Source organism: Cryptomeria japonica, chromosome 1 (genome assembly GCF_030272615.1).
Source record: "Cryptomeria japonica chromosome 1, Sugi_1.0, whole genome shotgun sequence".
Classification (NCBI taxonomy): Eukaryota; Viridiplantae; Streptophyta; class Pinopsida; order Cupressales; family Cupressaceae; genus Cryptomeria; species Cryptomeria japonica.
Window position 1 is genome coordinate 257,899,659 of NC_081405.1, and position 72,089 is coordinate 257,971,747.

Below are 72,089 nucleotides of genomic sequence, written 5' to 3' on the forward strand. Positions count from 1 at the left end.
CCACTTCCATCACAAGATCAAAGGGGTCCTTCCACGTCTAGACGAGGTCCTGATACCACTGATTATACGCAAGCTGCGTATAATTACACTGTCAATCACCTGTATGATGCCAGTGAACAAATTGCAACTATCACCTTCAAAAATCCCACCTCAAATTGCAATGTTGTTACACGTCGTGGCAAGGTCACCATAAAGGCAGCTCCACAAGGCACTACCTCCATCCCAAAGCAGTACAATCTTGTGGAACAATTAGACAAAACCCCTGCACTTATATCCATCTTGGAGCTTTTGCGTCTGTCACCCTCTCATAAAACAATCTTGGATCAAGCACTCCAAGAGGCGTCAGTCCCTGCAAACCTGAACACGGACCAATTTCAAGCCATGGTTGGAAGTCTAAAGTCATCACCTTGTCTCACTTTTTCCGAAAGTGATAACTCTTCCTTCCAGCAACCTCATAACGCCTCACTCCACATTGAAGGCTTTGTCAACCAACACAGGATCAAGCGAGTCTTGATTGATAATGGAGCAGGCCTAAACATTTGTACACTACAGTTGGTCACAGCATTGGGATATGCAATAGAATCAGTGGATCCTCGCAAGAAGATCACCATCAAGGCCTATGATGATGCAGAGCGTTCATCCAAAGGAGCTGTGGTACTACCAATCCGGGTTGGCCCTGTGGTAAAACACATCATTTGTCAGGTTCTGGACCTTCCTCTGCCATATAATCTATTATTAGGGAGACCTTGGATACATGCCATGCAAGCCGTTCCATCTACCTACCATCAATGTATCAAGTTCCCACATAATGGTGTAGAGATCACAATTCTGGGTGATGCAAATCCCTTTGCATTTTGCCATAATATCAGCCATCAACCAGAGATTACCGTTCCTAATAATAGGGAAGCCATTTCCTCCACATCATATGTAAATCCCGCTTCTCTTGCCAGTTCGAACATCCCCCTACCCAAGCAAGAAAAGCTTAAGATGAAAGTCGCAGAGGAAGGTCCCGGGGAATATAACTTGAGTCAGCTCTTTTGTGTAGGACAAATGCCTACTTCTCCTAGAACGCATGGTAAACCCCATCAGTTGCTCCAACAATCCATAGTCACGCCCGCATGTGCTTTGACGCCTTTCATCCTTGGAAAGAGTCAAGAGGAAGAAACACAAGATGAGGACCTAGCGGACTGGATCTATAAGGATCCCATCACCACTGACATACCGCGAGTTACACTTCCTACGGAACAATATGGCAAAGGCCTCCTCATTATGAAAAGAATGGGATATGATGGTCAGAGTGCTTTGGGATACTGCAAACAAGGACGACACGAACCGCTACTACCAGAATTCAAGCCCAAAGGTAATACAGGCCTAGGTTTTGAAAAAGAAGTCCTTCCTAAACTCAGATTCAAAGGAAAACCTAGCAAACCATTTTGCCCACCTACTGCAAAGAGGACACCTTTCATAATCAAAGCACCATCAAGCAATATTCCCACTGCCCCATCGAGGCTCACAACCCCACCACAACCATCTACAATACCAATCATCCCACCAAACGAACCAGTAATCCCATCAGCAACACCAATAGCAGCAGCAATTGTATCAGAATCCGCAGCAGCATCTATGGTACCAGCAGTTCCTACAGAAGCCACTGAGTCAACACTGCTGATACTTCCAGTAACAAATCCTTTAAACCCCATCACGGTTCCCGCAGCACCAATCACTACAAAGATACATAAACCAATCACACCTGCAGTATTTAACTCCAAAGACATCCCAGTATGGTATAGCAATCGGATGCTGGAAAGTGATTCAGAGACCGACTCACATGAGTGGGAATTCGATTCAGTGCAACTTAACACTTCAGATGAGGAAGACACATCACCACCTCCACCACGCAAAGACATCCCTGTTTACGGAGAAGCACAGATAAAGACCACTTGGGTACCTGAGCTGGAAACATCTTCCACAGACCCTACGTCTCATCCTATGCCTGATTCTGACAGGGAGAGTACTATCAACGACCTTCACCACACCGTCTTAACCCTCACTGATACATCACCCGCACTTAATCTAATCGATGAAGTAATGCCTATTATACACCCTGAACTCATCGAATGGAACCAACCAAATCCCCCATGTCTTGACCTCTTCCAGAACGATGAGGCTATCATTGACTTTTTAGAATTACGGGATAATCTACCAAGCGGGGATCACAAAGCTGGATTCGCCATTGAACTTAATAGCGCAGCATACTTCGGGGCAGATGCCAAACCCTTCAGCTGCAAAAATATAACAATAAAACATGGATCTTCCAGTGAAAACCACACTGTGGCACTGTTTGATCCAACAAAAGTAAAAAGAAAGAGCGTATCCAATGGTGAAAACCTCTCTGAGGCGCCTGAGGATGAAGGGTTTGACATTCTCCCTGCTAGTACACAACAGGAACGATCGACAATTCTCATTGAGGAGACTAAAGAATACAATGTGGGGACTCCTGAAAACCCTCATATCATACATCTGGCATCTCTTCTCACTCCAGAGGAACAACCTAAGTTTATAGAGTTCTTCCAGAAGCGTCAGATCAACTTCGCATGGTCATATGCAGACATGCCTGGGCTTGATCCTGATTTAGTCATGCATCATCTCACAGTAGCAAAAGGAGCCAAACCTGTCAAGCAGAAGCTTCGTAAGATGCATCCCCAGATTGCAGTGCTAGTCAAAACAGAACTCAAGAAACTCCTAAATGTTGGTTTCATTAGGCCAATTGATTATGTAGAATGGATCTCCAACATTGTACCAGTTGGCAAACCAAAAGGGGGCATCCGCATTTGCACAGACTTTAGAGATCTAAATAAGGCATGTCCTAAGGATGACTTTCCCCTACCAAATATCGACATCATAGTGGATTTGACAGCAGGACATGCCATGCTTTCACTCATGGATGGCTTTTCAGGATACAATCAGATAAAGATCGCACCCGAAGATCAACATAAGACAGCCTTCACATGTCCATGGGGCACATACTGCTGGAATGTAATGCCTTTTGGTCTAAAGAATGTAGGAGCGACCTATCAAAGAGCAATGACCACCATCTTCCATGACATGATGCATACTATGATGGAAGATTATGTGGATGACTTACTAGCAAAATCACTTACTAGAGAAGGACATCTCCACATCTTAGATCAAATCTTTGATAGACTGGAACAATATCATGTTCGACTCAACCCAAAGAAATGTGTCTTTGGAGTGACCTCCGGGAAGCTTCTAGGATACATTGTCTCAAGCAAAGGCATTGAGGTCGACCCAGCAAAGGTAAAAGCAATCATGGACATGCCACCTCCAAAGAATATCAGCCAGCTAAGGACATTACAAGGATGGCTTCAATCCATCCGCAGATTCATTGCACAATTAGCCGATAAGTGTCACCCATTCACACACTTGCTACACAAGAACATCCGCTTTCAGTGGGATGACAAATGCCAGCAAGCATTTCAGGCGCTTAAAGACTATCTCATGAATCCACCATTGCTGATGCCACCAGATCCAAGTAGACCATTATTGCTCTATATCTCAGCAACAAGTACAGCACTGGGTGTGCTACTGGCACAACATAATGCAGAAGGTAAAGAGTGTGCTATTTACTATATCTCTCGCACACTGGTGGGCTATGAACTCAATTACACGCCTATTGAGCGAGCTTGCCTAGCAGTAATCTTAGCAGCCACTAAACTGAGGCACTATCTGTTAACACACAAGGTACAACTCATCGCAAAGATTGATCCACTCAAGTACTTACTCAGTAAAGCAGCATTGACAGGTCGTTTGGCCAAATGGGTAATGATTCTAAGTGAATTCGACATCGAGTATGTGGACCGTAAAGCTATCAAAGGGCAAGTCATTGCAGATCAGTTGGCCGATGCACCTCTCATAGGCGATCATCCTCTCATTTCCAATTTTCCAGATGAAGAGATATTCATGATCACAGAAGCACAACCATGGAAACTATATTTTGATGGTTCATACACTAGGCACGGCTCGGGGGCAGGCATTCTGTTTATCATACCTCAAGGTGATAGCATCCCGAAGTCTTACAGGCTCACATTTCCATGCACAAACAACATAGCAGAGTATGAGGCCTTGATCACGGGACTCAGATTAGCCATACAATGGAAATTAAAAGAACTTCAAGTATATGGCGATTCACAACTGGTCATTCGACAAGCAACTGATGAATATCAGACCAAAGATGATAAACTCATGCCATACAAGCAAATGGTGGACACTCTAAAGACATCATTCACTACTATCACTTTTGAGCAGATACCAAGAGATCAGAATCGAGCTGCTGACGCTATGGCTACTATCGCATCTCTCCTAGATCTTCCACAGAATTCAACACGCTACGAGTTCTTGGTAGAACAGCTTTGGATTCCCGCTTATGATATCCCCGAATCCGAAATGATATGTCGCCTTGTTGGTTCTGAATCCCCATGGTATGGTGACTTCTACACCTATCTCCGCGATCACACCCTTCCTTCCAACCAATCAAATAACCAACGTAAAACCTTCATTCGCCAAACTGCTCGATATACCATTATTGCCGAAACCCTATACCGACGTAGTCTTGATGGTACTCTCCTTCGATGTCTGGAACAAGATGAGATAACAAAGGCTTTGGAAGAGGTACATGAAGGAATTTGCGGGACTCACTCAAGTGGTCCATCACTAGCCAAGAAGATCATGCGAGCTGGATACTATTGGCCATCTATGGAAAAGGATTCCTACTACTTTGTCAGGAAGTGCAAAAAATGTCAAGTTCATGGCGACCTAATACATGCACCAGCTCAAGAACTACAACCAATCACAACACCATGGCCTTTTTGTCAATGGGGCCTTGACCTTGTGGGTAAGATTCATCCATCTTCATCCAATGGCCATAAATTCATTATTACCGCCACTGAATATTTCACCAAGTGGATCGAAGCTGTTCCACTTACCCAAGTCACCGGAAAGCAGATCGCCTCATTCATCCTCAACTACATCATCTGCCGGTATGGTGTGCCCATGTCCATCGTCACAGATAACGGTCTTCCTTTCAAAAATCAGGATGTCCGTGAGCTTTGTGAGAAATTTCATATCCAACACCGCTTTTCCACTCCCTATTACCCACAAGGCAATGGTCAGGCCGAAGCATCCAATAAAAACATATTGAGGATCCTAAAGAAGACAGTCAATGATGCCGGTCGTGATTGGCATGTTCAATTGAATCCAGCATTATGGGCATATCGCACTAGCATTCGAACCCCTACAGGTGCAACTCCTTATTCATTGGTCTATGGTGCTGAAGCTATCTTACCTATTGAGGTTGAGATACCATCCTTACGAGTTTCATTGCACAATCTCATCAATGATGAAGCATACAGAGTATCCCGTCTTCAGGACTTAGAGTTACTAGATGAGAAGCGACAAGCTGCATACAATCACCTCAAAGCCTATCAGCAGCGCATGAGTAGAAGCTACAATCACCGAGTTAGATCTCGTACATTTGAGGTAGGTGATCTTGTTCTTCGAGAAAATCCTCGCAACCAACCAAACAGAGAACATCAAGGCAAGTTTGAATCAAACTGGCTAGGCCCATATGTTGTCACTGCTGTGTTCGGATCCGGGGCATATCAGTTGGCTACATCAGAAGGAGAACCGCTTGCAGATCCAATCAATAGCATGCACCTCAAACGGTTTTATACCTAAGGTATATAGAGCATCAGGCTCCCCTACATATCAAACAAAAAATATATCAAAAACATTCAGAAAATGTCCTGAAGAAAATACAAAAACATTCAAAAAAGTAAAGAAAAATCATGCATCCAAACGGTGAACAAACACTCCGGTGGCACCTTGGGTAAGTACGGTGGTGAAAACCTGGCAAACAGGCGCCACTCGTAAAAACAATGGCTCCAGTATCTTTCAGGCTCGTTGCGATCACATTCATGCACACACCCATCCATCCATCCCAACCATGGCTCGTTATTTGATCTACAATTAAGAAAGTATTCCATGCGTCTAGCATCCCACCTTTTCATAGTCAGGTCTACAAACTGGGGGCAATACCCTTACCCTCGTGATGGAAGTGGATTCTACATTGTCTTATATATCATTACACTCTTCATTCAGGCAATCATCAGAAAATCCAAAAACATTCAAAAATGATTACACAAAATCCAAAAACATCAAAAAACCATCGAAAATCAAAACAAAAACATGGCAACACCTTGTACATATTCATCCGATCAGATACAAAACCAACATTAAACACAGTACTCACACAATGACCATTTATCAATCAAACCAACACAATCAACTTCAACAAATCCAAACCTGTCTTTAACCAAGGATGCATCCTTCCTTACCAAAACAAAGACAAGACGACGTTTTCTTTGACAAAGAAAATTCTGTTAAGCTATCAAATACTTGGTTGATTTGTGAGTACAATCGTTTGTTTATCGGTATCGGGATCTTTTCAGCATTGTTTTGTATCGTTTGCACATTATTTCCGATGAAGTTCTGGGGCATGTACTAATGGTGTCTACGTGGGAAGTTCACCAAGCTACGTGATCTTATGCAAAATGTAGTCATAGATCATTACGGCTTGCTGACTACAGCGTATACCTCGACCATATGAACATGAACCATTACCAAGGATCCATATTCTTTATTCTTTATGTATATATACTGTTTGGTTGCAGGTACAATGCTCATCCTTTGATTCCTCTTCCTCCAAATTGGATAAAGGTTTTATTTTCTTAGTACGGTATGTACTTGTCTCAGGATCTGATCAGCCTAAGATCAAGGAGGACGATCCAAGTCATGCATGAAAGGAAATAATCCTTGTCTGTTCCGCAAGCAATACTCTGGTCGACTTGACCCTTATATCAAGTCGTTTGTATTAACTTGCTATATTAAAATCCATGAAAGAAATACTCAGGTCATCTTGAATCATTGTGTCAAGATGCTTGTATTCTCTTCCAACATTTTAAAGCTCAATGATGAAAATAGAGCACTATGGATCGTCATTTCACCTCATCTGTTTATATCTTGCATTCCGTTGCATATCACCCATCCATTCATTCATATGTAGGCTTTTACATGTAAAAATGATTAATAAAAGCTGGTCTTGAATACAATCACGACCGAGTACTCTGATACATCATCAATGCATTATGCAAAGTCTTAAAACAACCTTGCATAATCATATCATCCTTGCATATAGGTGCATCTTACATTGCGACCATTCATGTCATTTTTAAACTTAAAAATTGCATATAGTTCATTGTTGCCATTAGTTTTCATTAAACAAAATCATTTTCATCATTGCACCAATCATAAATAATTAGATTCATTCATGGGATCAAATTGTCTTTGATTGTTTTAAATCATTTACTAAACATTTCATCCAGTGTAAATTATCCATTATCATCTTATCAACTTATTATTACACACATCCATTTATCCATTTAGATACACAGTGCATTCATTCATTCATTAATAAGCATCTTATTATGTTCATTTTAGAATTCATTCACATTGCATTTATTATCATTACATTAAGGTGCAGTTATTATCCCCATTAGTTATCATATCATCCCATTATCATTTGCACTTACCAACATATTTAAAACGCATTTAGAAACATTCATTTAGGCATTATCATATAAACATTTGTACTTTACATTTGTTTATTCATCAACATTCATTTTAAATATCATCATATAAACACTTGTACCTTACATTTGTTTATTCATCTACATTCATTTTAATATCATCATATAAACACTTGTACCTTACATTTGTTTATTCATCTACATTCATTTTAATATCATCATATAAACATTTGTACTTTACCTTTTTGTTTATCAATATGCATTCACTTAACATTTTGTTTATCCATATTACATTCATCTAAACACATCTCGATGCATATCCATACATAAAATCATTCATCTAACCATTGCATTAACATCATCACATAAATCATCTCATCATTACATTGCAATAGGAAACATCATCAAATCCTGTTCATACATCAAAGCATGAGCACATATCATCCTGCATTCATATGTCAGTATCTCACATCATAACTCATCATAAAATCATATCAAACCTGCATTCATATGTCAGTATCTCACATCATGAATCATCATAAAAACATGCATAAAAGAAACATCTCATCAAATGCATCCATGAACACATATACCTCTAAGCAATAAATCATCATCATGCATAAACATCCATACATACTCAAATGCATATCATCACAAAATGGGATCTCCTCATATATATCATCTCATATATCAGAGTACAATGAAGTCTACAAAATCGGCTACCAAGAGCCATCCAAGATACAGTCCAAAACATAGACAATGATATAATACATGTATGCAAAAATGCTCTCTCAGATGCCGCTCTGGCCAGATGCTGTACCTTCCCCACCCCTACCTACTCCACCGCTGGTACCTGCACCACCTGATCCATCTCTCTGTGGAGGCCTCATCGAACCCCCACTCCCCCCTGCATCTCCTAATCTATCCTGCCGCAAAGGACCCATCACTCCCCCACTGCTCTGCATCCTCTGTGATCGCTCGGATCTGGCCTGCCGCATCTGTGAGTAACTGAGAGCTCGCTGGCCAATCGGTACCACCTGCTCATATAACCCCCGCCAGTACTCTATCTCCGCCTGTGCTCGCCGTATCTCCCTCATAACCTCTCCTGAAGGCCCCTGTGCACCAGTCCGCACTCTCTCCTGCAGCTCTGCCAATCTCTCCACCGCAGTATCTCTCTCCCGCAGCACCACTGTCAGCTCTGCCTCACGTGCAAATAGCTGCACATCTCTAGCTGCTACCTCCGCCTCTAATCTCTCTACCCGGGTCTGCAAATAACCTATCATGTGCTCCCGCAGATCCCCTGCACCACACTCCCCTATATCCATGGCTGCTGCACCTGTATCACCCCCCCCACTAGGTCCCTCCTCTGCACCACACTCCCCTGCACCACCCTCTCCTGCACCTGTATCCATAGGGATCTCTCTCTCCATCCCCCTACCACTCAGCTGCACTCCTCCCTGCATCAAAGGACCCTGTGATATCTGCAGTGGTAACCCCCCTCTCCCTCTCCGCTGTCTCGGCATCCCCATCCCTCCTCCACCTCCTCCACCACCACCACCTCCTCCTCCTCCTCCACCACCTCCTCCTCCTCCACCACCACCTCCTCCTCGACCTCCTCCTCTCCGTCCTTGTCCCCTCTCATCCTCAAACGCTGGGATCGGCTCCGCTGGATCTGATATCCGTCGGATCGGGTGCGCCGCCCGATACTGTGTATACTCTGCTGTAACCCCTGCATCAATGACCCTCGGTCGTAGATCCCATGGCCTCGCCTGCAATGTCCGGAACTCTGCCAATGCCTGATCATACGGTAGCACTGGACCCCATGCATACCGCTCTCGAATCACTCGAGCATACTCTCCCGATCCGCTCGGCAGACCCTGCTGCCGTCCAAACTGCCTCATAACCCGTCCTGGCACCTGTCTCTCTACGTGATAAGAGGTCCTCCCAATGAGGAATCGGGTCATGAAGACATAAGGTAGTGCCTCTGCATCATCCTCCCATGCCTCACACTCCAAGTATGGCCGCCAGATCACTACATCTAGGTCATCTAATGCTCGCCTCCACCACTCTAGCTTCCCCAAGTGGGGCTGGCTCATCATACCACTATACATGAACATATAGGGCTGGTCCACGGCTCGGAATCTCAGACTCACTGGTCGAGTCACAGGTAAGTGCTCCCATGCCCACACATGCAGCAGCGTCATGCCTACTGCAAGCGAACCTCTCCCCCGGTACACTACCTCGTGCAGCTCCTGGTACATGTGCGCTAATATGCACGGCCCCCAGGCATATCGGGTCCCCTCTGTCACCATCATCTCAATCACCTGTCCCCATCCGACCGCCAATCCATGTGACCGCCTGTCTGGACACAGAAGCCCTCCCACGATCCCTGACAATACTGCTGGAAGGGGCTCATATAGTGCCGCTATATCCTCCCAGGCAATCGACCCATCATCAATGAATACGTCCTCATCAAAAATCCTCTGGCAAGACACTGTCCCCCAGGATCGATCATACGTCACCAGCTGCCCTCGAATCGGAATCCGAAGAATACGCCACACGTCCTCCAAAGTCACCGTCATCTCGCCCTGAGCCAGATGGAACGTGCATGTCTCACTATGCCATCGCTCTGCTAAAGCTGTAATCAGGCCGTGATTCATCCGAATCACGGGCATATGCATCACCTCATAGAGCCCAGTAGCCGCAATACAATCTATCTCGATCTGAGTCAAACGATCTCGCAACCCCTGTGTCGCCGGGTGGCGCTCGCGTAACTGCAACACGCGTAGATCCTCCTGCACATAGACGTTCATCCAAACACCATCAGTTGTTTTGTTATCAAACTTTCTTAAGTTTAAACCTAGACTATCATCAGATACTTTGATCAAGTATCTTCGGGTCTCAACAGGTAAGCAATCATGGCCGCCTAGACTTCAACAGGCATTTCTCCTAACAAATGACCTAAGTCTCATCAGGCTGCTCTGGTTCAAAACAACTCCCACTTCACCTCGTCATCCATCAATCATTAGGCATCCGGAGTCTTATTTTGTCCGAAACTGGGGCATCTTGTATCCTAAAGCAAAAACGCTATTTAATCTACAAAAGCGCTCATTCTGCACAATAGCGCTACAACAACATCAATAGCGCTCAAAAAGCCCTACAATAGCGCTATCAAAACAAAAGCGCTAAAAAAGCTGCACAATAGCGCTATTTAGGTCAATAGCGCTCAATTAACTACACCATAGCGCTATTTAATCAAAAGCGCTAAAACCTCTATACAATAGCGCTATTAAACATCAATAGCGCTCAATTGACCCTACCGTAGCGCTAATTTATCAAAAGCGCTCAAACTTGCTTGCAAAAGCGCTAAATTCATGCAAAAGCGCTACAACTAGCCTACAAAAGCGCTATTGCGGCACAATAGCGCTAATTTATGGAGCAAAAGCGCTAAAAACATCGTTCCAGCGCTCTTGCTCCGACTTGACTTGGACTTAGCTAAAAACATACCAAAAATGCATAAAAAAGAAGTTTTCGAATTTGCGTACCGCTGGTCCATAGTCGGCTGGGCGCTGGTACCGGCGGACTCGCTCAAATCGGTGCTCGGTGATCGGAAACGGCATCGTTGCTCCTCCTTGCTCCTCCAAATGTCACTGTCAGAGCTATAGTTTTCAACTGGTCGCGGTCACAAATGATCCTATTTTCACCCCTTCCACCCCATTTATACCCCCCGACGTCCCCGTAACTTCGCCCTGCTCATCGCCGTGGTCCCCGTGAACTTCCCGAGCCCCCCATTTCTCCATGTTTCCCCCAATTTCTTCTATTTTTCCCCAGTATGCCTAATTTCTTCTATTCCACCACCCTGCCAATTTTCATTCTTTTTCGAGAGATCGCTCGATTTTTTCGAAATTTTTCGGCCCATCTCTCGAGGGGGCATACCACCCATTAAATTAAAATTTTAATGGGGCATTTCTTCACACCAATTTTTCTTTCTTTGAAACGATGCGATAAACTGCACCGTCTCAAAGAGGGGCAAATGTAGTCACATAAATCTGTCCATTTTAATTAAATGAATATTTCGTATTTATTTGATTAAAAATCCACTAGCCATCAATTAATTAAATTAATATTTAATTAATTCATCTCCAAACATTCTTCTATTAATTAAATAAATTATTCAATTTATTTTAATTAATTCATTAAATCAAATTACAAATCAATTAAATAAATAAAATCTATTTATTTAATTAAATCCCCCTATTCCTCTTTTAAATAAATTAAATAAAACATTTATTTAAATCATTTTAAAACCCCCCCCACTTGCATTTTCCTACAAATGCAACTTGCACATATTTATTGAAATAAATGAATTTTTATTTTAATAAAATCCTATTTTCCCTCACCCACCAAATCCACTTGCAAAATCTAATCCCCTTCTAGATTCTTCTAACCCCTTCCTAATTAGCCTAATCCATCCCCTAATTATTGTCACATTCCTAAGCAAAATGGAGTCACTTCTCAAAGACCCCAAAGTCTTGGATAACCATTGAAGGTTTTCAACCTTCAACCACCAAAAACCCCAAAGTCTTTGAAAACCATTAAAGGCTTCCAACTTTCAACCACTTAATCCACAAAGTCTCCAATAACCATTAATGGTTAATTCAACCCTCCCACATGGTTAAAACATTTGTTTTGACTCAACCTCTACCCAACCCAAGGGTCTCATCAAGCCTTTAATGCTTTGACCATGATTATCTCTTAATCATTTGCACAAAGGTTTATCCTTGGATTAACTCCTAATCCAGTGGGTAATCCTAATTTAGGCTTGACTCTTAGCCTTTAGATAACCATGAGGTCTTCTCAGGCCTTTAATGCCTCCAACCTCTTTCTTTCAACCCAATCCTGTGTTGACACTTGTCACCATTTCATTGGTGCCAATTGTGCACATGGATCCCCAACTTTCAAGCTTGACCCTTGATTAAACCTTTCAATCCTGGCCATCCATTGCTCCATTTTTCCTATAAATAGAGCCCATTCCTTCATAATCCAGATCCTGAAAACTTGTATGCATTTAGACTATAGACATTTTAGAGAGCATTTTTAGCATAAACAATCTAAATCTTGTCTTTTTGGTAAAATACTTCATTTTAGCATTAAAATAGCTTTTTATTTCACATTCAGAGCTATTCTATAAATCTCAATCCTCCATAAGCATCCATAGTGCAAAAAGCTGCTGAGAGCTACACTATTTTGGAACTTGGAGAGGAGAGGAACAAGGGAGAAGAAGCTAGGAGTATGTTAGGAGGTATTTGGAGATGCCTCATCATGTTTGCTTTGATAGTTAAATATGCTTGCATGCTTTTAGTCTCTCTTTTGGTATGCCTTTTTAGATTAGTTTTTGATTGACTAACGCTAACTTTTTGTGTGTTTTGTGTTGATTGATCTTGGACTAATCTTGTGCCATTTAGGAGGGCATCAGTATTAGTTTTAACTTTTAATTCGTAGTGAGAGGTCAAGACTCAAGATGTCACATTCAGACATGGGTGAGACTCCTCAGGGTGGTGAAGGGATTGAGATGTCACACAAGGGTGAGACTAAGACTCCTCAGGGTGGTGAAGGGATTGGGATGTCAGACAAGGGTAAGACTCCTCAGGGCGGTAAAACTGAAGGGATTGAGAGGCCATCAAAACGCCCAAAACCTAAACTTAAAGATACTACCATAAAGTCTTTCTTTGGAATTGGCAAAGTTTCTGGTCCATCAACTTCTGCAGTTGCAGAAGCCATTCACAGTAGCTCACCACCACCACAAGGTGGGATTGTCATTGAGTTAAATGCATCAAATGAGGATGACAATACTGACATAGCATAAGATGTTGTAAGGGATACACACAATGAGATAATTCACTCGGATGCAAATGCTAGTATTGAAGATGATGTTGGTAGGAAGAAAAGAAAAAGGAAAGTAAAACTAGGGCGAGAGTGAGAGATGACAAGGAGTTTTAAGATTGATTGGGTAGCAAAGTACCCATTTATTGAACTAGTCCCAAACAATGATGAACAACCAACAAAATGCAAGTGTAAGATTTGTAGCTGGAAAACAAAAAGAGAGAAGAAAATGCAGCTAAAGCTTGACACCATAGAAAAGCATATTGGTAAGGTTTATGAAAAACAGATCATAGACAGAAAGGAAACACGAGTAGTAAGATGGAAATCAAAGGAAGAATGTCTTCATGTTAAGTATGGCGCGGAATATGAAGAGCATAACCACAAAATGACATTGATTGGTAATAGTGGATTTGGAAATACAATCAAGGCTGGGCTTGAACATGCAGCGAAAGATGAAAACCTGGCAAAGACTATTCAGATGAGTGTTGTTTTTCATATTATGTCGAGAGGGTGTCCTATGAAAGATTTCCTAGAATTTAGTAATTTATTATCTTATTTGAATGTTCCTCACTATCCTATGTCACATTGGTCAATAAACACTGGATGGGAAATGGTAAACTGTCTCGCTGAGGTGGAAAAGCAAAATTTACAAGAGAGTGTAAAAGAGTCAAATTTCATTTCATTATCCATAGATGAAGTTACTGCGGTAGATAACACTGCTTGGGTTTGTATGCATGTGTATACTGTAAAAGAACACATTCGTCAAGCTCATCTACTCTGTGTTCGTAAAATGAGGGGCAATTAAATAGCAGAAATTTTATATTTGGAAGTTAAGAAAGCTTTGAATGAAATTCGTGGTATGGATGACTTGACAATTGCCAAGAAGTTGGTGTGTGTTGGAGCTGATGGAGCTGCTGTAATGCAAGCTCAAAGGACCGGTCTTTATGCAAGATTACAAACTAGTATTGCACCATACATGGTTGGCATTCACTGCATGGCCCATTGAATGAATTTAGCATATAGAATTGTAAGCAATTTCCCTACAGTGTCAAAAGTTGAAAATCTGGTCCACGAGATCCACTCATACTTCTGCTGAAGTCCTAAACATTTTGCAAAATTTTAGATTTTTGCTGAGGGAGTAACAGGAGGAAACAAGCTTCTCAGGGATGTTGAGACCAAATGGATCTCCTTGCATGGGCCAGTAGAACGAGTTCTAACAAAATATCAATCCTTGATCGGTCTAATGTATGAGCAACGCCTCACAGTAGACGAAGCTCCTAATCTCTTACATAAGTTAAGTGATATAGAGACTCTGTTAACTTTAGCTAGTCTTCTCCCCATGCTAGATTCAATGAACAAACTTGTTAAGAAAGCCCAAGACAGAACTATGTATAACAATGAGTATAGCACTCTATGTAAAATGACATGCTTGACCCTAGATGGTCTATATTCAGATCTAACAGGGCGAAGCCCAAATTTTTTTAGGTGGCAGATAATTATAGATTTGAATCGTGCTGAAATTTTTTTACATTTCAATACCAAAAATGAGCTATGTGTCTTTGTAAAAGGATTTCAGATACCAATGCACCAATCTAAGATGGGCAAGTGAGGCAGAGCACTACCAGCTAAAAAGGAAGATTTTGACAGGATTGTTAAATCTGTTAGTGATAATTTGAAGTCTATTGCATATGAACTTTCAACTGAGATTCATGAAAGATTCCCTCGAGAAGAAATACTTGAAGCCATGGGTTATGTGTATCCTCAATTTTGGCATTCAATTGGAGATAATCCAAATGACGCAAAGATGTATCATAAAAAACTAGAGGAATTGATATTGACATTTTCAAAAGATGCATATTGCAATGGACAGCCAATAGAAGGAATTTTAAATTTAGATCATCTTAGAAAACAATGTAAATAGTTTGCATTGGTTATGAAACAGCAGTTGGTTAACTTGGAGAATCCATTTGAACCTGGATCAATCACAAGGCTTTGGAAAAGGATAGATCAAAGTGAAGCATTGCGCATTGCAATACCAAAATATTTGAAACTTGCTGATTTATGTCAAACAATGATATTGGGGTCGGTGGAAGATGAGAGAGTTTTCAATGCATTAGGGCTTTTGAAATCAAAGATCAGAAACAAATTAGACAAGAATTTGGAAACTTGCTTGAGGTTGTTTGTAACCCAGTATAATGTTAGAGATTTTCCATATGATAAGGCACTAGCAATCTGGAATTCCATGCGTGAAAGACAAGGGGTGTGCAACACTTTAAAAGCTGGTGGTGTTACTGCTAGAGTGCTGAGACAAATGAATATGATGGATCGCAGACTCAGAGTTAGCATGAAGACAGAGACATTTTTGAATACCAGACTCAGAATGAAGATGAACCTATTAGTACTAGTCAGTTTATGGATCTTGAGTCCATTTGGGATATAGAATCCTCAGACAGTCGGACTGAGTCACTGAAGTGAATTAGCAGTCAATTTATAGGTATTTATAATTATACTATAGTTCTTGAGTCATATTACAATTTCAATTTGCAAAATTGCAATACTATAGTTGTCATTGATGATTTTTTATATTGTATTCCTTGAATTTGTCAATCAGAAGTAGAACGGATACTTATTTCATATTTTAAATTGTGAATTTGAATTATTACTAAACAACTGAATTATTAGTAAATTGGTATTTGGTTCCACATTATGTTGAACATGAAATGCAACAATTTGTGTCACAAGATCCATAAAATTATTTATATTGCATAACTGTTACTGCTAGAACCTTTTTATTGTTCTACATTAAATGCTTAAAATGATGTTCATGGCGATTAGGGTTTTGTGTTTTTTTTTTGTCTTAGTTGGCTAGTAAACCAAAGTTGTCGTGCATTGAAAATCTGAGTTGTCCTCTATTTATTTGTCCATGTCATCGTCAAGTGTGGTCAAACGGTTGGTTAGACATGTTTAATGTTTTATCTCTAACTCGCAAATAAATTTCATGTTTAACAATTTAAGTGGCGAGTTAGCGAGTGTTGGACCTGTTGGTTTGGGTTTAAATTGCAAGGGCTCTTGTTTTTTGAGTGTTAGCATTTTATGTTAGTGAGGTGGAGATTGTTAATGAAATCGCTTTGGTCATGAGGTTGTGACTGGGTGTGATTTTATGTTCTCGCACGATCATGAGGTGTTCTTGGTTAAGTCATTTTAATTTGTGATCATGCAATGTAGTTGGTATCGCAGCTTAGTTGGTTTTGTCGCTTGCTCGCAGGTTTTGAAGTTGTTTAGCATTTTAAGTTGTGATCTGGTGACAGGTAAGTTTTGGTCTGATTTTGTGGTCATCACATGCTCGCGGGTTTGTAAGTCTTAAGTCAAAAAGTATTGCGAGCATGTGATGGCAATTAAGTGCCTTGTTGTCGCAGTATCGCAAGGGTTTAAGTCAAGTTAAGTTTTGAGTTGCGAGCTTGTGATGAAATAAGTTATTTTGTTAGATTTTTAGTGGTCACCAGCTCGCAGGTAAAGAAAGAATATTACAAATGTTGTTGCAAGGTTGCGACTGAAGGGCTTGATGAAGATCAACGGTTGTCGCTCACTTGCGATATTCTTTGAGGATTCGTAAAAGGGGTTGCGAGCTTGCGATTAAGAGGATTTGGTAGCATTGTCGCTAACTCGCCGGTTCCTTTCCTAATTGTTATAACCAGTTGAGAGTGTGCGATTAAAGATGGGGATTGACACGTGGACTTGTTTGTCAAGTTCTATAAAAATTTTGAATGGAAATCGCAATCAAAGGCCACAGTAGCTAGTTCATGCAAGTGTGGCAATTAATGAGACTTGAGAGAAGTGACGGCACCCAAATACCATAAATTGCATGATCTAGCCGAGATTTTGACATTTGTACAATTGCATTAATGCGTTCTATCAGTTTAATTGAATTAATGCCACACTAGCTAGTTCATGCAAGTGTGGCAGTTAATGAGACTCGAGAGAAGTGACGGTGCCCAAATACCATTTTATGTTGCGAGGTTGCGACTGGGTGTGATTTTACGTTATCGCAAGGTCGCGAGGTGTTCACGGTTAAGTCATTTTAATTTGCGATCATGCGATGCGGTTAAGTCGCTTGCTCACAGGTTTTGAAGTTGTTTAGCATTTTAAGTTGCTATCTGGTGGCAGGTAAGTTTTGGTCTGATTTTGTGGTCATCACATGCTCGCAAGTTTGTAAGTCTTAAGTCAAAAAGTGTTGCGAGCATGTGATGGCGGTTAAGTGTCTTGTTGTCGCAGGATCGCAAGGGTTTAAGTCAAGTTAAGTTTCTAATTGCAAGCTTGCGATGAAATAAGTTGTTTTGTTAGATCAACGGTTGTTGCTCACTCGCGAGATTCTTTGAGGATTCATAAAAGGGGTTGCGAGATTGTGATTAAGAGGATTTGGCAGCATTGTCGCTAACTCGCTAACACATGGACTTGTTTGTCAGGTTCTGTAAAAATTTTGAATGCCAATCGCCAATCAAATAGAAGGGCATGAATTCAAATTTCATTGGAGTACTTCAGTTTGAAGTTTGAATTAATGCCACAATAGCTAGTTCATGCAAGTGTGGCAATTAATGAGACTTGAGACTAGAGAGAACTAGAAGTGGTGGCGCCCAAATAGTAAATACCATAAATTGCATGATCAAGTCAAGGTTTTGTATAATTGCATTAATGCATTCTATCTTCAAGGTAATCTAGTGAATTGATCTCTGCAACAACGTTGGAGAATTCGGAGTGTTGGGTGTGAGAAAATTTCAGAAAATTGGTTAAGTTTTTCTCCTGCAGCTAAAATGAGCCAAGCGACAAGTGGTACTGGAGGTTCCAAGGCCAAGCCCAAGCTCAAGTGCAAGCCCAAGCCCAAGGCCACGACAAGTGGAGCAGGAGGACCTGGAGGTTCCAAGGCCAGTGCCACTGAGGAAATGATGGTTAAGAAATACAAAGAAGAATTTGTAGATTTGATGCCAGGGGCTTCCGTTGCTTTGAATACAAATCATTTGGCATGGATAGATTTATGGAACCAATGTAGAAACCCTACCATGCCTAATATGACTACTTCTGCTCTATTTAATAATTTCTAGAATAATAGGGTTAAGGGTGTCCTGATGTCAAACCCTTGGGATTTAAATATGGCAAAGTTAATTATGCCAGATGTGTATGTTGATATGGATTTGATCAAAGAGTTGGCCAAATGTTATTGCCTAGTATCTAGGGTAATCAGAAGAAAGAACCAGTCTGCCCTAGTTTCAATTAACAGAGCTAGCTTTGTTGAATCTTTTCAGATTACTGGTGCTGCATGTACAAATATAGATTTGGAGCGGATTGCAGAGGATTTTGACAAATACAAAGGTGTTATCAAGAAGCATGCAATCCCCAAATACATGCCTAGGGTGAATAGGAAGCCGGTTATAATTCTAGAGAGTATCAAACCACCATTTGACATCACTCCTTTCCACCATTATATGCATTGTACAATCTATGGATTATGCAGAGTGTTGAGTTTTGATAGAGATTCAATAGTGTCAACTGAATTACTGATGATGGCTATGGACATTCAACACCCAGATGTTAACAAATATTACGATTATGTAGGCTATGTGGTTGAACACATTCATAATGCTCTAGTTGAAATTCAGAGTGGTGCACCCAGCCCTACATTCAAGCATTATTCATTGTTGATGCATTTAATCTTGTTCTATAATGTTGAGTTCTTGGATAAAGAATTGGAGCTTTTCAAAGAAGAAATCAGTGTCTTAATACCAGTACAAAGATGGACCCAGGTTTGGGATAGTAGTTCTCCCCATTCTTCTTTCCTTTTCTTTGAAAATTGGATTGTTTCGCCAATTATGGAAATGCCAGGAATAATTAGGGAGCGATTGTCAATTGGTGTTAGGAGAGTTTTGAGACCTTACTAGTTTCTTCCAAACTAGTCTATTTCACATAACTAGGGGGACTTCTATTTTTTTGATAACTTTTCTATGATCAGAGTCTATGGGTGTCCTCAGCCTCCCCATATTTTACCAAAATTTGTTCCAATTAGGATTGCTTTTATGGAGTTTATCTAGAAATTGACCCTAGTTGAAAAAGAATACCTTGATAAACACATGAAGGGTTCTTTTCTTCCTAGGCTTTGGGTTGCGTCTGATTTTACCATTGGTAGGAGTTGCTTTGATCAAGTAAACAATTTCCTTAAACAGTATAGGTTGGTTAATGTTGTGTCTAGATTCTATGATCCAAAACAATTTATTAAAATTGCAATGCCAAAAATGACACCTTGGGCCACAATAAAGGACCATGAACCATTGGATGATGAAGATGTGGTTAGAAATTTGCTGAGAAAAGATGAAGTACAAGAAAGGAGAAGAAAATGGAAAAATTTGATGAGAGTTGAAGCAGAATTGAAGGTTGTTGACCCTAGTTTCTCAGGTTTTTGCTCTGATAGTCCGTACCTGGAGAGGATTGACAAAATGTTGAGTTATATGAAACTCTGATGGAACAAATGCCTCAAATTCCAGATTCAGAAGTGGCTGCTCAGCAGCAAGACCCCCAAGATGTACATTCTTCACATGACAAGAGGCCACTTAGTGTGTCTGCTGATGATGTAGAGAGTGGGGATGAAGTTCAATCTACCCCAGCTGCAATGAAACAAAAAACCAGTGAGGTCGATACAATTGTGAGGAGAGACCCTGCTAGAGCAATTGTTATAGAACAAGGACAATACTTTCATCAAATAAGGACACATCTCAAAGAAGCGGGGCAGAATGAAGAATAGGGAGAAACAAACAAAGCCCTTGCTCAAGGCTTTGATGAGCGTGTGATGTTGTCAAATGAGTTCATGAAAGATGATGACTTTATTAAGTTAGATGAATTTAAAAGTTTTTTGTCCAGATTGAAACAAAAACAATTAAGACAAAATCTGATCATAGAGGAAGCAAATGAAGATAAGAAATAGGAGATCATCGAGGCACTGCAGGAATATGATCCTGATAGGGAGTAAATATCTATGGAACAGGCAAGACAATTGATTAAGAGTACTGGTATGATTATGATGCCTGACTGGGATATCATGTCTACTTTTATTATTGATCAGATTAGGAAGCAAGAGGACCCAATGTTGAAAACTGAATTTGAAATTGGAGATGTAATAAGAGGATCAGGATTTAATCCTAAGTCAAAGATACTTGCTGCTTGGTCTTTGGCCCCTTCCACTCAAAAGCCCCACCTTCTAAATATCCAAGTAGAAAAGAAAGCTGACAGAATGATATGGAACTTGCAAAAGACAACTGACACGAAGATTGCCTCTTTTTTGACTCAAGTTTCTTTCATGAATTTATCAAAAACAGAGGATTTGTCAAGAAGATACACAGAAACATATACCCAATTGATTACATTGAATAAAAAATATGAAGAGACACTGATGAAGAAGGGCGCTCTGGAGGAAGAGTTAGTGGAGTTGAAAGAAAAAATTGCAAATGAGCCCCCTCCAATACAGATTACAGAACAAGTACAAGAAATACCAACTGATGTGAGAGCAATAATGGAGGAATACACAGGGAAAAATGAAAAGCTTGAAAAGGAACAAAATGTCAAGGCTATCTCTGTTGTGTCAGGAATTCTGAAACACAGGATTAATGTATTGAAAGGAAAATTGATGGTAGTGCATGATTTGCACATTTCTTTGACAGAGGCAAGTAAAACATCCTCTGAGGTTGTCGCTTTTCTTGGACCTTTGTTCAATGTTTGGTCAGGAAGAAGTAGATTAATGGATAAGCTAGATACTGTAATGATGTATAGTGATGAGTTCCCTCCCAAGATCAATGACACCAAAGACATGGTGGAGGTAATGAATGCAGCTTATGCATTTTTCACAGGGAAGGATGTGCTTATAAATAAAAAATCGCAGACATTTGGGGAAGGTTATAGTAAATTGGTGCCTTCAATTTATGGTAGTAATGGACATTTGAAATCAGTTTCTAATTGGACCAGTGAATTTGATTTGATTCTGGAGCAAGAAGAAATAATCAAGCATGTAAATGAATAGGTTGATGCTGATTTCCTTAATGGTATGCTTGATTCACTATTCAAGGTTGAGGTTGACCATGCAAAATTTATTGTTGAGTCCAGGGTAGTTACAGATGCCAGATGGATAGATTCAATTGCAAAGTTAGAAGAGGTAAAGGCATTCAGTTGGCCAACAGATAAAGAGGTGGATAGCTGGCAAGCCATGCTAAAGCCAAAGAAGAAATCTCAGGTTGAGGTTGCTACCCAAGATTCCTCATAGTAATCTTTTTCTTTTTGATCGGTAGAGAGGGATGGTCAGTTGGCCACTTTTATTGATGTTGAACTTGAAAACTCTTATATAGTTATAAATTTATAATAGCTCAACTGTTCAAGAATTTGATAAGTGCATAGTTGAAAACTTGAATATATTGGTTCTAGAATGTAAAACCGGATTCTTAGATATATTGATAGCACTTGTGTTACCACAGAATATACTTACCGGTTCAGATACAGGAATTTTGAAGCCTTCCAGTACATGCTTCATCCAAATTGTCTAAGTGCAGTTCATGAAAGTTGCAACATACTCCGCTTTCGCTGTAGACTGAGAGATACAACTCTGCTTTTTACTCATCCATGAGACTAGTCTACCATCAAGAAAGAATGCACCACCGGTTGTGCTCTTTCAATCATCCACATTACCTGCCCAATCAGCATCTATGAACACTTTCAGATTGAAATCATTGCTGTATGGGTACCACAATCCATAGTCAACTGTTCCCTTCAAATACCTAAGAATCTGCTTGATTGCAATCAAGTGGGATTCTCTTGGACTTTTTTGGAACCTTGCAGTAATGCCAACTGCATGTGCAATATCCGGTCTACTATGCACTACATAATGCAACTTACCAATCATTGATCAGTATTCCTTCTCATCAACCAGTGCGGAATCATCCTCTTTTGACAATTTGCAACTGGTCACCATCGATGTACCAACCGGTTTGCTATCTTCTATGCCAAAGGTCTTCAACACCTCTTTGACATATTTGGACTGAGTGATAAAGATTCCATCTTTCATCTGCTGGATCTGCAGTCCAATGAAGAACTTAATCTCCCCTATGAGTGACATTTCAAACTCTTTCTTCATCTCATCAGCAAACTCATGACTCATCTTGTCATCTCCTCCAAAGATGATGTCATCAACAAAAACCTCATAGATCAGGATATGATCTCCTTCATACTTTAAGTAGATATTGCTATCTTCACTTGTTCTCTCAAATCCAATCTTCACAAGATGGGAATCTAGGCGCTCATACCATGCTCTAGGTGCCTACTTTAAACCATATAGGCTTTATGTAGCCTGCATACCATATCACTATCTTCAGATAGGGAAAACCCATCTAGTTGCTCTATATACACTTCTTCTTCAAGTACACCATTTAGGAATGCAGATTTTACATCCATTTGATATACCTTGAATCCTTTAAAAGTTGCATATGCAAGAAGCATACAAACTCCTTCCAATCTGGCTACAGGAGCAAAGGTTTCTCCATAGTCTTCTCCTTCTTCTTGAGCATATCCTTTGCACACCAATATGGCTTTGTTTCTAATCACTGTGCCATCCTCATTCAGCTTGTTTCTGAAAACCCATTTGGTACCAATAACATTTTTATGCTCCGGTCTAGGTACCAAGGATCATGTACCATTTTTCTCTATTTGGTCAAGTTCCTCTTCCATTGCCTTTATCCAGTCTTCATCTTTATAAGCCTCTTTGAATGATTTAGGCTCAAATTTAGAGATCATACATGAGTTTTCTCTGATATTTCTTCTTGTAAGGATTCCTGCATCCTTATCACCTATGATCTACTTAGGATCATGATTCAGCTTGACATACTGAGGAATAGTCTTGACTGGTTCTTCTTGCTTTTCCTCTTCATTCTCATCTTCATCAGTATCAGCATTCATCGGTTCAGGAACACTGTTACTGGTACTTGGTTGATTGGCAACCGATTCCCAAAAGGTAACAGCCAGTTCATTTACCACTTGCTTACTATCAGTTTCCTTAGTTTTCTCAGAGGTTTCATCAACTCTCACATTGATGCTTTCCATTATTCTCTGAGTCCTATTGTTGTAACACTTCAGAGCTTTACCCTTGGTGGAATATCCCCTCATCACATTTAGCTTCAAACTTGCCCTGATGTTCACTCCTCTTGATGTAACATTTGCTATCAAATACCTTAAAGTAGCTAACCATGAGTGTCTTACTGGTCCAATACTCATAAGGAGTTTTGTCCTTACCTTTCTTGATGAGTATCTGGTTCATTGTGTAGACTACAGTGCTCACCGCTTCTCTCCAAATGGTGTGAGCTACCTTTCCTTGAATCAACATGTTTCTAGCTGCTTCAACCACTGTTCGGTTGTTCCTCTCTGCTAGGCCATTCTGTTGTGGAGTCCCGGGGGCAGACAGTTGCCTCTTGATGCCAAGTTCTTCACAATACTTGTTGAATTCACCAGAAGTGAATTCCCCTCCTTGATCAGTTCTGAGGCACTTGATCCTTTTACAGCTTTCCTTCTCCACTAATGCTCTATAAGATTTGAACTTCGCAAAGGATTCAGACTTGTCTTCCAAGAATGTGACCCACATCATTCTTGAGCAATCATCAGTGAGGATCATGAAATACCTATCACCCTGCACACTTCTAGTTCTTATAGGACCACACAAATCAGTATGCACAAGATCAAGCAAGTTGTCAGCAGTAAAAGATTTACCTTTGAAAGTTGAGCAAGACATTTTCCCCAATTGACACTCTCTACACAATGTATTATCCGGTTTGTTCAGCAGCAGCAATCCTCTAACTGCCTTGATCTTACTAGTCTTTACAATGTTATCAAAGTTTATATGACAGAGTCTCCTATGCTATATCCAACTATCATCAAGCTTAGCCATAAGACATGTACTTACATTTGCATTCAACTAATATAAGTTACCTTTGGTCTGCATGCCGGTGGCCACCAGTTTACCATCTTTTCCTTTGATTCTGCAAACTCCATTCTTGAATTGCAGAGTGAGGCCACTATCATTTAGTTGGGAAACACTTACAAGGTTGTGTCTAAGACCATCAACCCAGTACACATTGTTAGAACTACTCTTTTCATTTAAGGAGATGGACGCTCTTCCTTTAACCATGCATGGTGCATCATTACCAAAACGAACCACACCACCATCATATTCTTCCAAAGAAAAAAACTTGCTCCGGTCACCAGTCATGTGGTGAGAACAGCCACTGTCAATAATCCACTCATTGACATTATCAAAGTAGGAGACAAGAGCCTTCTTGTTTGACACATCTTCCTTTATAGCAACAAACACAATGTCTTCATTCTCTTCATCTTCTGATTCCTCATCTATGACACCTTCATCAACTGCAACAAAACAGTTTCTCCGATTTCCTCCTTTGAATTTCTTGAACCTCTTCGGTTTATCCTTGTTGTCACTATTAGGATAGTTCATAGCAATATGTCCTATCCTGTTATAAGAAAAAAATTTCAAAGGGAGCTTACCTTTGTATTTACCGGTTCCTCTTGGAAATTTCCTTGCAAGAAGAGCTTCAAATTCCATTAGAAACTCCTCATCATCCATTGTTCTGCCCTGTCTTGTTTCATCACTGGTGCTTACTTCTTTTCCTTTTCTGGATGATACAGTAGAGGCTTTAAAAGTTGATTCTGTCTTTTGAACACTGCCATCAAAACTATTTAGCTCATAGGCTGTCAACTTGGCTATGATGGAGTCCAAGGATACCTTGGTCTTGTCTATTGACCTCAACTCCTGAATAGCAGCAACTCTTATTGCATAGACCGGCAACAAGGATCTCAGGACTTTACTTACCACAGTGGAATCTTCTATTTTGCCACCTGCACTCTTGATTTCTCCAACAACTATTTTGATTCTTATTCCATACTGTTGAATGGTCTCTCCTTCAACCATCCGCATGTCTTCAAACTTCCCTCTCAGGCTTTCTTCCTTGGCCTATTTTACATGCTCATCACCACCATAGATATTTTCAAGAGCATCCCATACCTCTTTGGGATTTGCCTTGTCCTGAACATCAATAAACTCAATGTTAGATAGACTACTGATAAGGGCTTCCATGACTTGCCCATTTTCTTGTATCTCTCTCTTTTGGTCATCAGTGAGAGTACCGATAGGAACAACATATACATTTTCAACATAACTCCAATGTTGAACACCCATGCTTTTGATGAATATCTTCATCCTGTCTTTCCATATACCAAAATTTTCCCTGTTAAACTTTGGACCTTCCCTCTTCATCATTTGACTAGGATCTTTTCCTCAAGCAGTTAAGCTTACAACACAGAGGACCTAGATGCTCTGATACCAGTTGATAACTCAATGATGAACCACTAGTACCAAACCAATACTGAGAGGGGGGGGTGAATCAGTACAAACACAAATATAGTCCAAAACCAGTTTGACAGCAAATACTCCAAACGACTGGCAAACAGGAATACCTATTCAACATAGACTGCAACCGGTAAAGCCAAGAGTGTCTAAAACAAGCATTGACCGGTTGAACACTTAGCTTTTCATTTAAGTTCAAAACAACACTACCATTTCACCCTCATGCATGAACAGATAAACTATCCTTTGATCATCACAACAGTTAGTTCAGTATGCTTTATAGACAAGCATAAAACACAGAACCATCATATGCTCAACAAGTAGTAACAAAGCATCATAAGATAAAAGCATCACACATGACACACATATTTTTCATGTGGAAACCCAACTAGGAAAAACCATGGTGGGGATGAATACCCACAAGTTGCTTTTGAACTCTTTTGAAGTCCGCTAGGTTAAGAGCCTTGTCCGGTTAAAGACATTACAATAGGTTCTGCTAGGAACCGATCCTGTTAGGGATCACCCGGTTAAGGGATACAATAATACCCGGTTAAGGGTTAAACCTGATAGGGTCACCTTGTTAGAGGATTTCAAGAACTCAATAGCTAAAGGATCTCCAGAGCTCTGTAGCTTCTCAGAACTCATTAACCTCGAGTTACCCGGTTAAGGGATTTGAATCAAGCCTGTTAAGACCACCCTATTAGGGGATTTTGCAACAAGCCAGTTAAGGCTACCCTGTTAAGGGATTTTACAACTATTGAAGTGGTTAGAGATCAACAAGAATTACAATGATCTCTTAACAGCACTCAATGCTAATGCAGATCCATTTAGGCTCCTCTTCTCCTTCTGCACATTCACTTTGCAGGTATCTCTTCTCTCCTTTGGTCTGGCAAGAATCATGTATCACTTCCCTTGGATACACATTCACAAATTTTGCCAACAACCCTAGAAAGAAACACAACATCGACCTTATAGGAAACAGATAGGTCAGTAGCAAAAACCCTAAACCCTAAACCTGTTAGGTTAAGCAATTCAAGCGGTCCAATCCTGACCTTTGAATCATACGGCATTAAATGCAACAATCTTGAATTGATCTCAAGACATTCTCCATCGTCCATTTTCCACCGATTTCATGGTGGCTGATAACCCATCACGCATTATTACCGTTTGACAAACTTCGCACATTCCCGAGGTAGATAGGAATAGTCTTCTTCATGCAAGATCCTTCACGTGCACAGAGCTTACGTGGCAACATGATCTATCCTCCATTATACTGCTAACTCATCACATAAAGATCACCGATTGAGTCACACAGACTTGAGGTACTCCAACCAAAAATCCTGAAGTGGAAACTACCTACCAACCGGTAGTCATACAATGCTTCCATGTGTCGGTTCCCATAACTACATGCCAATTCATCTTGAATAGATATGCCGCTTCACTTTGGCATATATACTAGTTCATACATATGTCGGTTCTCTCTTCTTACCTATCACATGTGTCGGTTCACATCATGTCACATATTGACATCAATGACAACATACAATATCATTATGTCTTCATACCGGTTCACATAATTCCAACAATTATCACCCTGATGCCTTCAGATGGAATGTGAGATGTTATGTTCTATCCAACAGATCATTTCCAAAAAGAGGAGGAAGCCTTCATGCCCAGGAACAGAGACAATGGAAAGACGAGCCTGAGCCTTCATGCCCACGATCAGGGAAAGTGGAAATAAGAGCTTTAGGGTAAATGTAATATGTTGGGGAGGGGTTGTAGCTTCCATGTGGTCACAAAGATGACTAGCTACCACTCCCCACCCAAATAAATCCTTCTTTCATTCCGCTGCGGGCTCCTTCTTCAAACCCCTTGGCATCCTATGGCAGAGTAGAAGTCGAGGATGTGCCAGGCTTGGCCTTTCTTGACAAGAAAAGGCTTTCACACCCCCTCTGGCAATCCTTCTCACTTTCACAACCCCTCTGACAATAAACGAACTCACATAGAAGAAAATAAAAAAACACCCATCCAGTATCACAGAGCACACAACAACTCCATGCATTATCCTGCTCAAACATCATCTTCCTTTCTGAGGAAAAAACCACTCTCAGAAAATGAAAAAGGTTTCTTTTCTGAGTTTCTCTTCTACCAATTAAGTCACCACTCCATTGTATTTATAACATTTTCACACTTCATTTGGTGATGCTCATTCACGTGAAAAATCATCATTTTGGTGTTTTTCAACATGACTGTAGACTCTAGAAGTCATGCCTATCAAATCCACTGCATACTGCTAAGGCTCATCTATTGTGAACGATTTTGTTCTGATTTTATTCCTCCTTAATTGGACAAATTCTACTTCAGAATCCCTGACAACAAGCAACCTGAGCTCTTATTTCTCAGAGAAATTTGTGATCTCCCATCTCTAACTCAGAAGCTATCAAATCCTTTTATGCCTCTAAAATCGTCGTCCTCGCTTGTCTAATCAACCTCAAATCAAGAGAAACCTTCAAACTAGTCCCTCAGGAATGAGTCAGCATCCAAGCCTTAAAAATTTTACGTTGTGAGTTAGCGACCAGATAGTTTGTGGTTAAGTTTTATGGTTATCGCCAGCTCACGAGGTAAAATGTCTGAAGACGTGATCAAGCCGCGAGCTGGCGACAAGTTGGTTTGGGTTTACATCACGAGGTCTCTAGCTTTTTGGGTGTTAGCGTTTTATGTTACCGAGCTGGAGATTGTTAGTGAAATTGCTTTGGTCGTGAGGTCTCGAGTTGGTCTGATGTCATACATTATAGCTGTGAGAGTTAGCGAGTAACTCATTTCATACAGTTGTCGCTAGCTCTCATGTTTGTTTAATGTTAGCATTTTTAGGTCATGAGCTAGCGACTAGACAGTTTGTGGTTAGGTTTAATGGTTATCGCCAGCTCGCGAAGTTAAATGTCTGAAGACCTGATCAAGTCGCGAGCTTGCGAGTGAAGTGCTAGTGGTTAAGAGATAAACAGTTTTATGTTGGCAAGTACACGACAAGGGTTAAAGTTACCACTATCTCCAAGTCAATTCAGTTTCCCTCAGTCGCTAGATCTCGAGGTTACAAGGACTTAAAATTTTTAGCTTGCGAGTTGGAGATAGAGAGAGTCATAAGGGCTTGTCGCTAGGTTGCGAGAATTTCTAATGGACAGTCTTCTAGGCAGAGAGTTGACGACTATGTGCCACGTGTTTTTATTACTTAAAGTTAATATCTTGAAATTGCCAATATTTTTTTTTTAATGGGTTGAAAATAGCTTGAAATCGCCAATATTTTATTTTTGTGGTTTGAAAATAGCTTGAAATCGCCAATATTTTTTTTTATGGTGTGAAAATAGCTTGAAATCGCCAATATTTTATTTTTATGGTTTGAAAATAGGTTGAAATCGCTAATGCAAATATTTTTCTGGTTTTAAAAACATTACAATTCACCCATGCAATTATTTTTTGGGTTTTAAAAACAGTACAATTCACCAGGATTTTTCACAAACTTTGAGCGATCAAGGCTAATTCACCAATGGAGATTATTATTTTTCTCCATAAACCACAAAAATTCGCCAGTAAAATTAAAATTTTCTTCGGAATTATACAACTTTCGCCAGTTTTTTACACCTTGTCCAAGGGAGGGGTTTCTTAAAGTTTTCCCTGTTTAGGAATTAACCTTGAAATTAAAATAGGAATTGAAATGGACTTTTTTGCAAAATGTTTTCCTTTTGAGGGAAAGGCCAGATCTAAAATAAAAATGTTTGTATATGAAATATACCTTGATAAATTTGTGTTTGATCCTCATTCAAAGGTTTTAAGGTTTCATGTAGAATGTCTTCAAAGAACGTTGATCATGGATGCTATCTTTAATGCATAAACCTGACTTCACTTCTACTTCAATGCATATTGAATGACTGATTGCTTGCTCACTTAAATTAAATTAGAAACATAATTTTTCCTCTTGAAAAAATTAGGTTTCAAATGAGAGGGGTAGACCAGCTTTTATACTTAATTATCTAAAAATTAATTAAATTTTTGGACTAGGCTGACAAGGGTTCAGATTTTCTACTCATTTGAGATGACGATTATGGAGACCCAAAATGTACCCTAATTGAGAGGAGATGGGAATTGGGAGCCCTAGTCCTATCAATCAGGACTCAATCTTGGAAGAAAGGTAGGGAAGAAGGTGAAAAGGCAAGATTCTAGGTGGTGTGAGTAGAATCAAAACAAGCATCGGGCATTGGAATACAAAGCACCAAAGTGAGGTCTAAGTGAGGATTAAATTGTATGCAAATACAATTTATGACACTACATCTAGCCCCCACTTTAGCAAGAGTATGATACTAAGAATACTCATGGTAAAGTACAAAATAGCATTGAAATAACTTTCACCAAGATATCAAAGAGACAAGACACACGAAGCCCCCATAGACTTTAGGATCTTGCTACTCTAATACCAAGATAAAAGGGACAACATATGAAAGGGAAAGAGAGAGAATGATTGAACTGGCCTAGTAAGATTTACTTACTATGGGTCATGATAAAATAAAAAATACCAAATTACAAAGTAAAATGCTCAATATGTAAAGTAAGTTGAGTATCAAAAACCTATCATGGTATGTCCATAAAGTGTAACATTGAGTAGAGTGTATGCCCCCATGTTAAAGTGATTGCATACGCCTTATCAGGAGAAATTGCTTTAAGGTAGCATGCATCCAAAAATACAAGTACATTACCTCAAAGGGATGCCCCCAAGAAAGGACAAATCAAAGGATAATGGTCAAAAACCATATAGAAAAAATCACATAAGGGATCCACTAACTTTGGGGTCAATACGCTCTTATGATAAAAAATGCATATCAAGAATATTTGTATTGAATTGACCTCATCCCCAAAAGGTAGTGGAACTACAAATACAATGGAATAAGAGCACAAGAGAGAATAAACAAGTGTCTTTTTGAGCTAACATGGAAGAGACCAAAAAGGGATCTCAACGCTTTGCATTGTCCCCAAGTAAATTGCACAAGGCACAACTTATAGAAGAATTGAGATACAAACAAAAGAATGTAGCAACAAATTTGATCTCTTTATTACATTGCACCAATGGAGTAACAAGGGTCATTCAAAGAGAACCTAACATAACACAAAAACATATCAAGCAACACATCATGAGGGAAGCACATTTTGAACAATCAAACACACAAAAGAGAATCCACAACACGAATGAAACTAGTGAAGCAAATCATTTGCCTCCCAATATTGTTGAACATCATTTAGGGATCATGGAAAAGATGAAAGAGGAGCCACTTCAAGCATAGCAGATGGAGCTACTATAAGTTCCAAAAAAGGACCATGCTTCAATGATGAGTCACTTTGTTTGTCACTAGGAGCTAGGGTTAATCCTTTTGAAAAAAGTAAAGATAACTCATGATTAGTCTCAACAAGCTCATAGATATCATCATAATCATTGGAATCAACATCGTTAGCATGAGCAACATTATCATCATCGAGACTAATAAAAATGGGATCTCTAACACAAAAAGAAGTGGAACCACTATTTTTCTTAAGTGTTTTTAATTTAGGTGATTTGATGTGAACTTCCTCACTAAAGTTAGGGAAAGGTTGGAAAAATGGTACGAAGTCAACATTTGGTGTCTTTTGGGAGGAAATAGTTTGGGAAGAAAGCTCATGAGCCTTAGCACAACATCTTTGTCAATGTTATCACACACAACAATTTCTTTTAGTTTTAGGAAAGACTTGAGAAGGTTTAGGGTCAATGGAAATAGGCTTCTTTTCTTCCCTTATAGGAGGATGAACAAAAGAACCCCCAATAGGTTGAGAGAGACTAGATACCAAGTGCTTTCATTTATAAGAAGGAGGATATAGGATTTAGTCATATATAGGAGGAATAGAAGGTGTAGTAAAAATACTAGGTCAATCATGAGGAGGGTACTTCCATGGGTGTAGGATCTCTAGGTTTATTCAAGGACATGATCATCTCATATTTCCATTTATTAAAGATAAGAAAAGAATGTCATTCAAGGCTTAAGAGGCTCAATTTGTGGACTCCAAAAGTAATCAAGAGTTAAATTGCCATGATTCGCCTTGGGTTGGTAAAGACTATGATTAATTATTATTATAGTGTCATTATGAGGGAATTTCAAACATTTATAAATTATAAAATTGATATCTTTCATGGAATAGAGCCAAAGATGACCCAACTTTACATGAAACCAATCTAATGTAGGAATAATAGAAAAGGTAACATCTAAGCACTTAGTACCAACCTCAATAGGAAGAGTAATAAACCAATAGTAGAACAATAAAACCCATCATACACCTTGATCACAAAATTGGATTTATCATCTATAACTTGATGCAATTGTAAAATATAAAGATATTCTTCAGTAATAACATTCACCATACACATTGGATCAATAAGTACCCCTCATAAGAATTTGCCTTTGATCTTTACAATGATATATAATGGGCCATCAAGTGCAACAATAGTCTCACTAGGATCAAAAGTAATGGATGTCTTTTGGAGGTCTAGGTTTGTCAACAAAGTTCGCAAGATTATTAGATTCCATACCAAGGTCATTGGGAGAAAAATCAAGAGACTCAAACTCAACAACATTGGTAGAATGAGAATGTAACAGATTGGTAAATTTGATTAGGAGGAGCTATGGAATTATTCCCTTTTTCATTGACACTAGATATGGATAAAGTATTGTTATCAATGAATTATTGTATCTTATTTCTCAACTTGTAACACTTCTCAATATCATCACTAGGCTAATGGTGATATTGGAAAAAAATATTTAGGATCATTATAAGGTGGCAATGGTTTAGAAGTCAATTGGCTTAATGGGAGGAACTTCCAACATATTATCATTAATTAACCTCAACATTATACTATACAAAGACTCGGAAAGAGGAATTAATTATTTTCTAAAATATTTCAATAAAGGGGTCACACCTAATATCATGGCTGCCACTTGAGTATTGATGTTGTTATTTATCTTGATGAAACTTTTGTTGGGTTTGAAATTCACAAAAAAATGTTTAGCACTCCCATTCTTATCAACTAAAGCTATTAAAGAGGATGATTCAAAATGACTCACTTGAAGCTAATAATAATGAAGCACTAAACACAATTACATAAAGGAAGTAAACTCATAAAATAGAAGTTTATCTCTAATGTCTTTTTATAAATTAGCAATGAATTTTTTGGAACATCATGATCAGGTACTTGATAAGCAATTTTAGAATGCAAATGTTTATATATATTAATAAAATCAATTTTTTCCTTTAACTCCTTGCTTGTAATTAATCAATTCAATAAAAGTAATCTCAAGACCAATGTTATTTTGAAATTGCTGAATGAAAGAATTAGCCATTTGTTGAAAGGAAGTAATGGAATAAGGAGACAAAGAACAATACCATTACAATGCTTTATCTCTAAAGGTTCTAGTAAGCAATTTAGCCATAAGTCTTCAATCATGAGAAAAAATACTACACAAAATTTAAAATGTCTTCACATTAGTCAAGGGGTCACCTTATCCATTATACAACTCCAATTAAGGGACGTTAATATGTTTAAGAGGAACTACATAGACAATGTCATCAAATAGTGGGCTTGCAACATCAAATGTGGGAACATTGAACTTAGATTGAGTTATGGAAGCCAATTGGTATTGTAGGGATGTAACAATTTGGGCTAGATTATTGATGGTCGCTTCAATGGATGGATTAAAAATGGACATTTTGGATTGGCATGGAGGAGTAACATTGTTGAATGTAGGAGGAGGTTGAGAATAAGGAGGGTGAACATTATGGTATGATGGTATGGGAGATGGTTGTGACAAAAATGGAAGACTCATAGAAGGAGGAAAGTAAGAATATTGATTAATAAGATTATCCCCATGACTAAAATGTGTAGGATTAACATTTTGTGTGGAAGTAGTCATGATAGAATATGTAAACATAGACACACTAGGCAAGGATGTAGGCATAGGAATGGAATGGTTAACTTGACCAGTGGGTTGAGATTAACCAAGGACTTTGGCCTAACTTTTGATTGGCATAATATTAGGGTCAACAATATGAGCAAGGCCATGCAACAAATCCACACCTATCTTATCACTTTATACCATTCATTTTATAACTTCAATCAAGAGGATCGCCTCACTTTTCTGGTATTCTTGACTCATCCACTGTTGAAGATTTTAAAATTCATTGCCATTCTTCTCTAAATAGTCAATGGTAACCCTAGTTAGTGATTCATCCACATCATGAGAAGTATGAGGAGAATGGGGATAAATGATGTCATGTGTTGGATTATAGGAAGCATGAACATTCTCATGAAACAAGTTATCCAACTGAGGCTCCATATGCTTAGTGTTTAAACCTTTGGAAGCCTTAAGTCTACAACTTGTTCTCATTGGAATATTGTATGTAGGACTAATGGTAACAAAACTAATGCAAAAAGGATGGAAATTTGGATATAAAAATTAAAAATTATGATTAAGTAATGCAATTATTTGTAAAAATGATTGATTAACCAGTTAATTAAGAAATTTGCATTGTGATTTTGAATGTTAGATACCTCTAAATCTGGACATAACATGTCATAATAATCAGATCTGAAAACATAATTAAAAAATTATGCAACCCACAAGTCAATTTTAGAAATAAATTAGATTTTTTGTGAAATTAACCTCTAATTTTATGTAATTCAATTGTAAATAAGATTTATGAGTGCAAAAAATAATGTTAAAGTGCATACAAATCAAATCTAAGACAATAAATAAAAAACAAGCATGAAAGAAATCAGGTTCACCAAAATGTATTGGATGAAATTTGGAATTAGGATTTCAATTAAGATACTATACCACTATCTAACCAAATTAACCCAATACATTGAAAGAGGGGTGAACCTAATAGATCTAGCCACAATCCAAATAAGGAAAGGGATGAAATTTTGATTAGATTCATTAGTTGTTAATATTCATCCTTTTCTTTATTGAAGTTGGAAGGTAATTATGAAATTAGGGTAAAACAATGAATGATTGAAGGAAATTATCAAAAATAGACTGCCTCAGATATCCCATGGAGCCACAAATTGAGATCTAGGAAAAATAATATATTTAGAACCTATTCCTAGAAGTTTGACCTGATTTTTTGAGACTAGGTAGTACAAATTCACCTTGGTCCTCTGAATTTCACTACGTCAAAATTTGAACCTATTCGTCGATGTCGACTTTGTCAGAATTCCCGAGTATAGCTCTTGAACCTATTACCTACACATAGAAAGAGAGGGAAAGATATTTGGGATAGGTTTTTTCCTTGGGTCAAACCTCGATTTGGGAATTAAACTTGAAATTGAAATAGGAATTGTAATGGAAATCGCTGCAAAATTATTTCTTTTTTAGGGAAAGGCTAGATCTGAAGTAGAAATGTTTGTAAATGAAATATACCTTCATGAAGTTGTGTTTGATCCTATTGCAAAGCTTTTAGGGTTCATGTAGAATGTCTTCAAAGAACATTGATCATGGATGCTTTATTGAATGCATAAACATGACTTCACTTCTTCTTCAATGCATGATGAATGACTGATTACCTGCTGACTTGAATTGAATTAGTATCATAATTTTGCCTCGTTAAAAAGTTAGGTTTCAAATGAAAGTGGTAGATCTCCTTTTATATTTGATTGCCTAAAAGTTAATTAAACTTTTAGAGTAGGTCAACATGGGATCAAATTTCCTGCTCATCTGAGATGACCATTATGGCCCAACACAAAAAGTGCTCTAATTGAGAGGACTAGGGCATTGGGCACCCTGGTCTTGAGCTAGGACCAAGGTGCCCAACACCCTAGTTTCGTCAATGTAATGTCAAAAATATTATCTGTTGTGATTAATGCGACAAATGGCACCTTCTTCCATGTCGTAGGAGGTCAGTGTTTGCCACCTTATCCTTTTGTCCACTCAGATTTATCCTTGTCAACTCTAACTAAAGTAACACCAAAGATGCCAACCTATCACCTTTGGGGACACAGGCACAACTCTAATAGTCTGCAGGTGGTTGTTTGAGCTTTACGCCCCCACCCAAAAGAAATTGTAATGCCTTTGTATGCACCTACTGATGTACGGTTTCCTTCTAGGGCCTTTATCTATCAATTTCAAAGGAATTTGGAGGGATTCTCTTGCAAAGTTGATGATCTTTTGCAGTTGGAAGCTCTTGGAGGTTATCTTTACACAACATTCTACAAGCATTACCACTATTGAAGCATTTCAAGCACTCTACGCCAGCATTTCCAACAACCGTTCATGGAAGGGAAGTTTCCTTGATCTCCCTCTTTCATTTTCCAATATCTTTTACCAATCTCTTGTCGCATCTTTTTACGTATCTTTATCACTTTATTATTCTCGTGGCTTCTTAGGTTGTCCATGGAGGTGGAAACACCAAAATAGGGGTCTGACTTAGGCAGGCTCCAAAACACAACCCCCAACATTTTCTCTCTTGCATGTGTGTAGGTACATCATCGTGAGGAAGAGATTAACTTGCGGGAGGCTTCATAGCGTGAACCACGTGTAACATTCTCTCATTCTATTTTATGTCTTGGTTTAGTCTCGTGTTCTATGTTATCACTTTATTTTAATACCTTTTATCAGTTAATACATTATGTTAGTGCATCCATAGCTTACTGCTTGGACTATGTGCTCCGTCCCTATAGGACGATAGTGCGCCACACTGGTGTCCCAACTCTACGCACTCATCCCAAGGATAGAGGCTCAATGGAGCTTTCCAAAGAGTCCTCTCAGCTTTGTGACACCTTAGCATAACTTTTTTATCCCCTGGATCATCCTAGCACCAATTTGAGGAGGTAACAGACGGATAGTTTGTTCTCAAAAATCTATCATCCTTGAGGTAGAAAATTTGCTCCGTTACATTTTCATGAACCTGGCGTGAATAAATCTTATTTGCATCTTTACTTTCTATCCAGTTTATTGCATGAGCTTTTAAATTTTCCAAAAATCTAAAAATCTAAAGTCTAAAAGAAAAGAAAGAGAAAACCAAAAACAAAACAAACAAACATTCGCTTCTAAATTTCTGCATTTTGCTTTAGCATTTGCATTTTAAACCGACTTTATCACTTATGACTTTTTTGTGTCCCTGTAGTGTGGTCTTGAACGTCATATAGCCTATCTATGAGCTTTATAACCTATACTACCACAGGATTCATAGTTAGGAGGTCAATTAGGCGGAGTTTCCCACCTAATCATTACAGTCCTCCTCTACCTAGCACAATGAACAAGGATGCTTCCTATGACCCAAACAATTTTCTTACTTCCCATGCTCTTAGGATCTCTTTCATGGGTGGCTCTTCGGTTGCTAGTTCCCAAAAAAATTCCCCAATGAACTCTCTACCATCTTCTCCACCCGTTGTTGACCATGATTGCAATATCACTATCGACTTTGACCAGATCCATTCTTTAGAGGAGAACTTGAGAGACTTCTAAGGGTTTCTTAATCAAGAGAATGTTCTCCCATAGCTAAGGAATGTAGTTAATACCCTAAGGGATATGCTCATCCTAAATAAGGGAGGTCTAGAGATGTTGAGAGCATTGTCCATGATTGTGAAGAGTCATATACCCCTAGCAGATGCTTCTCCTCAGGATGGTCAGTCTCATGTTTGTGGCTCTCAGCTAAGTGTTAGCATACCTAGTTTGATAGTGCATATGGTCGACCTTGGGCCCACTATTCATGGTATCAATGCCTCTCCTACCCTATTGGGTTATACCAACATGTCTAGTGGCTCGACCTTTGCTTCCGCTATAGCACAGATGTCTACATTTAGCACCAGAACTACATTCGTTGGTGGCACTAGTCCTTTCAGAGGTTTTGGTCAAGGTGGCGGTGGATCTGGCCCACCTCCACCTCCTCCGCCTTCTAATCCTATCCTGAATACAATCTTGTAAAACATGGGGTAGTTGCAGTTACAACTGACAAACTTAGCCTCAGCCTTTGGTCAATCATTTGTTCCTACGTATTACAAGAAGATTCCCCTTGATATCACCATCTTGAATGATTTCTGTTGAGTCTAAGATATTCGATAGGTTCAATGGTGATGGGGACCCGAACATGCATATAGATTCCTTCACGACTATGTGTAGTGATTCCAATAGTCTAGACTTCGTTCTCTTGAAGTTGTTCTCACGTTCCCTTAAGGGGGTATCATTAGAATGGTATATCTCCTTACCTAACCATTATATTCATACCTTTTATCAGCTTATGGATCTCTTTCTCAAGCAGTTTTAGGCAAATATTGGTAGCAAGGTCACTATTGTTGACTTTGTTTATTGTAAACAGAAGCCTAATGAGAAGATCGTGGATTTTATTTCAAGATATCAAGCTATCTCAACTAAGATCCCCTTGTTGGCAATATGAAGGAATTGATTATGTGTTACATTCATGTTTTGTCATTAATGTCAACACTAGCTATTATGGTTGTTTATCGGCTTCCTATAGAAGGATTGGATTGCAAAGAATATCAGTTGATTGTCACCGGTGTGATCTGAATGATGGAATAAGTTTGTATGGATGGTTCATATGCTTATGAAGTATGTTTCACTCAATTGGTATTGACTTGATGATCGGATGCTATCTCATGCTCTAGTAAGCCTTCTTTGTATGTCTGGTAAGGGTTTCACCGGCAGATCTTTATTGAAGGTCTTTGATGTAATGCTAAGTGGTGTCAGTGCAGCTTCTATAAGGGATTCAAGATGTTGATGGTGATTGTGTTCGTGCCTCAATTGATTGGTGTCATTTCTTTGGTGTGTGTGGATCTAATTTAGGTCTGGTGCTATCTAGGTTACCGACTGGTTTCATGAAACGTGTTGGTGGATCCTTCTGATGTGCTTCCGGGATATTTTATTGATTGGATGATGTTTGTTTGGCCTCAGGCTGACATGTTTTATGATTTTATTTCAAGATAATGTAATGGATCTATAATTCTATTTCATTATCATTTGGGTGGCTTACCTAATTGTTTAGGTCCAGGGCTTGTATAAATATTTGTAAGATCTCATTGTAGATCATAGGCAAGGAGCGAATAATGTAATAATAATTTGTGCAGAGGATTTGGTCAATCATAGGTGATCGAGTTGGGTTTATATAAGAGGTTTTAGACCTTTGGTATTGTGCTTAACTGGAATTGTAATCTGGCATGTTTGATGCTATCATAGGTAGTTCTTCTTTCTGGCTTGTTGTCCAAATATTTTGAGGTGGTTGACCTCTTTTGTAGTTAGTGAGACTCCATTGTGATTAGTAGTGCACTCTAGGCAGTGTGCCTTCCTGCATGTGCATGCCCCTATTGTAATCATATACTTTTTGTAGAAGTATCATTTGACTATGGGTAGGGTTTCCCACCATGGTTTTTCTTTTTACCGGATTTTTCACGTACAAATCATGGTGTTATGTGTTATGGTTGCATGGTATTAATTCTTTGGTTTTCAATTATTCTTTAATGGTTTATCAGTTATTCCGGTATCTATTTTCTTATATTCTGGTAAAAGGTTTAAGTTCTTTAATTCACATAATCTATTGACAACTGATTCAATCCCCCCTCTCATTTGTCCACCGGTTATACTAACAATTGGTATCAGAGCCTGGTCCTCTTTTTGCAGAATCTTAACCGCTTGACGAAGATCCTCTGGCAACTAATAGTTCAGTTGTTGTTTACCGGAAGGACAGCCCTAGGCTTCATGGAACAAACTATGAAGTATGGAAAATTAGGATGGAGACTCATTTAAGATGTGTTGGAAAGGAAATTTGGGAAATGACTCAGAAAGGTTACACTCCTCATGATCTGACATCTGTCAATCCTACACCGGCAGACTTGGAAAAGAACATTGAAAATGAATACAGAGCTAGAGAAGCCCTCTTAAGTGCCTTATCAAATCATTAGATCATGGGATTATTAGATAAATCATCAGCAAAAGCTATATGGGACAAGTTGGAGACTTTGAATGAAGGTGATCCCACTATTAAAATTGCAAAACTTGAATGTTACATGGTAAGATATGAAAACTTGAAGATGGAGGAAGATGAAATAATTTCTACATTCATGGAAAGGGTAAATGAAAGTGTATTAGGAATTCAGTGTTGTGGTGGATCTCTGAGCGAGGAAGAGATTGTTTCAAAAGTATTAAGGGTTTTGCCACTGGCATATAAGATGAAGGTAACTGCAATTAATGAGCTAAGAACCATGCCTAATTCTTCTGTCAATAGAGATACTCTTGTTGGGAAGATATCTTCTTTTGAGCTTAAAGAATTTGGTCCTCCAGGAGTTGCAAAGTTTGATACTGCATTTAAGGCATCTACATCATCAACCGACAAACAAGATTGGAAAGTTATGTATGCAAAGGAATTGGAAGAGATTAGGAAAGAAGATGAAGAGCTTGAGCAACTTGAAGCCATATTTTCTAGAAGGATACCTAAAGGTCCGACATGAAGTAAGTATGAAGGAAAATCTCCTTTAAAAATTTTTACATGTGATAAGATAGCTCATTTTGCATCTAGATGTCCTGAAAGGAATTCAAAATCGGAAGAAAGAGAAAGAATATCTTTTAAGCCTAACCCTAAATATCAGATCAAGCATGCGTACAAGAGAAACAAAAACATATCATGCTACTATACTGATGAGGAAGGAGTAACTAATGACTCAGAGGAAGAACCAGTAGGAGATTCAGCTAGTGGATTTGAGAATGGAAGAGACTGGATATTTTATGCTATAAGGAAGATGATCTGGAGCCAGTTATAAAAAATGAGGAAAAGGCCCTTGCAACAAAAGTTGAATACAAAGATGAATGGGTAATAGACAGTGGATTTTCTCATCATATGGCATGAGACAAAAGAAATTTTCTAACCTTGCAAGAATTTGATGGTGGTCAAGTCAAATTTGGTAATAAAAAAGCATGCATGATCAAAGGAAGAGGAATCATTTCATTGGATGGTAAGCATAACACTAAAAATGTCTATTATGTTGAAGGTCTAAAGCATAATCTTTTAAGTGTAGGATATTTGGTAGACAGGGGATTTTAATTACAAGTCAAGGATCGAAAGTGTAAAATCATTAGCAAATCAGGATTGGATATTGCGACCAGTACATAAACAAAAGGTAACATCTTTCATTTGAACTCTGGTGAAAAAACATGTTTGATTTCACATATTGATGAAATTTAACTATGGAATAAGAGGTTGTGTCATGTAAATTTTGATTGCATTGTAAAGATCAGTTCAACTAAGGCAGTTAGAGATTTACCTAAGATTGTAAAGCCTCGTAATCCATTATGTAAGGAATGTCAAATGGGTAAGCAAATCAAAACTTATTTTAAGAGCATACCTAATAAACCTAATGATATTCTTGATTTGATTCATACTGACCTATGTGGTCCTGCTAATATAAGAAGCTTTCAAGGAGATAGGTATTTCATGTTAATCATTGATGACTATTCTAGAATGATGTGGGTTGCTTTCCTAAGGGAGAAATCTAAAGCCTTTGAGAAATTCAAGATCTTTAAAGCTATGGTTGAGATAGAGACAGGGATGAAAATCAAGTGTCTGAGATCAGATCAAGGTGGTGAATTCACATCCGGTGAATTCAACAGCTATTGTGAGAAAAATGGCATTAGGAGACACTTATCTACACCTTGGACACCTCAGCAGAATGGCATTATGGAAAGAAAGAACATAACCATTTTGGATGCAGCCAGAACCATGATGATGGAAGCTAATTTACCTCATATCTACTGGAGAGAAACAGTAATTACATCAGTTTATACATTCAATAGAGTTCATATCAAAGGAGATACCAGTAAGATAGCTTATGAATTATGCTTTGGTCATTCCCCTACTCTTAAGTATTTCAAAATCTTTGTAAGTAAGTGTTATATCAAAAGAGATTATTCCATTGGAAAGTTTGACCCTAGATGTGATGAAGGAATATTTCTTGGTTATTCAACTAAGAGAAAAGCATATAAATGCTATAACAAAACATTGCAGAGAATTGTGGAGAGCACTGATGTGAAAGTGGATGAGCAGCACAAAGACCAAGCTAAATCTTATGACAGAGAACCGATGGTGGAAATGATCATAACTAATCCGTTAATGCTTATACCAGAACAAAAATTTGAACCAGTTACCTTGACATCATCAGAAAACTCAACTATAACTGAAGAGCAGCACAAAGAACCTGAAAATCAGAAAACACCAAGGTATGTAAGGCTAAATCATTCAGATAATTGGAGACAAAAATAAGGTAGTTATGACAAGAAGAAGATTGGTCAATCAAGAGGTATGTTTCATTTCTCAGATTGAACCAGCATCAGTAATTGAACCTTGTAAAGATGAATGTTGGATGAAAGCTATGGAAGCTATATAAGATCAAATAGAAAAGAACAATACTTGGACTTTGATTCCCCGACCTAAAAATAAGAATGTCATTTGAACTAAATGGGTTTTTTTAAAAAACTGAATGAGGATGGACAAGTTGTAAGAAACAAGGCTAGATAGGTCTGCAAAGGATATTCTCAAAAGGAAGGAATTGATTATGGTGAAACTTTTGCACCAGTAGCCAGAATTGAAGTTGTTAGACTATTTCTTGCTTATGCAGCCTATAAGAACTACAAGGTCTATCACATGGATGTTAAGTGTGCATTTCTGAATGGAGAACTTGAAGAGGAAGTCTTTATTGAGCAACTTGATGGAATTTTACTTACAGATGACAAAAATATGGTTTGCAGATTAAGGAAAGCCCTATATGGATTAAAAAAGGCTCCTAGAGCTTGGTATGCAAGGTTGGATAAGTATCTTTTGAAGCTTGACTTTATAAAAGGTAATGCTGACAGTAACCTATATTATAAGATCACTAATGATGATATTCTAATTATTGAAGTATTTGTTGATGATATCATTTTTGGAGGTGAAGAAAAATTATGCATGGAATTCTCTAATAATATGAAGAGTGAATTTGAAATGTCTATAAGATTTTTTCTAGGTTTGTAGATCACTCAGACTAACAAAGGAATCTTTATCTGTCAAACTAAGTATCTAAGGGAATTATTGAAGAAATTTGGTATGGAAAATTCCAAACCAGTTAGTACTCCTATAGTTACAAGTGAAAAATTGTCAATAAAAAGTATCCGCTCCAGTAAATCCTACAAGATATAAATTCATAATTGGTGGTTTGCTATATTTAACTCAGACTAGACCAGATATAATGAATGCAATAAGTATTGTATCAAGATTTCAAAGTAATCCAAGAGAAAATCATGAAAGTGCGATATTATTGTATTTGCAAGGAACAACTAAATATGGTTTATGGTACCCTAAAGATGATGACTTTACTTTATGTGCATATACAGATGTAGATTGGGCAGGTGATGTTGATGATTGGAAGACCACATCCGGTGGAGCATTCTTTCTTGGGAAGAAGTTGGTTTCATGGATCAGCAAGATGCAGTCATGCATTTCTTTATCTACTGTTGGAGTTGAATATGTTTCAACTGCAACTAATTGCACTCAAGTTCTATGGATGAAGTAGATGTTGAAGGATATACAAGTGAGTTGTAATGATCTGGTTTTTATTCATTGTGATAACTCTATAGCTATTGACATATCAAATAATCTGGTATTTCACTCCAAGACTAAGCACATATCAATCAAGTATAACTTTTTGAAGGAAAAGGTGGAAGCAAAATAAGTCAAATTGGTTTATGTGAACACTAAAGAACAGATAGCAGACATCTTCACTAAACCTTTGTCCCAGGAATCATTTGAGCATTTGAGAGACAGATTGGGGATTTCTACCCCTCTGGTAGAGACTTAAACGATGCAGATGTGCATCAGTCTGGTATGCATTATCAAAGCTATCTTTTACTCTGGATTGATAAAATAATGCTACTACTCAAGGAGAGTAGTCAGCCTTGATATTTAGATTTTTCATATTTTGTTTAATATCTATGTCATATCTTTGGCATTGTTGTCAAAGGGGGAGGAATATATGTGAAAAATTATTGCTATTTATTTTCATATTGATTGCACTCCTCAGGGGGAGTGCGGCAGTGAGTTTGGTGGTATTTGGTCTTTTGATTCGGATTTGGTTCAGAGCTTCATTGCTATATTATTTTATGGGAGATTGTTGGATGTCTTCCATAGGGGGAGACTTGTTTGGCATTTATTGGCACTTGGATGTTTTTCACATCTATTGTTGCCATCAATGCCAAAGGCGGAGATTGTTGGCAATATGAAGGAATTGTTTATGTGTTGCATTGATGTTTTGTCATTGATGTCAACACTAGCTATTATGGTTGTTTACTAGCTTCCGATAGAAGGATTGGATTGGAAAGATTATCAGTTGATTATCACCGGTAAGATCTGAATGATGGAATAAGTTTGTATGAATGGTTCATATGCTTTTGAAGTATGTTTCAGTCAGTTGTTATTGACTTAATGATTGGATACTATCTTATGTTCTAGTAAGCCTACTTTGTATGTTCGATAAGGGTTTCACCGACAAATATTTATTGAAGATCTTTGATGTAATGCTAAGTGGTGTTGGTGCATCTTCTAGAAAGGATTCAGGATGTTGGTGGTGATTGTGTTCATGCCTCGACTTGTTTGTGTCATTTCTTTGGCATGTGTGGATCTAATTTAGGTCTGGTACTATCTTGGTTATGGACCGATTTCATGAAATGTGTTGGTGGATCCTTCTGATGCGCTTTCAGGATATTTTATTGATTGGATGATGTTTGTTTGGCCTTAGGCTGACATGTTTTATGATTTTATTTCAAGATAATGTAATGGATCTATTTAATTATCATTTGGGTGGCTGGCCTAATTGTTTAGGTCCAGGGCTTGTATAAATATTTGTAAGATCTCATTGTAGATCATAGGCAAGGAGCGAATAATGTAATAATAATTTGTGCAGAGGATTTGGTTGATCATAGGTGATCGAGTTGGGTTTATGTAAGAGGTTTTAGACCTCCGGTATTGTGCTTAACTGGAATTGTAATCTGGCATGTTTGATGCTATCATAGGTAGTTCTTCTTTCTGGATTGTTGTCCAAATATTTTGAGGTGGTTGACCTCTTTTGTAGTTAGTGAGACTCCATTGTGATGAGCAGTGCGCTCTAGGCAGTGTGCCTTCCTGCATGTACATATGTAGGCCCCTATTGTAATCATATACTTTCTACAGAAGTATCATTTGATAATGGGTAGGGTTTCACAATGTGGTTTTTCCCTTTACCATGTTTTTCACGTACAAATCATGGTGTTATGTGTTATGGTTGCATGGTATTGATTCTTTGGTTTTCAATTATGCTTTAATGCTTTATCAGCTATTCTGGTAAAAAAATTTAAGTGCTTTAATTCACATAATTTGTTGAAAACTGATTCATCCCCCCTCTCAGTTGTCCACCAGTTATCCTAACACCCCTTTGCCCCACCAGATAGTAATCTGCAAAGGATATTTATTGGTAATCTACAACCAGCATTGAGGGAAAAACTATCCCTTAGCCGATATCAAAACTTTACAAACATTTTCTCTGCTCTTAGGGATTATTAGCACACTATGTCACAATTCGAAGATGCCACTTCAAACCCTCATGGTGGGTCCTTTGTAGGTACATCAATGGAAGGGTGTAGAAAGAATAAATCGGTGGCTAATATCATGATTTTTCCTTCGACAACTACAAGACAAAACTCATAGCAAAAGAGTCTTCACCAAGTTGAATGACTCTTATTTGAGTATAATGCAGTGGTTGTTGAAAGACAACCTCATCACCCTTCCATAAATTAAACCAATGTCTGATAGTCAACCCTACCCTCATTGGAATGACGAATCAAAGTTCTTTCATTATCACCATGTGCCTGGTCATGACACTGAACGGTGTTATCATCTTCGACATGTTGTCCAAGACCACATCAACAGTGGTGCAATTAAGGTGGATGCGTGAAAGCACAAATTAAACAAGTCAACCAACAGCAACATAGATTTACATTGATCCATTCCCTCCGCATTTAGCAAATTTCATCTCTGCATTTGAACCTTCAAATGATGGTCCATATGTGAAAATGGTTATGATCACTCCCATTAGCTAACCCTTGGCCCAGAAGGGGAAGGTATCTGATTTTTCATTGTCATTTACCCCTTTGGATGCCCCGTATTGCGGAGAACCTACTCCTCTTTATGTCCCTACCAAGATAAATAGTCAAATTATCACAGGAGTAATGGTTGACCCATCAAGAAAATTTGATGTTATCACGGAGGAGACTCTCTTTGTGAATGATTGGCATAGGCTAGCATATGATGATTTTCATGCAACCATGAGGACGCATGATGGGTTTTCTATCCACCCCTTGGATAATATCACCTTGACCGTTCTCATAGGACCTAAGGTGATGTTCTTTGTGCTTGTGATCATCCCCGAGTCAGACCTCTTCCAAGTTAAGCTTGGTATCCCTTGGTTGATTTCCATGGAGGTAGTTCCTTCACTTATCTACAAATGTCTTAAGTTCCCCATGAGGGCACGATGCATGTCATCTAGGACACTAAATACCGACCCCTGGTTGCCCATGGGGATTTTTTGTTGGACCACTTTTTCCCTGCTTCCTCATGATGATATAATGCACTGCACTTACTATCAATATAAGACCAGGGAGTTGGCCCCTACATATGTGCAGGCCACTGTTTCGTTGCCACCTCCCGCATCATTCCCTCCTCCATCGATTCTGGTCTTGGAGCGGGTAGTGCCTCATGTCTCCTCATCATCGGGGGTTGAGGCTTAGCCTTCTCCCTTGAACAGACCTCTGCATTTTCCTAGGACTGCACATTCTCCAATGGTCTCTGCTATTCCTATAAGTGCACCTAGCACAGCCAAGAGAAAGGCACCCATGTTGTCAAAGTTTGCGGCCCACCCTCCCTTCGAGCTCCTGATCATGGTCGGTATTCCTCGCCCCTCTCATTACAAGAAAGGGAAGCACTCTTCTTGTGTTTCTTCTTCTCCACTTGCACCTTCCTTATAACCCACGTCAACACCCTATGTTCCTCTGACCGCTCCTCAAAAAAAATGAGATTGGGTGCCCATCATTGTGCATTTGGTGCCTCTCCAAGATGCACCTCCTATTTCATTGGCTAGGCCTTCTATTATCTTTGAAACAATTTTGGAGGCCTCTCCTATGGATCATGATGCTCTTGGATCCTCTTTGTCTTTGATTGGTGGTCCTCACCTCCGTCAGAACCAACGTACGTGTGAGCGTAAACATTTTTGACGAGCCCAAGCTCGAGAGTGTGACGTTGCCTTGTAGTCCACAGGTGTGGCCCTGACACCCCGCACTATTACTACGAAGCCTATCCCTTCAGTTGCTTATGTCTCTACATCTGTTTCAGTCTCACTCCCTGCCGCTTCCGGGGATTTCAATCAACCTCCCCCTAAGCGGGTACAAGTCTTCATCGCTCCTTCCTCGGAGCCTCCTCTTATCACTTCTTTGTCAGACATGCCTCCCTTGTCCCAGTCACTTAATATGTTGCACACATAGGTGATTCCCAGCATAGCTCTATCTGCCCTACCTATTTTGCCACTGCTCCAGCATCTAAGTTTTCTTGGGATCCTTCATCTTGCTATGGTTGAGAGGAGGCCTAACACCCCTATCTCATGTAAGTGCAAGTTTGAACACATCCCTGTCTCAGAGTTCTACCAATGCAAGTATTCATAGGTATGTTCCTCACCCCCTTACTCTACCTATCTTAGTGCCTACTTTTTTGCTTGTCTCTGTGTGCATGATCAAGAAGGCCTCATCTTCTCTCAAATTTGTTATTACCCCTCTTCCAAAGGCCGACAGTCCTATTTTTGTTTCATCTTCTCCAAGTGAGTCACCTGAATCCTCCATGGAATCCTACATGTTCACCTCCTTGGAGGACATCCCAACCTTGTCTATGATCTTCACGTGCTCGTTGACCCTTGCCTGCTCCGAGCCTGTAGATGAAGACGTCACTGCTACTTTGTCTCTTTCTCTTGTTGTTGGTGAGGTGCTTGGTGTGGCCCTTGTGATAGTCCCTCTCCAAGCTCACCCCCCTTCTCCCTATGATCTAGATTGGGAGAACAAGGCTATCATCGAAGACAATGATCTCTTATAGTACGATCCCCTCCTAAGGGCTAATCTTTAGGATTTTTATCTTTCCTCTACATCTGTTTGCATGTATGCATGCCTGTGTTGCCTCGTGCTTTCTTTATTTGTTTGTTCCCTTCTGTGGGGCCCAAGTTACTCTGTAGGTGTTCAGATACAAGGGATTTTATGTCATACACATTCCTCTATTTTTCTATCTTCTTCTTCTATTCGTCGTATCTTGCTTTTCACCATTCAGGAATAATGCAAACCATTGGGGGCATTATTTACCTTCTTCCATGTTGACCCAAATTTTTCTTTTATCTTTGTCTTCATGTGCTCTTCTTCAAATCCGAGAAATTTGGCGATATGATGATACTATATATCCTTTTGACACCGCTATGGGTTCTAATGCCAGACTATCGGATCCCCATGTCCTCTTGCATGACATCCTTTAATGTTGTGGATATATATGTGCCACTTGCTCCTGGTGGCATTTCATGGAAACATCTCACTATGTTGATGTGCCACAATTTTTATTCTCCTTATAATAGAATGTCATGCCATGCATATCATTCTAAGGGGGGACCATCATAGCTGCATTTTATCTTTTAGCTCTTGCATTTGTTTCCTTTGCTAGTTGATTTTTCATGCTCGCCTACGTGGGGACAAACCACTTGATCTTTTTCTTTTCCAACATCACCTAGGTGGGGGCCATACCACTTGATCTTTTTCTTTTCCAAGATCACCTAGGTGGGGGAAAAAGCCACTGGATCTATTCCAAAGATCGCTACATGGAGGCCAAACTATTCTTGAATTTTCTCTCTTGTTTGCCTTTGTAGGGGACAGTCTACTACTTGCCAAATTTATCTGCCCTATCACATGGCTATCTACCATGTCGCTACCCATGCCGACAAATTTATCTCCTATCTGTCCTATCGCATGGTCATCTAGCATGTTGCTATCCATGTTGGCAATCATCTCGCCCTATTGTATGGTTATCCATAGTGACATATCATGCCCTATCACATGGCCATCTAGAAGAATGCATCATTCTACCCATACCGACATATCTTATACCAATGATGATTGCTTATCTCATATATTTCTATAACTAGGGGCTTTCCTCCAAGGCGAGTTTTGTTTTTGTTATGTTATCTTATCCTTTCCTTTACCTTACCATCCAGCAAGCTAGTCTGCAGCTAGTGTGTTTGCAATGTACCAAGTACCAATATCTAATCCAAATCTTAGCATCATCTGGTTGGAGGAAACATCGTCTGATCAATAAAAATCTACCTCCCTGTCATGACTTTTCTTTCTCTGTATCTTCCTCTACTTTAGCTTTGCATCTCTTGGCAAAGACATGCTCACTAAAGTGGGGGTAAAATGTAATGTCAAAAATCTTATCCCTTGTGATTAATGTGACAAATGGCACCTTCCTCCATGTCATAGGAGGTTGACCTTCACCACCTTATACTTTTGTCCACTTGGATTTATTCTTGTCAGCTCTAACTGAGTTATCACCCATGTCGCCAACCTGTCACCTTCGAGACACAAGTGCGGTGTGGAGACGTCCACACAACACGCTAGTATCCTAAGAATTTTCTAGTCTGCAAGTGACCATTTGAGTGTTATGCTTGCACCTAGAAGGAATCATAACGCCTTTGTATGCACCCACCGATGTCAGGTTTCCTTCCAAGGCCTTTATCTATCAATTTCAAAGGCATTTGGATGGATTCTCTTGGAAAGTTGATCTTTTGCAGGTGGAAGCTCTTGGAGGTTATCTTTGTACAACATCCTACAAGCATTACCATTGTTGAATCATGTCAAGCACTCTACGCCAACATTTCCAACAATCATTCATGGAAGGGGAGTTTCCTTGATCTCCCTCTTTCATTTTCCAAATATGTTTTACCAATCTCTTATCACATCTTTTTACTTATCTTTATCACTTTATTATTCTTGTGGCTTCTTGGGTTGTCCGTGGAGGTGGAAACACCAAAACGGGGGTCTGACTTAGGCAGGATCCAAAACACAACGCCCAACATTTTCTCCCTTGCATGTGTGTAGGTACATCATTGTGAGGAAGAGATTAACTTGTGGGAGGGCTTCATAGCATGGACCATGTGTAACAATATCTCATACCTTTTTATCTCTTGGTGTAGTCTTGTGTTCTGTGTTATCACTTTATTTTAATACCCTTTTATTAATTAATACATTATATTAGTGCGTCCAAAGCTTTCTGCTTGAACTTTGTGCTCCATCTGTATAGGATGATAGTGCGTTGCACTGGTGTCCCAGCTCTGCATTCTCATCCGAAGGACAAAGGCTTAGTGGAGCCGTCTAGAGAGTCCTCTCGACTTTCTGACACCTTAGCATAACTATGTTATCCCTTGGCTCATCCTAGCGCTAGTTTGAGGAGGTATCATAGGGATAATTTGTTCTCAAGGATCTATCATCCTTGAGGTAGAAAATTTCCTCCATTACAGTCAATCAAAACTAAAGCTTGGAGGAAAGACAGAGAAGAAGGTGAAAAATTAGGATTCCAGGTTGTGTGAGCAAAATCAAAATAGGCATTGGGCATCGAAAGCTGAAGCGCAAAGGTGGGGTCTAAGTGAGGATGAAATTGTACATGGATACAATTTACAATACTACACCTTCTACTCCTTTTACCCCATTCACTTTTATATAAGATCCATGACAAGTACATATTTACATGGATAATTTGTATCAAATCATTACAGAGTTGATTCAAGTGGTCACAAGATTGAGTGCCCATAGAGAATTCCAATTAAAGAGGACCATCAAAATAATCATGTAGTGACTTGAGCAATGTATAATGGGAAAATTCTAGATGTAAAAAACATCACAAATATATCCATGAAATACAAACTATGAGGATTATACTATGGTGGTCTTCATACAATCACACATCGAATGATTGTACAAGGAGAAAAAAATAGATCTCTATGAATTTTTGTAAAAACATGTCTTTTGGATAACATCTAACCCACAATGAACATCCATTATTAGTTTAGGTATGGTACCTCGGGCATATGCTTGACCTTATACTTTATCAAATACATTAGCAACAGCTTCTAGAAAAAATTATGACATGCACAAGCCAATGACTACAAAAATACAAGACCATGTGACACACTTCTAGGATGTCAAATCCTTCAAAATAATGTACTATGATTTTCTTAAAACCCTACAATAATAGATGCAAATTATGGAACACATTTCATAATATTTGAGGAGGAAATACATCAAATGTATTGGATTTGTGGTTGATAAGGATTATACTATTATGGAGGCCATTGAACCTAGGATATATTGGATTCTACAACTTCTCTATGATGTTAGAAATGAATCCATAGACGTGTATGCTACAACCTTACTAAGAATACCAAAAGATCTTAGATTCAAGAAGTTCACAACATATTCAAAATACATGGACAACCTCACCAACAAGAAATGTGAAGAACAAATGGATAAGAACAAGGATCAACTAAAAGAAAAATGGGGCATACCCAAAATTGATCCAAAAGAACATAGTGCATCCACTTTGTAGAGGTCTAGAAGATTATATATAGTCTCCCCAATAGTTGAGTAAATCTAGTCCATAAAGTCTAGAAGTAACCAAAATCCACAATAAATGTCAATATCCTTTACAAAAAATATATTTAGAAAAATGGTTCTTCAAAAAATAGCTCAAATTTATTCAAAAATAGTGGCTACAAATAAAAATTATTTAAGAAGAAATAATAAGATACATGGTGACCTCTACACAAGAACTAGAGGGGGTAATAGATAAATTCCTATAGGATCTTACCTTGGCCATTAAGAAAAAGCACAAAAAGGAAATATGGGAGGAAGAACAACATTTAGCAAATATCACTCCATCTATCATCCAAGAAAAAAAAAAAGATAGAACACATAGGCTATTGCACTCCACTCAATAATGTTGACTAGGTTGAAAGGACCGGAATACTAAGAGAGCGGATGAATCAGTATTCCCATAGATATGAAAACTTTTAGCAAACTTTAATCTTTTGTTCAAATATCAAAATTCATCAAGCATAATTAATGGATATAAAACAACAAATGTAGAATAAACATAAAGAACACAACCACAAGTGAAACACCAGATTTTATACATGGGAAACCCAAATGGGAAAAACCACAGAGAGTGTTAACTCTCAGAAGAATATAACTAGTTATATAATGTTTACAAAAAGGGGGGCTCATTTCCATATTACAAAAACGTCTCATCTTCAGACTGCTCACTCCAAAGATACAAAAGATGGCTCACTGCTAAAATGCTCACTACAACAGAAAAGGTTGAACTGAAAAGGACTGCATCTCCAAATGCATGAGATCAGTTATAAGATTAATCTTAGATCACAATTCACAAACCCTATAGTATATCCAATTAAAGATCTATGTACAACTATCCTACAACAGGTCCGGTGAAGGGGTACTGCACCACTACACTCTGATTTTGCCTTTATTATCTACAACTCACACTTTACACTTTGCTTCTCTGCTATTTTCACTGCTATGTCTCTTTCACATACACACCTCATGTTTCTTTTATCTCTTGTATATCCCACAACACATGCTACTACATATATATACCAGAGGACACAAACACGGAATAGTGTGTTGGCCAAACCCAACATGTTATCCAACATAAACAAGATACTCACATCAGCCTCTGCAAGATCTTTACACGCTTCCTTTTTCACACTTCATTTTCCAATACATATTTCGAGATTACCAGAATGAGACAAGATCATCTAGACCCAAAGATGCTAACCCATTATCACAAAACTTAAGCACAACATCTCCAAACTCCAAAGATAAAGACTCTATGCATACCAAGAATACCACAACATGAAACTTGAAGAGATACCACTGACATGACCAAAACAACTAATTTCTGAACACATAACTAGTATTGAGACCAATGAGAACTCAGATTTCTAGAACAAAGATCTTACAAAAATTACTTTAGAAATCACTTCATTATATCACCTCCATCTTACGACATCATAACATTTGCCCATAACAAAAGAACTCCACATACTGACTGCATACAATATCCAAACCAATCTAGATAGCATAGAACTATATATATTGTCTGATCCAAACCAGATAATTGGTTTGACATCAATGGCAACAATATTCACACAAGTCTAAAAATCTCCCTCTTTGTCATTGATGGAAAAACATATCTGCGTTTGACTCAACTCCCTCTTACTTATGCAACTCTTCAAATCCAAAAAACCACATTCCTTTCTCCCCCTTTTGACATCAAGGACAAAGGATGCCTTTGGTGGAAAAGAAAAGAAAGAAAAAAAAAGAATAGAATATATACACAACTACAAAAATGTCAAAAACTAAATACCACACAAAAACCTTGCTCTTCTTCAAAAAGATAAGATTGTATTTCTCCTTTAGATTTGGAATAACTTATCATGTATTTATTGCCAGTTTAATGCTAACTAAAAGGATTCTATATTACACCAATAGATCAACTACATGGGAAGAACTATCCTAAGCAGATGGGTTCTGCTCATACTCAACTGCACTTTCAAGCAATGTTGAAAAAATGCTCTAATTTTTGTTAGAATAACTGGTGAACAACTGAGAGGGGGGGGTGAATCAGTTGTCAACAAATTATATTAATCAAACCACTTTATAACCTTAAACCGGAGCACATAAACATTAAATACCAAAATAGCAAAAACAGATAACGGTAAGCAATAAAACTTAAGAATAAAATAGAGAATCAACACAATGCAACCATAACACATAACACCATGATTTGTACGTGGAAAACTAGTAAAGGGAAAAAATATGGTGGGAAGCCTACCCACAGTCAGATGATACTTCTGCAGAAAGTATGTGATACAATAAGGGACCTGCACATGCAGGAAGGCACACTTCCTAGAGCAAACTGCTCATTACAAAGGAGTCTCACTGACTACAAAGAGGTTATAAACACCTCAAAATAATTGGACAACAATCCAGAAGAATGAACTACCAATGATAGCATCTACCATGTCTGATTACAGTCCCGGTTAAGCTCAATACTAGAGGTCTTTGACCTCTTACATAAACCCAATTGTATCACCTAAAAGATATTACAATAAGATCATTTCATACATCCACATTACAATGATATGTCATGTTTTCTTTAGACCAAAACAACATTAACCAATTCATAAATCATCCCAGTAACATGTAGAGAATACGTAACATGATACCGATCCATAACCTAGATAGGTACCAAACCTAATTTGGGTCCACCACACCAAAGTGATGTCTCCAATCAGTCGAGGAATGAACAAAGATCAGCTTCTACATCTCGAATTCCATCTAGAAGCCACACCAACGCCACTTATGCATCCTGTCAAAGATTCTCAGTAAAAGCTCTGCCGATAAAACCTTAAACCCTTACCAGTATAGGCTTACTAGAGAGTATTATAGCATCTGATCATCAAGTCAATACCAACTGACCAAAACATACTCCAGAAACATCAAACCAAACATATTCCATTGATGCAAACATGTTGGTAGTATCCAGCTGATAGTCCCTTTTGTCAGTAACACTAGTTCTTCTACCTGTAACCAAAATTTGTCTATCGGTAACCAATCATAACAGCTAGTGTTGACATCAATGACAAAACATCAATGCAACACAATCAATTCCTTCATACTGCCAAAAATATCCCCCTTTCTAAGTGCCAAGAAATGCCAAACATTTCTCATAGAAGATATAACAATGAAAAACTGAAAAATCCTAGCAACTCACCCTTAGGAGTGCATATCAATATGAAACTGATCTGAATCTCTCTCCCATATGACATTATTTTTCACATATAACTCTACCCCTTTGACATCAATGCCAAAGATATGACATAGATATCTGTAAAGCGGAAAAATCGAACCCTAGTCGTTCTCCCCTCCCCAACTCCGAGGAGAGAGAAGGGAGAGTCACTAGGGTTGATGGTTTTCACTTAGGAGGGACTTTACATTCAAAAGAGAGGTTGAAACCCACAAGATCCAATCCCATGCAATGCAAGATTGGATTCTAAATGAGTTTCAAGGGTTAAGACATCAAGGATACCCTCTTTTGTAAAGAAATGTGGAAAGAATGATTGACCTAGGAATGCATGTAAAGTAGGAAAGATTCACTTATAAATAGAGATAGGAATATAGGATGAAGCTGCGGACCTGGAATTAGCAGTAAAATGTTGAGACGGTGCTATTCTGCAAATTTGAGTGAAAGTTGACGGGATGATGGCGCCCAGCGTGCACACGGTCCTCCGAAAAATCCGCGAAACGAAGGGGGATATGTTCGTCTCTGCACAAGGATTCCAGATCTTCAATTACAGCCGCGTACCTGCAACCTACACACAGAAAAGAGAGGACGATTGGGGGGTTAGGGATGAGGGGTTTGCCTTTAGGTCAAACCCCGGTTTTGGAATTAACCAAGAAATGAGAAATTGTTGTAAATGTAAATGATTGTAATGTAAAACAAGTACTAGTACCTTGTTGTAAGAATGTTTGTATTCTTACATGCGAAGGTGTAGATGTTGTTGTATGTTGTATGTGATATGTGATCTCCTCTTCAATGGTTGAATCATTGTCTTGAATGCAACACTTAGCCTTGAATGGAGACTTAGAATGCTCAATTGCTTGAAGGAATGCTTGAATACTTGAATGCTTGAATGTTTGAATAGAGTTTCCACGTCTTGTACACATATGTCCTTCCTCCTCAAAATGGGAGAGGAAATTTAGTTTATATACTTGTCAATTAGGGTTAAAAGACTGATTTTTCCGACCTTGGGCCGACCAGGAAGTACTATTTTCCAAATTGCAAACATAAAGATCCGAAGCCCCATAGGAGACCAGGCCCAAAATAGGGCCAGGGACCAGGGCGCTGGGCGCCCTAGTCCTGAAGGACCAGGGCGCTAGGCGCCATGGTCCCACCTCTAGGGACAGTAGGGTGCAAGGAGGATCAGGCCAGGGTGCTAAGAAATGCAATTTTTGATGTTATAAGCAAGTTTCGGGGTCTCCATTCAGGTTCCGTGTTGCATCGCCATCGTGAAGACCCAAATGCAGTTGAAATTGCAAGTGTCACAATTTTAGGACGCTACATTTAGCCCCCACTTTAGCGGGAGTATACGTGTACGCTCATACTTCTGGTAAAGTACAAGGAAACAACATTGAAAAACTTTTACCACGTCAAGGAGGCAAGATACACCAAGCCCCCAGTGGACTAAGGATCTTACGGCTTCGATTGACAAAGTAAAAGGGAAGATCATGAGGGAGAACCATGACTGTCAGTAGTAAGGTTCCCTCACTATGAGTCATGCAAGAAAGATATCAAAAATTTTCAAGGCAAAGCTAAATTTGTCAAGAAATTTTCAAGTATCTTGAAAAGATATGGACGGGATGTATGCCCCCCTATGTTAAAGCGATCGCACACGCCTCACCGGGGATGATTTCTTTAAGGTAGTGATACATATAAGAATGAGAAAGGAAAGGAGCACGTTATCACAAGGATTTAGCCCCCAAGTGTGAGATAAGCCCAAGGATAATAGACACAAAACACAAAGCACAAGGTGACTTCGCTTTCCTCAGGGTCAGTATGCTATATGATAATTCATGTATATCATATGTATGTATGCATAATTGTTCTTCATTCCCCAATCAAGGAAGGTCACCTAGAAGAAGGGAACACATGTGTCTTTTGAGTCAACATGAGAGAGACCAAAAGAGATCTCAATGCTTTGCATCGTCCTCAAGTAGACAACACTAAGGACAACAAATAGAAGAATGAGAATAACACATAGAAGAAGTAACAAAAGAGAGGAGGAGAGAATCTGCTATGCTAATGAAACTAGTCTAGCACGTCATCTACCCCTCGATCTTGCTGATCAGTATTTCGAGAAGGTAGGAAACACGCTAGAGGAGGAACATCCAACACAGCAGATGGAGCTATCACAAGATCCAAACAAGGGCTATGTTCATGTTCCAAGCCACGTTGTTCTTGTCTAGGAGGTAGGATAAGTGCTTTAGAAAATTCATTAGATAGATGATTATCAACATCAACATGTTCATATTCACTATCAGAATGAATAAGAGTATCATTTTCATCTATATCATCATCAAGATTTATAAAAATAGGATCTTTAACTCGCACAGGATCAAGACCATCATGCATCTTATGTTTAGGAGATTTCGGCTCAATCGTCAGCTGAGGAGAAAATGGAATAATATTAGTTGAAGGTGTTTTTGGGGATTGCAAAGTTTGAGAGGCAGCTGCCTGAGCTCTAAGACGACGTTTTCGTCGGCGTTCACATGCAGAACGATTTCGTCTAGTCTTAGCAGGAAGTTGCGAAGATTGAGGAGGAGGAATGTTCTCATCCTTATCACTTGGGTGTTTAGGTTGTGGTCTCTTAGGTTGGATAATAGGAGAAGAGGAAGGTCTCTTCTCTCTATAAAAAGAAGGAGGAGGAACTGGTCCATATAAAGGAGGAATATTTGGTTTAGGAAGGAGACCAAGTCCATCATGACGAGGAGGTATAGGTCTACTTTTAGGAAGTTTATTAGGAATAATCACATTCATAGGAATGGGTTGGGAATCTTCTTGAGGAAAGACATTAGTTTTATCTTTCAAAGGAAGAACTTCCTTCTCAAGAACGATAGGGATGTCAAGTTTGGGTGTTCTAGGTTCACTTAGAGATAGGATCATGTCTTTTTTCCACTTTTGATAAGATTTAAAAAGATGATCACTTCGCGGAGGAAGAGATTGGAATTGTTTAGGCCAAAAATAATGAATAGGAATGCTAGAAGTTCTTTCAGCTAGTTTAAAGAGACTATGATTGACAGTAACAACTTCACCATTATGGGGAAATTTCAAACACTTGTGAATAGGAGAAGCAATAGCTTTCATGGAAGATAGCCAAGGATAGCCTAGCTTCACACGAAATTGTTCGGATGATGGAATAATAGCAAAGTCCACATCAACGGATTTGTTATGGACCTCAATAGGTAATGTAATAGAACCGATTGCAGGAGAAGAAAATGCATCAAATAGTTTCACAACCACATTTTTTTCATCATAGATCACTTGATTCAATTGCAAAGTAAAAATAAATTCTTCAGTAATGACATTAACCATGCAAGAAGGATCAATAAGCACTCCACGGCAAGGTGTATTCTTGACTTTTGCAACTATATATAAAGGACCATCAGGTGCCCTGACAGCTTCACTGGAATCAAATGTGATGGAAGGTTCTTTAAGGATTTTCTGCTGCTCCACAAAGTTAATCACATTAGGAGTCATAGACACAAGATCATCAGGTGAGACAGAGGAATCAGTAGTATCGATCGCATTAGAGGTATGAGAAGGTAATGGATCCGTAAAAATCTGAAGATTTTGGTTAGGAGGAGCTACATATGTATTGCCTTTATCATTCACACCAAAAAATAGAGATAGTATTATTATCAATCAAATCTTGAATTTTACCCTTTAAAGCAAAACATTTTTCAGTATCATGCCCAGGTTGACGATGAAATTGACAAAAAGATTTGTTATCAAAATAGGGTGAATTAATCTTTGCAGGATCTATTTGCCTTATAGGAGGAAGAGTAAGCACATTTTGTTCCAATAACTTATTCATAATACTATGCAATGATTCATTCAAAGGAGTAAACTTTCTTTCTTTCTTGAAAAACTTAGAAATAGGAGGCACACCTGATGCTGCATTCACATTGTTGTTGATGATGTTTTCATTGACTTTAATTGACTCTCTATTCGGTTTAAACTTCCCAAATGGTTGTTGACTACTATCACCCTTATCACTCGAAGCCATAGGATTTGCTTGTTCCATTTGACTCACAGTCAGTTGATAATTGTGAAGAGTTGCGCACAACTGTTGGAAAGAAGTAAACTCAGAAAATAGGAGTTTTTCTCTAATATCTTTTTGTAAATTAGAAATAAAGATTCTTTGAATATCATTGTCAGGTACTGGAAAGGAAATTTGAGCATAAAAATGCTTATATCTACCAATGAAATCAGTCACTTTTTCTTTAACACCTTGTTTACAATGCATTAAATCAATCAAAGTAACTTTAGGACTTATATTGTTTTGAAATTGTTGAATGAAAGCATTTGCAAGTTGTTCGAAAGAAGAAATATAATAGGAAGGCAACGAGCAATACCATTGTAGGGCTTTATCTCTTAATGTTCTAGTAAACAGTTTTGCAAGCAACCTTTGGTCATAAGCAAAATCGGTACATATTGTTTGAAAGGTCTTAACATGTGTTAGAGGATCACCCTTACCATTATAAAGCTCCAAATGCAGAATTTCAACATGTTTAGGGGGGATAGCTCGAATAATGTCAAGAGAAAGTGGGCTTGCAACATCAAATGTGGGCACACTAAACTTAGATTGATTCATAGAGGCAATTTGTTGCTGTAAAGAAGAGACAGTTTGTGCAAGATTGTTAATGGTTGCTTCAGTCGAAGAGTTCATATTAGACGTGTTAGATTGTGATTGAGGTGTTATGTTATTGAAAGAAGGTAGAGAGTAAGGTGGTGGGACACTATGATAGTTAGTCATAGGAGATGATTGGACAGGAGGAACACTACAAGGAGGAATGGAATGATTAAACGAGTTGCCCCCTTGCGTCATGTTCATTTGTGGAGATATAATAGGAACACTTATTGAAGGAATGAATGAAGAAGTTGGATTGAATGAAGGAAGAGGGTTGATTGAAGAAGAGGGATTGCCCCCATGACTGGTGATCATAGGAGGAATGTCTTGTATTGAAGTAGTCATTATGTTTGATGTAAAAGTAGGTATACTAGCAATAGGAGTTGTCAAAGGAATAGAATGATTAACTTGAGTAGGAGGTTGTGTATAACCTAATCATAGGCATCACATTCGAATCCACAATGTGTGCAATACCACGCAAAATATCAATTCCATTCTTATCACTTTGAAGCATATGTTTTAGACCCTCAATTAAAGGAAGAGCTTGACTATCGGGGTATTCTTGAGACATCCATTGTCGAAAATCATCAAATTGGTTATCCAATTTTGAAAGTTGTTCTACAGAAACCTCATGGAGAGCTTCTTCATCATTAAGAGGATTAGAGGAATTACCCATGTCCTCGTTAAAAAGGCCATTCAAATTAGGTTCCATCTCCTCGGTAATTACACCTTGGAAAGACTTAATTCTAAGGCTTCGTCTAACGGGAATAGTATAAGTAGGGCTTATTGTTGTAAAACTCATGCACTAAAGAAAGAGAGAAGATTTTGAATTTTAGAGGTAGCAAATTTCAATAAAATCAGCCAATCTCCTAGATTTAAGCTGTTAAATGCAATCAGGACAATCTCCCAAAATTTCGGAAAAAATGTCCAGGACCGTGGCGAATGGAGTGCACACAGTCCTCGCAACTTTTTTCGAAATTTTCAGGGATGAAAGTTATGATGATTTTAAAGCTAATCTGAAAAAATTGAGTGATTTTACGATCTGTAGATAGGCCAAATTAAAGTTGCAATCTCAAAATTGAACCCTACCAAGATTGTTGAAAAATGTAAAATTTGAATTTTGAAAAAGAGGGGGAAACTGAAATTTTGAATTTTATGATTTTAGAAGGAATACTGAAAGCAATGCAGGTTTCGAAATTTAAAAGTTGACTCGATTTCATGCAAAATTCAAATTTTGAAAGTGGAAATCAAAGTTGCTGCAATTAAACACTTAATTTTAGAAGTCACAAACTGCAAAAATTTGAATAAAGCACTGAAATTTTGAATGAATGCTAACACATTTTTCAGATTTAGGACAGTAAGAAACACAATTTTGATAGGAATTTTAATTTCAACAATTTTTGAATGATTAGAAGCCTCAATCCAAGCAATCGCTAGACCAACTTTGACTGTAATTTTGAAAGTGTTAGAATTGATAAAATCAGCCAAAATTCTGGATTTTAGCAGAAAAATACAGTAAGATCTAGCTCCCAAAATTTCGGAAAAAATGTCGGGGATGATGGCGCTCGGGGTGCACACGGTCCTCGCGACTTTTTTCCAAATTTTCAGGGATGAAAGATATTGTGATTTTATTGCGGAATCCAAAGTTACAGCCGATTTGGAGGTGTTTTGATTAGTGAAATTATCAGTCAAAGGTTGAATCAAGAAGGTCTTAAAAATTAGGGTTTTGACATTTAACCACTTAATTTTTAGAATTAAAGCACAAATATGAATTGACAATTTGCAATAGAAGGGTAGATCTGAAACAAGCATTAACAATTAAACATTCCACAAGTTTAATTACTAAAAAGAAAATTTTAGGGTTTTTTATGCAATCAACCTCTAAAATTTGCAAAAGATCAAACATGGAAATTTAGGAAGGCAAAATTTTCAGATCTAACCATGAATAATCAGAATGAGGATGTTCACGTCGGGTTCACCAAAATGTAAAGCGGAAAAATCGAACCCTAGTCGTTCTCCCATCCCCAACTCCAAGGAGAGAGAAGGGAGAGTCACTAGGGTTGATGGTTTTCACTTAGGAGGGACTTTACATTCAAAAGAGAGGTTGAAACCCACAAGATCCAATCCCACGCAATGCAAGATTGGATTCTAAATGAGTTTCAAGGGTTAAGACATCAAGGATACCCTCTTTTGTAAAGAAATGTGGAAAGAATGATTGACCTAGGAATGCATGTAAAGTAGGAAAGATTCACTTATAAACAGAGATAGAAATATAGGATGAAGCTGCGGACCTGGAATTAGCAGTAAAATGTCGAGACGGTGCTATTCTACAAATTTGAGTGAAAGTTGATGGGACGATGGCGCCCGGCGTGCACACGGTCCTCCGAAAAATCCGCGAAACGAAGGGGGATATGTTCGTCTCTGCACAAGGATTCCAGATCTTCAATTACAGTCACGTACCTACAACCTACACACAGAAAAGAGAGGACGATTGGGGGGTTAGGGATGAGGGTTTTGCCTTTAGGTCAAACCCCAGTTTTGGAATTAACCAAGAAATGAGAAATTGTTGTAAATGTAAATGATTGTAATGTAAAACAAGTACTAGTACCTTGTTGTAAGAATGTTTGTATTCTTACATGCGAAGGTGTAGATGTTGTTGTATGTTGTATGTGATATGTGATCTCCTCTTCAATGGTTGAATCCTTGTCTTGAATGCAACACTTAGCCTTGAATGGAGACTTAGAATGCTCAATTGCTTGAAGGAATGCTTGAATGCTTGAATGCTTGAATGTTTGAATAGAGTTTCCACGTCTTGTACACATATGTCCTTCCTCCTCAAAATGGGAGAGGAAATGTAGTTTATATACTTGTCAATTAGGGTTAAAAGACTGATTTTTTCGACCTTGGGCCGACCAGGAAGTACTATTTTCCAAATTGCAAACATAAAGACCCGAAGCCCCATAGGAGACCGGGCCCAAAATAGGGCCAGGGACCAGGGCGCTGGGCGCCATGGTCCTGGGGGACCAGGGTGCTGGGTGCCCTAGTCCTGAAGGACCAGGGCACTAGGCGCCATGGTCCCACCTCCAGGGACAGCAAGGTGCAAGGAGGATCAGGCCAGGGTGCTGAGAAATGCAGTTTTTGATGTTATAAGCAAGTTTTGGGGTCTCCATTCAGGTTTCGTGTTGCATCACCATCGTGAAGACCCAAATGCAGTTGAAATTGCAAGTGTCGCAATTTTAGGACGCTACAATATCAAAATCCTATGAATTTTAAAGCTGACTACTCCCCTTGAGTAGTAGCACCACTACATCAATATGGAGAAAAGGATAAAGCTAATGATACATACCAAACTGATGCACTGCTTCATCAGTTAAGTTTTTGTCAGAGGGGTAGATACCCCTAACCTGTTTCTCAAATATTCAAATGATTCCTTAGAAAGTGGTTTGGTGAATATATCTACAATCTGCTCTTTAGTGTTCACATAAACCAATTTGACTTCCTTTTCCTCTACCTTTTCTTTCAAAAAGTTATATTTTATTGAAATATGCTTAGTCTTAGAGTGAAATGTCAGATTCTTAGATATGTTAATAGCTGCAGAGTTATCATAATAGATAACTACTGGTTCACTACAATTCACCTTGATATCCTTCAACATTTGCTTCATCCACAAGACTTGAGTGCAATTAGTTGATGTTGCAACATATTCAACTTCTGCAGTAGATAAAGAAATGCATGATTGTTTTTTGTTGATCCATGAAACCAATTTCTTTCTAGGAAAGAAAGCTCCACCAGAAGTGCTCTTTTGTCATCAATATCTCCTACTTAATTTAGATTTGTATATGCACATAAAGTGAAGTTATCATCTCTAAAATACCATAAGCCATATTTTGTTGTTCCTAGCAAATACTGGAATATCCTCTTTACTGCACATTCATGATTTTCATTAGGATTACTTTGATATCTTGAAATAATACTTACTGCATTCATAATATCCAGTCTAATCTGAGTTAGATATAACAAGCCACCAATCATAGACTTATACCTTGTCGAATTTACCAATGCAGATGTGTCTTTGATAGATAATTTCTCACTTGTCACCATAGGAGTACTTACCGGTTTGGAATTATCCATACCAACTTCTTCAACAATTCCCTTAAATACTTAGTTTGACAGATAAAAATACCTTTGTCAGTTTGAGTAATCTGTAAACATAAGAAAAATCTCATCTCACCAATCATAAACATTTCAAATTCATTCTTCATATTATTAGAGAGTTCCATGCACAATTTATCTTCACCTCCAAAAATGATATTATCAACAAATACTTCAATAATCAGAATATCATCATCAGTGATCTTGTAATATAAATTACTGTCAGCACTACCTTTAGTAAAACCAAGCTTCAAAAGATATTTATCCAACCTCGCATACCAAGCTCTAGGAGCTTGTTTCAATCCATATAATGTTGTCCTTAACCTGCAAATCATATCTTTGTCATATGTCAGTGAAAATCCATCGGACTGCTCAATGTATACTTCTTCCTCAAGTTCACCATTCAAAAATGCACATTTAACATCCATTTGATAGACCTTATAGTTCTTGTAAGCTGCATAGGCAAGAAATAGTCTAACAACTTCAATTCTAGCTACTGGTGCAAAAGTATCACCATAATCAATTCCTTCCATTTGAGGATATCCTTTACAAACCAGTCTAGCCTTGTTTCTTACAACTTGACCATCCTCATTCAAGTTAATTTCTAAAAACCCATTTAGTTCCAATAACATTCTTATTTTTAGGTCGGGGAACTAAAGTCCAAGTCTTATTCTTCTCTATCTGATCTAATTCATCTTCCATAGCCTTTAACCAATATTTATCTTTACAAGCTTCAATAACATATGTCGGTTCAATTTGAGAAAAAAAACATACCTCTTCATTTTCCAGTCTTCATTTTGTCATAACTCCCTTGTTCCTATTCCAATGATTTGATCTTCAGAATGATTTAGTCTTACATACCTTGGTGTCTGTTGAACTTCAGGTTCTCTATTATGATCATCAGTCACAGTTGAATTTTTTGATTGTATCGATGTAACTGTCTCAGTGTCTTGTACTGGTTGAGGCATTGTCGGATCAATTATGATCATTTCCACTGTCGGTTCTCTGTCATATGATATAGATTGATCTTTGTATTGGTCATCCACTTTCACATTTGCGCTCTCCACAATTTTATGCAATCTTTTGTTATAACATCTATATGCTTTACTCTAAACTAAATATCCAAAAAATATCCCTTCATCACATCTAGGATTAAACTTCCCAATTGAATCATCCCTTTTGATATGACATTTACTTCCAAAAATTCTGAAATATTTAACAATAGGTGTATGTCCAAACCATAATTCATAACGAGTCTTACCGGTTTCACCTTTGATATGAACTCTGTTGAATGTGTAGACTATTGTACTTACTTCTTCTCTCCAGTATATGTGAGGCAATTTGGCTTCCATCATCATGGTTCTCGTTGCATCCAAAATGGTTATATTCTTCCTTTCGACTACTCCATTCTATTGAGGAGTTCGGGGTGCAGATAACTATCTCCTAATTCCATTTGTCTCACAAAAACTGTTAAATTCATGAGATGTGAACTCACCACCTTGATCTAATCTCAGACATTTGATTTTCAATCCAGTTTTTGTTTCCACCTTTGCTTTAAATATCTTGAATTTTTCAAAAGCTTTAGACTTCTCCCTTAAAAAAGTCACCCACATCATTCTAGAATAATCATCAATTATTAGCATGAAGTACCTATCACCTTGAAAGCTTTTGGTCCTTGCTAGACCACATAAGTCAGTATGAATCAAATCAAGCACATCATTAGATTTATCATGTATGCTCTTAAAATAAATTCTAACTTGCTTTCCTAATTGACATTCCTTACATACCGGATTATGAGGCTTCATAATGTTAGCTATATCTCTAATTGCCTTTGTTGAACTAATGTTAACCATACAATCAAAATTAACATGACATAACCTCTTATGCCATAACCAACTCTCATCAATATGAGCAATCAAACATGTCTTATCACCAGTGTTCAAGTGAAAGATATTACCTCTAGTTTGAGTATCGGTTGCAATCTCCAAACTAGTTCTGTTAATGATTTTGCATTTTCCATCTTTGAACCAACACTTAAAATATTATGCTTTAAACCTTATACATAGTAGAAATTATCAGTATTATTCTTTCCATCTAGAGAAATAATACCTTTACCTTTGATCATACATGCTTTGTCATCCCCAAATCTGACTTGGCCACCATTGTATTCTTGCAAGGATAGAAATTTTCTTTTATCTCTAGTCATATGATGTGAGCAACTACTATCAATTACCCATTCATCCTTGTCTTCCACTTTTGCTACTAGGGCCTTTTCTTCATTCTTGATAATCAGTTCCGGTTCATTTTCTTTTATAGCATAGAACACCCATTCCTTTCCATTTCTGGATCCACTAGAAGAGTCTCCTATCGGTTCATCCTCTGAATCATCACTTAGTCCTTCCTCATCACTATGTAGCATAGTTTATTTTTCTTGAATCTATATTTGTTCTAATTAGGCTTAAATGATTTCTTAACTCTTTCTTCAAATCTTGCATTCCTTTTAGGACATCTAGATGCAAAATGACCAATCTTATTACATGCAAAACATTTAAAAGGTGTTTTCCCTTCATACTTACTTCATGTCGGTCCTTTAGGTACTCTTCTAGCAAATAATGCTTCAAGTTTCTCAAATTCTTCATCCTCTTTCCTCATATCTTCCAATTATTTTTCATATAGGGCTTTCCAATCACTTTCACCGATAGATGATGATGCATGAAAAGAAGGTTTAGATTTTGCAGCTCCAGAGGGTCCAAATTCTTCAAGCTCAAAAGTAGATAATTTCCCAATCAGAATGTCTCTGTTAACTAAAGTGTTTTCCATTGTTCTCAATTCATTAATTGCAGTAGCCTTCATCTTGTAAGCCAGTGGTAGGGCTCTCAAAACTTTAGAAACTACTTCATCTTCACTTAGAGATCCTCCACAACATTGAATTCCCATGACAATCTCATTTACTCTTTCCATAAATGTAGAAATTCTTTCATTATCTTCCATCTTCAAGTTCTCATATCTTACCCGGTAACCATCAAGTTAGCAATTTTGACAGTAGGGTCACCTTCATTCAGAGTTTGCAATTTATCCCACATAACCTTTGCAGATGACTTATCAGTTAGTCCCATGATTTGTTGATCAGTGAGTGCACACAAGAGGGCTTCTCTTGCTCTGCAATCATTTTCAATATTTTTTTCCAAGTCTGCTGGAGCAGGATTGCCAGATGCCAGATCATAAGGTGTGTATCCTTTCTCAGTGATCTCCCAAATATCCTTGCCATGACATCTAAGATGAGTCTCCATTCGGATTTTCCATATCCCATAGTTTGTTCCATCAAGCTTAGGGATTTCTCTTCTAAAAATAGTTGATGGTGGATTTGAATTATTAGTTGCCATAGGATCTACCTCAAGCGGTTAAGCTTCTGCAAAAGAGGACCAAAGCTCTGATAGCAATTGTTAGAATAATTGGTGGACAACGGAGATGGAGGGGGTGAATCAGTTGTCAATGGATTATATTAATCAAACAACTTTATAACCTTAAAACAAAGCACATAAACATTAAATACCGGAATAGCAGAAACAGATACGGGTAAGCAATAAAACTTAAGAATAAAATAGAGAATCAACACAATGCAACCATACCACATAACACCATGATTTGTACATGGAAAATCTGGTAAAGGGAAAAACCACGATGGGAAGCCTACCCACAATCAGATGATACTTGTGCAGAAAGTATGTGATACAATAAGGGGCCTGCACATGTAGGAAGGCACACTGCCTAGAGCGTACTGCTCATTACTAAGGAGTCTCACTGACTACAAAGAGGTTATAACCACCTCAACATAATTGGACAACAATCCAGAAGAATGAACTACTAATGATAGCATCTACCATACCTGATTATAGTCCCAGTTAAGCTCAATACCGGAGGTCTTTGACCTCTTACATAAACCCAATTCGATCACCTATGAATGACCAAATCTCCTTCGCATATGATTTCATTCCATGACCATTACTCTAATATGATCTACAATGAGATCTTACATCAATTTATACAAACCCTAAGGCCTAAACCAATTAGGTCGGCCACCTAAAATATATTACAATAAGATCATTTCATACATCCACATTACAATGATATGCCATGTTGGCTTTAGACCAAAACAACATTAACCAATCCATAAATCATCCCAATAATGTGTAGAGAACACGTAACATGATACCGGTCCATAACCTAGATAGGTACCAGACCTAATTTGGGTCCACCATGCCAAAGCGATGTCTCCAATCAGTCGAGGCATGATCAAAGATCATCTTCTACATCCTGAATTCCATCTAGAAGCCGCACCAACACCACTTATACATCCTGTCAAAGATTCTCGGTAAAAGCTATGTCAATAAAACCTTAAACCTTTATTGGTATAGGCTTACTAGAGTGTATGATAGCATCTGATCATCAAGTCAATACCAATTGACCAAAACATACTCCAGAAACATCAAAACAAACATATTCCATTGATCCAAACATGTTGGTAGTATCCAACTAATAGTCCCTTCTGTCGATAACACTAGTTCTTCTATCGATAACCAAAATATGTCTGTCGGTAACCAATCATAACAGCTAGTGTTGACATCAATGACAAAACATCAATGCAACACATAATTAATTCCTTCATATTGCCAACAATTTTTCCTCAACATTGTACTTTACCTTCCAAAACATATTCACAAAGTCTTCTTTCTACCTTTGCAAGAATAACAGTTCAACTTGAAGAGAATTGGTTATTTTCCTCTACTCACCATCCTTCTAAAACATAATCAGAAAGTCTTATTTTTTCCTTTGCAAGAATAAGAGTTTATCTTGAAAAGAATTGATTCTTTTCCTCTACTTACCATCCTTATCATCTAGAAAACTAAAAGATTTGCCTAAAGTTGTCAACTTCTCTTCAATAGCATCAATTTTGCTTTTGTACTTCATTGTAGCTACCAACCAAGAGATACAATACATGCAGACTCTGCTAGCACTACTAATACAGTTCCTCAAATCCTCAATACATGCTGACAAAACCTTTTGCGCATCAACACATTCATTCAACAGATTCTACATATCAAAGCCTTTTTCTTCAAATATTCTACCCTCAGCAGATTGCTTAGAGAACAACTCCTTTAGAACTTCATTTAGTGATTTCGGATGCAAATTACTGATATTTTCAATGCTCATGTTATTTTGTATCAAATGATTCAACAGAATGCTTTCAATTCTATCTGACTCAACTAAAGTAGGCCACATCACACCAATTTTCTTGACTCCATCCACATTGTCTACTAATTTCAGCAAATTAGATTCATCATCTGATTCTCTAGCTTCCTGCTTTGCAACTGTTAAATCTCCTCCAACTACAGGAGACTATGGATCTTCAATCACAACAATATCTTCTACCTTGCTTTTCTTTGACTTCGAAACATTAATAGGAATAAACTATCTTTTTTTCTTCTTTATGGAGGAAGAACCTCCAGAACTAGAAACAAAAGAGACTGAGCCAACACTCCCTATGTCCAAAACATATTTGAAATAAGCATCACAAACTTCCTCTTTATTATGCAAACTATTTAGATATCTAAATATTTCTCTTTCAATCAGAACACCAAACTCCCATATAATATTATCTTTTTCCAGAAGGGATCCCAAATAGTACATAACCAAACTCACAAGTAATAAACCAAATCAAAAAGGATAATTCTTTTCTTTTTTCATCTTAACATTCTCCAACAACAATGCTCTCAACAATTCACAAAAGTCGAATGTTTTGTTTTCCATCACAAGCATATGTGGTCCATATATACTGCAATTGGTGAGGTGGCACCATCCCTATTCTTGAAATAAATTTTATAAGATATGTCATAGGCAACATACCTCACCATAGGGTTGATGATTGTTTTAATTATCAAAGCTCATTGATCACCCTTCACACCAGTTAGGGCTTCTGCTTCTCTATTCAAGATTGACTTCTTTGTTGGAACTTCTCCACTATCACGCAAATCAATGATCATATAGATAACCTCCTTCGTGATTGGATAGGGCTTATCCAACATGATGTTGTCATCTTGTACATGGCTAAGGATAATCCTGATAACCTCTGCATTATCAAACTGGAAGGGAATTTTGTTCATAGATTCAAATCTTTTCTTTCCAATCCTTTGACCCTTTGCAACTCAACATTACTCAGACCACCTTCAACATCTCTGATTTTCTTGGGGTTAAATTTATCTAAGAACACCTTCTCCAAAACCTAAAATTCCTCACTACTAAATTCTTCGACGATCATTTTCCCTTCCATGATTGCTCATACTGCTCTCTTGTTATGCTGTTCCTCTACTGTTCACAATATTCTTAAGCACAAATGATTGATAAAGAATGAATTCAAAAAGTTGATATTTATCTTGCTAAAAACACTTCCCTGAGGGTTTTGCCGCTAAGAACTATCTTATTGATGATGTCAGTAAAAATTCCTTTGATTATCAGCTAGCCTTTAAAGCACTTAAAAACACAGTCATGTCAGATCAATGACATGATCCACTCAGACGGGGAGGATAGAAGATTTTTCTTTTAAAAGAGAACTCCTCTTGACCCAAAGCACTATACTTAGTTATCGAAGGAAGATGTGCTTGCACTAGATTTTGGTACTTTAGGTTCACTTCCTTTATTTTCACTCTTCTTTATCCAGATCAAATTTTCTTTCTTCTTTGATTCACCATTCTTCATCACACTCTTCTCAACATATTTCTCCATATTTTCATTTCTACATTTATTAGCATAATGTTTGTACTTCTTGCACTTGAAACAATTGATAATATCTTCCTTTTAGATCTTATCAGATGTGATCTATATCTGTATTGATTAGCCTTATGTCAATAGCTATTGCATGTATACCAGTATCCATGAAAGTTGTAACTCATCTTCTTTGCTTCAATTGGATTATGATTATGACTCACAATATGATCTCTACAATGATTTGCTTCATGACATGTAGCGTCATAAATTGTACACCCTTAATTGGGTGGTACAATTACATGCCTAGGTTAGCACCCACCTTAGTGTGTTGCATCTTGAATTTTAATTTCCCTTTAAGCATTTAATTAATTAATTTAATTTAATCTAAATTCTTCTTTTATCCCTCTACACATCATAAAATTGGGCCCTTAAACCTAAGCGTGCCCCCTTTTATTTTATCCTTCCAATTAATTAATTCATCAAAAGCCCTAATTATGTCCTATTTTGACCTTCAAGGCCTGATTTCACATATCAAAACATCTCAAATCATCGCATCCTCCTGGGAATCGCCTTATAATCACATTAGCTCACATCCGTAAAAATTTGGATAAAAGTTGGTCGGACCGATGTGAATCACATCGGTCCCTACTTTTTCTCCCTGAATTTTGGATCATGTTTTGGTAGTATTATAATGTTTAAATCTGACATGGTGTGAAAAAATATCATTTCAAGGTCAGCCTATGATCAAAAACAAAGTTAGGGTTTCATAAATATAGCCTTTTATTTCCTCATTCGAGGGATCCATCTACAAGCAATTGAAGGAGCCTCTTATGAAGTGAAAGTATAGGTTATGTGGAGTCTTCAACCAACAAATCAAGCATTTATCAAGTCTTCATCAACCATTTTCATCATCAATTGAAGCTTTGTAGACATTGAACAATAATAGGAGATCACCGACTATTGATTGGCTTGTACCTCTCCCTTAGGGTTTGGTATGGTTTCATGCTATTTTCATGTCTCTAAGTGAGTTTTACAATACCTTTTTTCAGATTTACATTCATGATTTAGATCCATTATTACATTTGTGATTTGAAGCATTTACATTTACATTTACATTCATTTAGGGTTTACTCTCCAAGCATAAGATAGAACTATAGATTTACATTTAGGATCTTGCATACACACAATGTTCTAACACACACATAATTCAACTTTACATTGGCTATTTTCGGAGGTGGAAATCACCAAAACAAGGGGTTTGACTAAGTCAAAACCCTATATAGCCACCCAAAACACTATTTTCCAAGTTGCAGGTGCGAGTACAGAAATCTGGCAGATGCACAATCTTCGAAACTAACAGAACATGCAGCTACGTATTCCAGGGTAGGAATAGTCCTCAGTCTTTAGGGACCAGGGTGTGGTGCCTTGGTCCTCTATGTTGTCCTACTTCTTGTGGCAGTTCAACAATGTAGGATCTCAAATTTGCAGGTTTCATATCTCA